The sequence below is a fragment of the Saccoglossus kowalevskii genome, chromosome 10, assembly GCF_978046115.1.
Source record: "Saccoglossus kowalevskii chromosome 10, keSacKowa6.1, whole genome shotgun sequence".
Taxonomy (NCBI): Eukaryota; Metazoa; Hemichordata; class Enteropneusta; family Harrimaniidae; genus Saccoglossus; species Saccoglossus kowalevskii.
Window position 1 is genome coordinate 20,955,385 of NC_140650.1, and position 72,089 is coordinate 21,027,473.

General features: G+C 37.9%; 2 protein-coding genes across 3 annotated transcripts; one reads left to right on the plus strand and one right to left on the minus strand.

The window, feature by feature from the left end:
* Nucleotides 1-3,362: 3,362 nt before the first annotated feature.
* LOC100374030 (glutaminase kidney isoform, mitochondrial-like) lies at nt 3,363-35,782 on the plus strand. Of its 2 annotated transcripts, none has more exons than XM_085504355.1 (16): nt 3,363-3,828; nt 20,029-20,149; nt 21,363-21,475; nt 22,416-22,545; nt 23,624-23,703; nt 24,420-24,583; nt 25,163-25,254; nt 25,975-26,033; nt 26,435-26,552; nt 27,242-27,418; nt 28,161-28,292; nt 28,461-28,559; nt 29,261-29,322; nt 34,158-34,234; nt 34,695-34,758; nt 35,314-35,782. In XM_085504355.1, exons 1-16 carry the CDS (start codon nt 3,482-3,484, stop codon nt 35,441-35,443), a joined length of 1,965 nt encoding a protein of 654 aa, XP_085360481.1. In that variant the 5' UTR covers nt 3,363-3,481; the 3' UTR covers nt 35,444-35,782. The 2 variants fall into 2 exon arrangements, with proteins under 2 accessions (XP_085360481.1, XP_085360482.1); XM_085504356.1 differs by having other exon boundaries at nt 3,369-3,676.
* A 3,539-nt stretch (nt 35,783-39,321) lies between these two features.
* Nucleotides 39,322-42,376, minus strand: LOC100374329 (uncharacterized). The gene is made up of 5 exons (XM_002737873.4): nt 42,256-42,376; nt 41,412-41,554; nt 40,973-41,065; nt 40,205-40,378; nt 39,322-39,682 (listed from the first exon to the last, which is right to left on the minus strand). The coding sequence occupies exons 1-5, from the start codon at nt 42,296-42,298 to the stop codon at nt 39,500-39,502; spliced, it is 636 nt and encodes a 211-aa protein (XP_002737919.2). The 5' UTR covers nt 42,299-42,376; the 3' UTR covers nt 39,322-39,499.
* Between the last annotated feature and the right edge of the window lie 29,713 nt (nt 42,377-72,089).

A 72,089-nucleotide genomic window follows, 5' to 3' on the forward strand; every position in this document is an offset into this window, starting at 1 on the left:
TCAACAATCAGTAGTCAAGAAAAATATACTGACAAAATCGATGGAATCGGAACATCATAAACTCCCATAAGGGAGTCAGACCAGGTGCACGTGAATGGTAAGCATCTGCTGCGGGCATGTCGAACCCGCCCTGATGTTCCAGTCATGTAAGCGAAAAATGTCAAAACAAGTTTACTAGACAAACAACCACACCAAACCACAAGGACAAACAGTTGTCTTGTATGATATTGGATAGTGGGTCTGTTTTAATGATACATGTATAACATTGCTCACTTTAAATTGACAAATATATACCAAATTGTGTACAAACAATTTGCGCAATGAGCAGTTCATAACTATATGCCGGGCTATGTTTTTCATAGTTGTGTTTGGACCCTATACATAGGGTATTATATACTGTACATTTAGAAACTGCTAAATTAATTTGCCAGATAGAAAAAATTGAAAGTTTAGGTGACTTTTATTTTGAAATGTACAATATAAAGTATACAATGGGCAATTAAAGCTATCATTACTGGTTACGAATATTTATAATAGTTGTGTGTGGCACACACACACTAACATATCAAAGTAACACACACGTTTTAATATTACGATCTGAACAGTAACTACCAGTATATGATAATCGGAAATCTGTAATCAGCGAAACAAGGGTTTTACACGTACACGTACAAACTGTCGGACAAAACTTGACCTGTATATTCACCTTTCCGTAGTGTATGTAAGGACATGAAACACTTGCCGAAATTAACAATATTTTATTCAATAAAGCATTCGTTTCACCAATTACATACAATTGGAAATCTTTAACATTATGTGTTATTATGTAAACTGTTGGCTTTAGTAGTCCAGTGTACAACTGAATGGAACAGTTGTCAAAAATAAAGGTGATGACATCGGAAGGAAGGTCCAGAAAGGAGGGCAACCCCATCTTTTGACCTTGGTTGAACCAGGGAGCCCGCCATACTGATGGTCATATGCCAATTAATACGCCTTTTGGTATGCCTCAGAGCGTTGCACGTTGTGTGGCTGGTCGCAATATTACTGTTAATTTAAAAATCATCCCCTGTATTTTTTGACAATTGTTCCATGCCGTTGTATACACTACTGAAATGGGAATGTACTGGTCAAGTTTCTTCCAACAGTTGTAAATAATATACGATCCTTTATGTCGCTGATTACAGATTTCTGATTATCCGTAATTAGCGAAACGAAACTTTTACTAAATAAAGTCCCAATATTTTCGGCAAATGTTTCATCTAGTTACGACACGACTGAAAGATGAATTTACTGGTCAAGTTTTGACCGACCCTTGTTTTTTTGATTACCAGCGAAATGAACAATTTGCTGTTAAATATTGTTATTTTCTGCAAATGTTTTATGTCATACTAGTATCAGAGGTACATTACTTGGGGTTTGCAACTACGGTGACATGATACCAAGATCCCGTTTCAATCTCGCTCTCACATAAGTGTTCCAACTCAGAAAAATTCGAATGCGCATGCCCGAGGTAACTAGGATACTGGGATGTCTAGGTGGATCAAAATAGCTGCTCACGTTATGACGGATTACGATAACTATATTTTCTGTACATTTTCGATGTATTACATTTTTTCACTATGAATGTGGTAATACATGTTTTATTGTTTTATTACAAACCGCCTATGTCATGTCAGAAGGTCGTAGCACCAGTCTCGCTACCTACGAGATGAGACTTGAATGGGACATGATGTCACCATACAGTACTATGCGCGTTGCAAACCCCAAGTAATGTACCTCTGCTAGTATACATTACTGAAAAGTTTCGACCGACAGTTGTAAATATTGTACGTGTAAGACCCTCGTTTCGCTGAATACGTATTTTTAATTACCTGTAATTAGCGAAACGAACCATTTACGTAGTAGATATTGTTATTTTCGACAAATATTTTGTAAATATTGTACATATAAAACCCATTTCCACGGATTAATTTTCATTATGTGTGTTATCCCCGTTTCGTATCGTTTCTTCGATTACAGTAAGCCAAAATGTGCCAATGACTCGTTAAATCTCGAAGGGCCTTTTAAAACTGTGTGTCCACTTTTTGGTATGCATTGCTAATTACGGTTTTCAGTTGTCGTTTACAATAACAAATAAACCGACCCAAGGTTTATAAAAACGATTAAACAGTATAGCCATGTTATTGTTCTTTACCAGACTATGGAATTTTAACAGGGTTGATTCAGATATTGTGTGTATTATTTCACAAGTGCGTCACCAAATTTGAATTTTGCGAAACCTTCATTTACCGTTACCGTTACCTGTAATTAGCGAAACGAACCATTTACGTATTAAATATTGTTATTTTCGACAAATATTTTGTAAATATTGTACATATAAAACCCATTTCCACTGATGAAGTTTCATTATGTGTGTTATCCCCGTTTCGTATCGTTTCTTCGATTACAGTAAGCCAAAATGTGCCAATGACTCGTTAAATCTCGAAGGGCCTTTTAAAACTGTGTGTCCACTTTTTGGTATGCATTGCTAATTACGGCGACAAAGCTGCCTTTTGCTGATCACAGTCTTTTGAGGAACTGTGTGCTGAATGAGTTCAATTTTCTCGTTCAGGATTCTTTATTGATATTTCTGGATAGGTGCCAGTCACCCAATGTACATATGCTGTACATCTCGTGAGAACCTGTCTCATTATCAACCTCAGCACAGTTTCTGCCAAGTCACCAAATGTGGAATTGCTATTTACTTTCAGCTGCTGAATAAGTGTCATGGTATGAACAAATGGATCATCAGTTATATTCATAAAACGTGGTTTGCACCAAATATTGGTGAATATCTTACAGTTTGATACGAAACAATACTTTTATCATCATGGAATGTTAGTTCCTGAACTTTTTCGTTCACAAAAACATATATTTAGTCACTTTCACAAATATTCTATCACAAATGGAACCAGCTATATTAGGTTGTACAGGCTTGGTCGCCATCTTGGGATTGAAGGTCACCGTAATAACCGGGTACAATGGGAGTGCCTATTATGTGGGATCAGACCTTCGCTTATATGCAGTCGTCAGTGTTAGCATGGAGGTACCTCCATGGTGTTAGTAATAAACAACTATTAACCGGACTCTATCTGCGATATATAATGAAACACTCTCAAAATGAATGATGATTAGTGATGAATATACCGTGTCCGAATAACTGAGAGCCATGGTTTCCGGGGGCGTATACTCGATTCATTGCATTATTTTCTGCTGTTTTAATGTTGTTGTTTTCAAATAGCTTAATCAGCAGTAATTTAAACGAGGTCAATCACACCGGCTGACGCACACCATTTGTATACGGTATTCAGTTTCGCTGTGATTCCCGTCACATGACTATAATATGTATTCTTCGTTGAATGTCTATCTCGTACCACAACGAAGAAATAAATGATTCACTAACACAATATTTGTTTTGACAAGAAATCTCTCTCCGATCTCGATGAGTGTTGTTCTCCGCGTGTTTTCGAGGTTAAAGTCTCTCGGAAGGACCCGCCAGTGGTGTGCGTTTGGGGAAAATGCTAGCGTCATCGGTACTACGCGCTATATCAGCACAGACCGCAGTGACAGTGGGACGCATAAGTTGGGTTACGACAAGCCCACGTCTACCGAAGAGAATCATTCAGTGGAGCCCTTAGTAAGTACTGCAACGGTCACGGCAACAGGTAGTGTCAGTAGGTATGTTTTCGACGCCAATCCGCCGACTGACTCCCGTGTACGAAGGCATTCGTTGATGAATTTGACTAACATTGGGGAACTGTTATACCAGGATGATCTACCAGAAAAAAAGTATGTGTAAAGTTTATTTCAGACACGATTTGAGTTATCGGGTGTATTTTTCATGGTATATTATGACCTTGGCTCAGCTCTTCTGCTATTAAATCCAGTCACGTGACATCCGTCATTAACACAAGGCAGCGTAACTGCTGCCTTTGCTAGTGAAACAATGTCAAACTATATGTCGTAAATAAGGTATATGCACTGGGCCGTGATCACATAACGAGCTCAACAATATATGGTCAACGGAATAACAGAAATCTGATTTATGCTTAGCGTACAAAATGTGAAGTGGTCCACATTTTGATCCCGGAACACCTTCCCCAAAGAAAACCTCAACTCCCTGTTTCGTTGGACACCTCGACCAGCTCAATTCTCAGGGGGCAACAGGGAAAATAAATGACATGTCTTTAGACAAAATTAAATACCAATATGTCACAGCCTTTTAACCTTGTAACATCTGGTGTAGTATCCGACGACAGCCTATGCAGAATAAGATAAGTAACATTTGTACTATAGGTATTGATTTTCAACTTGAGTCAATGGCCCTTAGTACTTTTCTGTTCCGCGAAGCATGTGACGAGCCTCACTGTGGCGACGCCAAAGAGTAATATAAACGGTTTTCAGTTGTCGTTTACAATAACAAATAAGCCGACCCAAGGTTTATAAAAACGATTAAACAGTATAGCCATGTTATTGTTCTTTACCAGACTATGGAATTTTAACAGGGTTGATTCAGATATGATGTGTATTATTTCACAAGTGCGTCACCAAATTTGAATTTTGCGTTACGGTTTATAGTGAAGCAAAAACTCATCCCGACTGGCATTTTTTTGCAAGTATGAATTGATTTTAATTAATTTTGATTGTTCCATTTTTTTCTGTTCTTTTTCAAATACATTTAGTATTACGTTATATAGTCAATTGTTCACCTTTTTAAAGTTTCTCGACCGATATTCTGCCATGTTCCATCCATTGTTAACTATTTGTTGATGTGTTTTGTTGTTTCTGTTGTTCTCTGAATTCCATCACAGCTTAGTGTTTTTCTGAAAAATTTCGAAATGTTTTGTTTCGTCTTATGATGTTGGGTGAACGGTCGATATCGTCTATAAAATGTTAAAAACGACGGCTTCTTGACAATGTTCCTTTATACAGTAAGTAATCAGTTCAAACTTTGTTTACGTCCTACTGATAAGCAGGTATTTGACACAACTAACATCCACCACAGTGTCTGGAATCAGAGATAATGTTTACGTAATTCTGATAAGACCCGCTGACTCAACTTTGAAATCAATACGCGCACAAGGTCATACGATATAGGTCAAATCAGTGCAATTGTCACGTTTTGCCAATTAAGGGTATGAAAACACAACACGAGACGAGATACACGGCTCACACGTCATGATAACCCACAGTAAATTGAATGATAAGCAGGCAATAAGTTATATAATCAATTTTAAACTGAGTTGTCACAGACATGCGTTAGATGGCCATAGCGTGTCATTGTTTACAAACAAGCGTCTACCCATGAGCCTTTGTGTTTTTAGCGTGTGCTGTTATCGTCGCTTGGGACTCAATTTATTGTAGATAAGATACATTTCACAACCAAGTGTCATCTATACATGAATGAACGGAATCAATTATTCTCGATGTTCTTCATGAATTTCAGACACACAACGATGCTGACAAATCCAGGTGCATTATGGGTAGTATTAATAAACACCTAACAATACGTCTAGTACACTACATACGGGCCGCATTCAAGATTAGAACTCCCACCAGAATAACTCAATTAATATTTATGAATTTATTATTAGTTTATATTTTAACCTATTTATAAAACCTTATTAACCATGAATCTGAAAAGAAATGTCATATCTTATTTACGGTGGGAACAAAGCATATTCTATATACTAAGTATACTAGCCTCAAAACGGGAAATCAGTGCTGCAATGAGTTAGTACATATACAATCACAGGAAACACGTATTTTACGCCCAATTTCCTAAAAAAAAACACATCCGAGAATTTATTAGTTGTCTGTGGCGAAACGAACCATTTACTTATTTAATTCCGCCCTTTTTTGGAAGATGCTTTATGTCGTTATATACAAGACTAAAATGTGAATATACAGGTCAAGATATACTGTTGTGTGGGACCCTTTTTTTCGGTGATTACTGTTTAATAGTCATTATGTGTAGCATTTCCTGATTGAAACCCCAACTTTTGTATCACATGTGATATACGGTTGGAAATGAATGCATTATCGCATTATCGTCATTTTGTTCTACCCTGTTTTCTTTCATTTCTTCTTTCTTTCATAACACGCATTGGGGTTTTGACTAATTTAAAATTTACCGGTAAATTATTAGTAATAATGCACTTCAGATTACTTTGAATTTATGTACGTTTTAATTCTTTTTGTCACACGTATTGTTATGTAGCAGTATAAATAACAAAACATAATGAAATATAATTCAATATTAAGTGCAATCAGAGGTACATTACTTGGGGTTTGCAACGCGTATAGTACTGTATGGTGACATTATGCCAGGATCCCATGATTCAAGTCTCATCTCGTAGATAACGAGACTGATGCTACGACCTTCTGACATGTATCACCACATTCATAGTGAAAAAATGTAATACATCGAAAATGTACAGAAAATATAGTTATCGTAATCCGTCATATCGTGAGCAGCTATATTGATCTACCTGGACATTCCAGTATCCTAGTTACCTCGGGCATGCGCATTCGCATTTTTCTGAGTTGGAACGCTTATGCGAGAGCGAGATTGCCGGTTCATGGCTTATACGGGCTATTTCACTGGACACACTCTAAACCATGGCAGGTGAAAGAGAAAAACTATTTCTCCGATGATCCACAGTACAAAAAAGAGTGAATCGCGGTCCGGCATTTGCATCTGGCTTTTCTTTATCTGTTTTTAATGCCTCGAAGCCGAGTGAGTGGCCATCGTTGTTGAACTGTTTAGGCTTCGCGTACGGTAGGGTTAAAAATCAATTAAGCGGCTATATTGATGCGTGTACGTAAACCGCAACTTCATCGCTCAAAAAACAAACCGTTTAATAATTTTTGCACAAAACTGTCTACCATAAATGTGTACGGTACCATGGGTATCCTCGGGGGCGGACATCCGGGCATTTTCTACCGCCTGGCAACCTTCGCGGTGAAAACAAAGACCAAAAACTAACAGAAAACGATACTTTGCGATGGTTGTTGAGAGTCCCCTGAAAAGTGTAACAAGATTAGCCCTACGTGTGTAACATATATGAATTTGATTGTTCAGGATTACTCCAAAGTTGAGTTTGTGTTGTTTTCTCGAGTTTTCACCGGCTCCACAGGCGTTCCACAGCAGTAAAGTAAAGGCAGAGTCTTACCTTTATTAAGCTGTCTCTTGGTGAGATGATACACACGTTGAGAATGGATATCTAAACGAAACTAGCGAAGGAACGGTAGCTGAAGCTTGCGTTATTTCTCTAGGTTCCGATCAGACTACCGAAGTTCCCGGATGTTGGAGAATGGGAACTTCGGTACCATTCGGGATCCTTCGGCGATACGTAAATCACATAGGCCATTTATACTACACTCTCCTCCGTCATCTTTTTCGGTGATGGTTCCATTATCCTATAATTTTCTTTTCCAGTATCACGCCCATGTGATTTAGGCCAGTATCGCCTAGGTGTCAAGTCAGTAACTCAGATGGTTATCAAATGCATTGTTACATGATATGGACTAACTAACAAAACGCAACTCAACATCCATCATGTTCCAATACATCCAAAATCCATCTGATCAGTTAGTCCGTCAGTCTATTTACCCCATATAGATGGGGAATGTGCGTAGTGCAATCAGTCATTCACTCAGTCAGTCAGTCAGTCAGTCAGTCAGTCAGTCAGTGAATTGTAAGCCACCCATAATGATGGGTAGACTGAGTCTTGTCAATGACTCCCAAATAAATGAACAGCCCAGTCTAGTCAATCGGTTGTAAGTCACCCATAATAATGGGTAAACTAAGTCTAGTCAGTCAGTTAAAAATTACCCACCACAGTGGGTACACCTTCCACCCAAATTGATGGGTTCTCCTGTGGTACTTCTACTCAGCTGGAGGTTGTTCTTCAGGGAACAAGTTCTTAAAATGTTCCCTCTGACTTGGCGTCAGCCGTCTCAGGAGGACCATGATAACTCTCCAGTGGATCAGCACCGCAGGGCTGCTCGGTGGGCGAAATGTATATCTAGGTGGGATCAGCCAACCATTCTCTCTACAGATGTTGTTCATCTTCCGCTCATACGTGGGGGTCACATTCCAGTTGTCGGCAAATTCTCTATGGAAGTAATTCACCACCCAGATATATATCTTCTCCCATCTTGCTTCTCTTCCAAAAGCGAGAGATCCCAATGTGGTTATCGCAAAAGTAACCTTCCTCTCAGGGGATTCAGATTTCTCCCACAATACCACTGGGATGTGTTCTCTAAAACAATGCCATTTTACGGCTCTTGTCCAAATCCTACATCCCGGGAGTGGACACGGGGAAGTCCTCTCCATGGTTCTCCCTGGCTGTGGTGGTGCAGGAGCACACTTTGGAATCAACTCACTTTTCTTCTCTTCAGGACGAGCTAGCGTCACTATTCGAGTTGGCCGTGACGTCGTTGTCGAACCAGAAGCCTCACCGGCTGGTAATGCTGGCAGTGATGATGGGTCTTTTTCATCTACTGTAACCTTAATATTACCACCCAGCAAATGTGCTCTTACCCTCCTTTCCCTGATGTTACCAGCTTCAGAAACCCCAGTTTCCTGGGATACTCTGCCTTTTCCTTTTTCTAATCTTGATTTTGTTACCTGTGGTTCTGGTCTCCTTCGTCCCTCCTTTTTAGATCTCCCAATTTGTTGGGACTCTGTACTCTTCACTGGCTCCACCCTAGATTTCTTCCAGCTGGGCTCAGAGGTAGAGGGACTCCCGATTGCCCGGGATATCCCTCTCTCTTTCGGTCGAACATCCTTCATTTTTTTATCCTGCTGTGTCACCTCGGCTGCATTTTCCCTTCTAATCTCCAGATCTTTGTCACTTTTCAAACGAATATCCCTACACAAACCAGCCGGGGTTTCCACACACCTAATAGCTTTCTTCTGCGGCACCGTGTTGTATCTCGGGTTTTGGTGAGGTATATTTTCTACAATCCACCTCCTGTCAAACAACTGCAAAGCTTCCTTGTGCATTTCACGCACCCATCCCCATCTGCCATATCTCACCGCCACCCGGTATTGATCTACTAGTGCCGCTTTCAGATTCTTTTCGCTGACTCCCTTGCATAGTGCCAGGTTTAGAATTACCTTGAATGGATCTAGTAATCTATCCCGACGACTTGCCCTATTTATCTCTTCTAATTTCTCATCCCTATTAGGGATTCTTGAATACTCACTAGCCTTGGTGCCCCCCTCAACCCTATTAGGGTCTCTTGGATCCTCGCCACCACAAACTCCATCCTCAACCCCAAGGGGGTCTCTTGGATCCTCGCCACCACAAGCTCCTTCCTCAACCCCAAGGGGGTCTCTTGGATCCTCGCCACCACAAGCTCCTTCCTCAACCCCAAGGGGGTCTCTTGGAATTCCTCCTCCCACAGTTTCATCCTCAACCCCAAAGGGGTCTCTTGGAATCTCGCCTTCCGCAGCCTCCTCCTCCTCAACCCCATAAGGGTGTCTTGGCTTCTTACTGCTGCTTTTCCAACTCCTTTTCTCTTCGTCACTCATCCTGTAAGATAAAATATATAAATCCCTAATAGGGATCAGTTACTCTGAGTGACGATGTTTAACCTTAAATATTTTATTCCGGCCCTTTACAAGAGGGACATATATAATTATTACTGTTTAACTCCGCACGTGAAATACCCCCGACACAATCTCCCTGAAACCACTCATAACATGAGTCACATTGGATCATGAGTTTGCCATCGTCAGGTTTCCTACATAAACAGAATAATTTGTCTGACATTTTGCTTTGATCACCCAAACATCTATGTTGGTAACGCTTTATCCATACTGGTAATTCCTGTATTTCACAGCGCATTAATCTATCATGGTTAACAGTAATAATATCTTTTCTAATCTTGACCCTAAAAAGATAGGGTGTAAATTTTTTAATAATAATTCCTGGACCCTTCCAGGGTCTCAAAAGCTTACGGCTCTTCCCTTTAACCGAAGCTGTATCCAGAACATATACCTTATCACCTACACTGTAAGAATGTTCATGTGTTTTAAGGTCATAATCCCTCTTCATTCTTAATTGATTTGTTTTCAGAGTCTTACGTGCTATCACATGTGTCATCTGAATCGCTTCAATTAAGTCTATTACATATTCATCGTATGTCTTCATTTTTTCTAGATCCTTGAAGCCATATACCAAATCTGCTGGTTGATTTATTTCTCTCCCAATCATCATTTTATTTGGGGTGAAACCAGTACTCCTGTTGACTGATGAACGAAGAGCACCTGCTATCTGAGGAAGGTGTTTATCCCATTCATTTTGTTTGTTTTTCAAAAAACACCTCACTGCATCCATCAGGGTGCGATTGTATCGTTCTACTTGACCATTTGCAGATGGTCGATAAGCAGTGGTTCTTGTTTTATGAATATGCAATACTTCACAAATAGATTTGAAAAGATTACTTTCAAAATTTCTCCCTTGATCTGTGAAGATCTGAAAGGGATAACCAAAGCGTGCGAAAAATTCGTTGATCGCTCCTTGTGCAGTCACCTCAGCTGTTTGAGATGGTAAGGGAATACACTCTACCCATTTTGTAAATTGATCAACCATCATCAAAATATATTCATTTCCCAAGGATGTTTTGGGTAATGGTCCCAAAAAATCCATGTGTACTCTTTCCATTGGAGAACCCGCATGATATCTGGTTAATGGGTACCTTGCGTGCTTATTTCCCTTTTTACTTTCTCTGCATATCCTACACTTGGTTACGAAATTCTGAATATCTTGTGAAATACCATACCAGTAATATTTATCCTTCATACGAGCTCTCGTACGACCAATTCCCTGGTGTCCAGCTGCTGGGATATTGTGATTCAATTCCATTACTTCTTTTTTCAGAGATTCTGGAACCAGTAATTGTTGTTGAGTACCCTCCAACTTATTTTTCCAAATCACTCCATTTTCCAGGGAAAACCTTTCCCTATTAATCCAATAGTGTTTAACGGCAGGGCTAGACAAGAATAGGTCATTCTCGGATGGATATTTTGATAACTTCATCCAATCCAATAAAATTTTAAGATCAGGATCTTCTAACTGAGCCTGTTGTAAATTTTCATCCGGATATTCCTCTGTAGAATTGTTAATATTCTTTTGTCCTGCCCTAGTTGTTATGTACACACGTGGATACCGTTGAATCGCATCCTCTTCGGTTGGATCGACCATGATCTCAATATTCGAATGCGTACACTTTCCTGTATCCTTAGGAATATTACAATCACCACTATTATTGTCAGACCATTCAAAACCTCCAGGGTCCCATATATTTGGGTCTAGATATTTTTGCACACCATCCAGCTCATCTTTTTCGGATGATGTACTCATACTTCTCACCATCTTCCTATCTCTGGCTGATAGTGGGATAACATCATCTACATCACGTACAAAACCAAACCAATTCTCGTGGACTCTGGAACAATATTTACATCCTCCACATGGTAAATCTCTCAGAAGTTTTCCATGACGGTATTCTTCACATCCCAAATCATTGGGAATCCTTGACAACGCATCTGCATTGAGATGTTTCTTTCCAGGGCGATGCTCTACTGTCATATCATACTGACTTAATTCTTCCAACCATCTTGCCAACTGCCCCTGTGGTTCTTTAAATCGCAATAACCAAGTAAGACTACTATGATCAGTACGAACAATAAAATGATTACCCAGAAGATAATGGCGAAATTGTCTTGTAAAACGTATTACAGCGAGCAATTCTTTTCGCGTCGTACAATACCGTCTTTGTTCACTTGATAATGCAAAACTCCCATATGCAATGACTCTCTCTTCATTATTTTGCACTTGCAGTAACTCAGCTCCAATCGCCAAATTAGAGGCATCTGTATCCAGTATAAAGGGATCCCCTCTAGTCGGTAGAGCAAGTACTGGAGCTGATATCAATGCGTTTCTTATTGTGTCAAAAGCTGCTTGTTGTTCACCCTCCCATTTAAAAGGGTTTCTTACCAGTAATACTATACAATGGGGTTGCTAATTTGGCAAAATCTTTGATAAAAGACCTATGATAATTTGCCAAACCCGCAAATCGTTCCACCTCTTTGGAGTTCCTTGGTACCGGCCAATCTCTGACTACATCAATTGAAGACTTTTCCAATTCCACTGTACCATTTTTAATGTTTCTACCTAGGAAATTGACCTCTCTTTGAAACAGCTCACACTTTTTGGGCTTAAGTTTCAGTTCATACTGTAGCATACGCTTAAACACATTTTCTAGATTTTTGATATGATGACTGAAATCCAGACCCAACACTAAAATATCGTCCAGAAACGCTAACACCACATCCCATGTCAATCCTCTCAGCACTAATTCCATGATTCTGGCATAGGTTGCAGGCGCATTGCAAAGTCCAAAAGCCATTTTACGGAAATGCAATAGACCATATTTGGTTGTGAATGCTGTTTTATGCTGACTGTCTGGTTCGATAGGCACTTGCCAATATGCTGAATTTGCATCTAATTTTGAAAACCATTTGTTACCAGATAACGTGTCTAGACATTCTTCTACTAATGGTAGAGGGAAAACATCTTTCACAGTGACATTATTCAAAGCTCTATAGTCCACACACCATCGCACTTTACCATCTCGTTTTCTTACCAGCACTGGAGCCGACGCCCACTCAGACACCGATGGTTCGATAACACCAGACTCCAGCATCTTTTTGAGATGTGCTTCTTCTTCCTGTACAAAGCAGCGAGGAGTTCTTCGTAGATGTTGTTTTATAGGGTTACTGTCGCTTGTATCAATACGGTGTTTGATTGCAGAAAAATTTCCTAAATCAAAATCATCCACCGCAAATGCATCTTTGTAGTTACACAATAATAACCTTAATTGTTCTGTCTCATGTGGATCAAGATGTGCACTAGAGCGTTGATACAATTCTTGAAGATGTTCAGGGATTTGCATAGAGTCACTCCCATCCCTTGAACATAAAGGGATATTTTCCACCCGTGTGTGGCAGACCAATTTCTCATCCTCCCCCATCATAGGGACCATATCGACTGGTACAGCGTTAGCTATTTCCCTACCAGGGCCCAATACCACTTCATAATTTGTTGGGTTCACCAAACAAACTGTTGGATTATTTCCACCACTATGTAGAGTTTTCATAAGCATTACCTCCAGATTGTTCAATGGCTCCAACATATATAAACCCATCTCAGTATTGATTTGACATTTCATTTTCACTGCATGGTTAGGGGGTATCTCAACCCTGGCAATTGAAATGACCCTATTAACCCTAGGGCTTGATTTGTTGACAGAAAATGTCATGTGAATAGCCTCATTACCAAACTCCAATAGATTTCTATCCATCATTACTCGCACCTTGTTTGGTTGTAGAAAATCTAATCCCAGCAACATATCATCTTCAATCGGAGCCACATATACATTCATACCAATTTCAGTTTCACCTAAAGTTATAGTAGCTGGTCCCACGATTGCTGCATCCATCTTAAGCTCCCTACCAGCTGTCTGCATTTTCACTTTTCGAATAATGGAGGGTTTATTCTGCAATCGTTGAAACAGTCTATCTGAAATAATGGTTACCTCTGCCGCTGTGTCTACTACCGCTTGAGTTGAGTACCCCTGTACTTTGATAGGTACAGAGTACATAGGTCCTGAGCTCAAACGGTATGTAACTACTTCTTTTGCTTCCGAAATCATTGCACCCACATTCACCATAACATTACATGTCTTGGATTCCACATCATCAATGTTGGTAGATACATTATTCTCAGTGATTATCGGAAGGCCCTTATTTTGTGGCAGGGTCAAGCTTAGGCCTGATTCACTGACCCTTGTTCGTTTAAATCAACAAACTGGACCCTTTTGTTATCAGAATCTGACCTCCCAGTTAAATTGGGACAATCTCGTTTGAAATGACTCAAACTTCCACATGAAAAACATCCCCTGTTGGAAGGGGAAGGGGATCTACTACTGCTTCGCTGACGATTATTAAGTATACTAGTTACCCCTTTAAACTGTGTCACCATTGTCTCCATGGTAGATCTTAATGCTGACATATGAGCCTCCAGTCGTGACAAACGTACTTCAACACCATTAGGATTCTCCATTTTTCTATCATCACGACCAAAATCATGCTTATCACGTGGCAAGTTGTTACTGAACTGTCTAGATGGAGAAAACTGTCGTCCTATAGCCTTTACGGACACTTCATCACCATTACCATCGCTGTCATTGCCTTCATATCCAATCTCACGCTTGGTAGACTTTCCGTATATTGCTTTATTGATGTGCTGATACCAACGAACTTGATCTATTGAATCCTCTACTGTTTTAGGACGCTGGTTGGCTGCATACTGTCCAGCCTCTTTATCAGCACAGCCCTGACAGAACCTCATCACAGCTTGTTTATACATATGTTCATCTGGAACATCCGCATAAGCCTGTGTCGCCAGGGATAAAACCCGATCTGCCCAGTCTTCCAGTGACTCCCCTCGTTTCTGTTTTGTTTGATGGAATTCAACTTGGGCAGTCTCTGGAAGTTCCCTGAATCCGAATCTCTTCTCCAATTTTTCTATCACTTCATTATAACGGATCTCTGGATCCCGGTCTACCAATAAGGTGTAGTGATCACTGGCCTTACCTTCCAAAAACCAACACAGGAAGTCTTTACACACCAGATTAGACCACTGTTGAGCTTTCGCATACTTGGTGAATTTGATGAAAAAGGTACGCCATTTAGAACTCCCATCATACATCAAAGACTTTGGGATACTGGACGGCTTAGGAATAGCCACTGATCCACCCCTGTGTTTCCTCTCAGCTCTTTCATAAGGGGAAATAATTTGTACTGGCGATGCAGATCTATCCCCTGCCAATTGACTGTGATCATATTCTCTGTACATAGGTGCCTGGTCTGATCTATTTCCTCTCGCTTCACCCTTATAATGATATGAAGGGGGGAAACTATCTTCCCTTTGTCTAGGGAAAATTGATGTAGGAGTGAGATATTTGTTTGGTACCTGATTTTGTCTTCTAATTACCCCTTCCATCCTTTCTTGGAATTTGGAGTTCTCATCATGTCTCCTCCATTCTCTCTCCTCTTCCTCCCTACTGTTTGAGGGATAATGGTAGTCTCTGTGATAATCTTCTCTACCACTATAGTCACGATTGAAATGACGTTCATCTCTTTTATCCCTCTCCAAGCTTCTATCCTCATCTCTGTCATCTTCTCTATCACAATAACTTCTTCTTTCCTCCTCTAATACACGATCATACCAATCATCAGGGGTTTTAGGACGATCTTCTACAATATTCCCAAAAGTAATCAATTCCCTTTAGGACGATCTTCTACAATATTCCCAAAAGTAATCAATTCCCTCAGCTCACCTGACACTTGAAAATGCGGGATGTCTTCCAACATTGCCATGGTCAATTTTCCATTCTCCTCTCTCAACTGCATTATTCTGTCTGCTGTTCTTTGACCCACTCTGGGCAGACGTAACAATGTATCATAACTACAATCATTGATATTAATTTTCTTTGACATTTTGAAACAAGAAATAAATTTTAAAAATAACACAGTACAATTTTGAAATATAATACCCGTATAATAAGGGTAAACACTTAAGTACAATGAGAAAATATCAATGATGAACTTCAAATCTAGATTTAAGTATTCAAAATACTTCCTAAAAATACAGGAAAAACAAATACTATAAACCTCCGACTAAATTGTGAATGACACAATAAAAATTAAAAAATTGATAACATAATATACACAAAAATAATTAATATTGCAACCCTTAAACAGTACTAGGGTCCAAAGAAAATATCTCCTAAAAATGATGGAGAAAAAAGTATAATGGTTACAGTAAATTGACCTTCACTGTAATGTAAACACTCACAATCTAAACAGTTCGTTTGTTCATTAACAAAAAGAAATCCAATAAAGAAGGTCTACAACACACTGTATACAAAGATATTCAATCACAGCTATGAAAACTAGTTTACAGTGCATAGAATACAATGAATATACAACACCCTCTTACGTTACGAACAGAAGAACTTTTAAAATTGATTCTATTCAACGGCGTCTGCTCTCGTGAGACTAGGAACAGGCGGTATAAACAAATATACGTCCGTTCCACACAGCACAGAATTTTATGAAATACAACTAAAATTTTCACCAATTTACGAAAAATATCCCACGAAAATGTGGGAAAACAAATAAATATACTAAATAATATTCAAATTACTGTGAATATTCTCAGAAATGCTCACAAAGTAAGAAGAAAATTCGGGAAAATTGTTTTCCAGAAAAATCGACGTCTCGTGACCCCAATATAAACAAACTGAGAGTGAAAAAATACTTCAAAACTCTCTAAAACGATAAATATTCAACAGAATTGTGCCGGATAAAAAATTAACAATACCGGACAAACTGAAGAAATGAAATATCCTACTAAATAACAGTAGAAATGTTAACAACAATAAAAAAACTTCAAAAACAACAAATCGAAGTCACGTGAAAATGGCGTCGATATATAAACAACGTACGTTTATGAAATTAACTCACATCGGTTAAAAAGTACGTAGAACCAAGAAATTGGTTTAAAAACAATAAATAACACTAACAATGTTTTGTTTTTTTAAAAAATCTAAGGGAATACTCCCTAAACTAAGCTCTCACGCTGGAATGTGCGAAAAACGCAATTCGTCTATCGCGTGACGATCGACTCTAACTATGAGACAACTTTCCACCAACCCTGTTTAAGAAAGGGTTAAAAACCAAAAACACAGGCACGAAAGTTGCTCGCAGCGCCAGTAAAGTAAAGGCAGAGTCTTACCTTTATTAAGCTGTCTCTTGGTGAGATGATACACACGTTGAGAATGGATATCTAAACGAAACTAGCGAAGGAACGGTAGCTGAAGCTTGCGTTATTTCTCTAGGTTCCGATCAGACTACCGAAGTTCCCGGATGTTGGAGAATGGGAACTTCGGTACCATTCGGGATCCTTCGGCGATACGTAAATCACATAGGCCATTTATACTACAGCAGCGCGCACAAAGCCCATAGAAATACGTGGTACAGTGGTGCGCGTCTTAGCAACGTAGAACGTCCGTGACGTAGCTCCGCCCCCGAGGATTAGCATGTTCTAATTCATAGAAACGCGCCCTGAAAACGCTTTTGTTTTCCATTGGAACATTGTGCAAGTGTTCGTTTTATGGGCCACTAGGCGTTGATCGGGCGCGTGACGTGCGGGTACTGGGTGCCCACCGGCTGTTCAGTATTTGTGACCGAAACGTGGGTCTGCAAGCTACGTCTGAACTTCTTATTACATTCGCTGCCATCGCCGTCCGTGTCGTAAAGGAATCACGTGCATTAATGGCTAGGTAAGGTAAAAATTATCTGTGCATAACATACAAATCTTTGTTGTTTTTTTACTTCTCCGCCTTTACAAGAGTTGTTAACGGAACCATCGTGACATCTCTCGGCGTAGAATGCCTTCCGAACTTAGACCGGGAACTAGCAGCGTAAACTGACTGCAGATTTGCGCAATTTACGCAGTTTATTTCTACAATATTTCTAAGTTTCATTTATCATTATGTAGTAAAGAAATTACTGAAACGATTTATTATAACAGTAAAATACTTGCCGACCGACGATTGACTTCGAAACATTCCAAATTTCGAACAAACTCCCGGCACTCCTTGCGCGATATGCGTAGATCGGTGTAGAAGACGCCGACCTGCAGCGTCAATGATATCAGGCCCTGTTGCTTCGGCTTCGTGTTTGTTTGTTTGTTTTTTGTATTTACTTATTTATTTACTTCGACGTGCTTCGCTTTTCTGAGAACGAGACCACGGAGTCCTGTACAATGGCTGCACACCAGCTGACACACTTAGAGCCAAAGAACTATAAGAGAACTGGTGATGGTTGTAGAACCATAACTGCCTCAGCTCAAAAGATTGTTATGTAATACAGGGGAATGTGAAGGGAAATGTATTGTAGTGTTACCTCTGTGTAATTTACAATATATCTGCATTAACCTCTACTTTAAAGGACAATATGGGAGTTGACTTAAATGACTGGTAGAAGCAAGGCTGGTCAAATTTTGCGAAAAAGTAGTTAGAATTTCCAGATACGCAATCGACACATTGTGGGATATCAAAATATCGATGATAAACAACAAGTGATATTTCCAGAGATGTAGTTGGAATTGAAGCAAAGGAGTGGCCTATTAATCCATGAAACATACTCACACATATCTGTACATATCCTGTCTTAGTGTGTGGGCAAAGCTGTCATGCACACAATCGGAAAAATATGTTATTACTGTAAATTATTATGAACAATAAAAACTGAAATTAATAAGGAAAATATGTGATTTGCTGTACAGTTTCCAGAAAATTATTACAAGTCCCAGAAGTGCATACAGTCGTCAAAACGTACAGTTTGGTGACAGTTGGGAATGATACCAAGATTTAACAATTCTATGAGAACATCGCAATGTTCTTTTAACACATGAAACGGATGTGCATTAGTCAAATTTTGTATAGTTTCAATAGGTATACAAGCACCTGTATATATTTTGACAATAAACCCCTCATTCACATTGTGCAAATACAAACAAGACATTAAACCTTCTTGATAGTAAAAAGTAAGTGTTGTATAAATCTGAATGAAAAACGTCATTACTGTGCCAATGACATTGAACTTTGCTCTTCCATAAAGCAGCAGTTTCCATCTTCAAATAATGAAAATAACATTGATACCCTGACGAAGCATGTCTATTGTTTCACAACGACTGTCCCACGGGATTTTCGTATTCTCAATTTCTCAAGATAAACGTCCCAAGGCAGCATTTCTTGTATTAATTTCCATTGCACAAAAAAGTAGCAAATACTGTTACTGAAGCACAGAATTTGCATGATTTTTTTCTCTCCGACCATTCACGCAAACTGCAAACGAAGTCTTTTACTTCATCCATAGTTGCTGACACTTTGCAACCGCCTTGATGGATGTATTGTGACGTATTTTGACCCTCGATTCTGACCTTGCATTCTGGTTTCAGTTACCGCCCTTTCATACCACTTCAGTTTCCTTTCATCATTTCATCCAGATTCCACGATATTTAATATTTAAAACCAACCTTCATTTCACAGTCACTCTAGTTTTTACTTTTCTAAAATTATTTTACTGATCAAAAGACTTTCCACTCCCATCATGCAATCCCCCATAGTACTTCCGGAAACACAGAGGCGATCGCCAGCATATCTACAAATAACCTTGCTCTCAGGAGCTGAGGAATAATCAAAGATACGCATAACTGTATGTGACACCAGTCGATGGTACCCCCACCCCACCCCCACCACCACATAAAGGCTGCAGGCTAGACGTACAATTGAATATAGTTCTGGTTTTCCTGTGTACTATGGCGCTACATGGACGACAGTGGAGGCGAACGACACTGCTATTTATGGCGGGGTGTGGTTAGGTTTTAGGGAACTAATAAGTCATCCATTATCAATATGATCTTGAGGTTTCGGCATCCTGGCAAGAGATGCATGTTAGGAATTGGCCGTGGAAATTCCGGCGGAGATGGCGGATTTTGAAAAAAAAAAATCTAAAACCTAAAGCGGGAGGGTCGTCACTTGCGCATGCGCGGGAATTGAGTCCCGAGTGACGATAACAACACACACTAAAAACGCAAAGGCTCATGGGTAGACGCAATGACATGCAATGGCCATCTGACGCATGCGCAGGTGACGACTCTTCCGCTTTAAAGAAGAAAATCCCACACATACTTGAAAGAGAAAGGCAAACAAAAACAAATTTATAGCAACATCATCGTGCAAAGGTAGCTCAAAACCACGCAAAGAAAACATAATTTGCACAGTAGTTCTACCTGTCCTTGCTGTGTGTTTTCTTATATTCTCTTTGTGTCTGTACAGCTCCAGCAATACACACATTGGTCATGATCTAACCTTTGGTGGAAGCAGTTTAGAAGATTTTATATTCGACACGTTCCGAAATCCAGAGACAGGTCGTCTTTCGGTCGCCAGATTTATCAAGGTATAGTTGGAAAGTAGTGTTTATGTTTACTCACGGGTACAATAGGTTGTTATGATAGCGTGAATTTGTTTTATGGATATTTGTAAATATAAATATTTATAAAACATTGATTCGAAAAGATTCTCGCGGCGCATTCATTCCAATCCAAAAAAAAAAAAAAAATGCTTTCACTTGTTGTATAAAACCATTTGATAACGCCCATCACCCTCAAGTCTTTGCCGAGTTCCTTCAATTACTGCCATGTACGTTTGCATCAAGTTTGTTTAAAACGCTTGAAATGACAAGAATTTCAGTGTTTGGTGAGATAATTTTAAAAGAATGCAAGTACAAGTAGTATTGTTTGGCACAGAACGTTAAATTGCAAAACGTATCTATGTTTGGGCAAGCGAGAGAGTGGAAATGAAGAGGTTAATTGGTCACATTGGAATTCTGGCGGCGGGAATTTTTCTTCGCGACCGTTTATAGCAACACTCTGGCCGTGTGTATCCGGTGGACTGCCACTTTTTCTTGTTGGCCATCATCAACTTGAATTAGTTCCGCGTTATAATTTCCCGACGATGTATAAATTACCGAGCGCGCGATGTTTCAAATCATGGCACATGAATACTGCTCTGTATTTGTTTGAAGTTCAATTGCTATGTTATATTTAAACAAACAAATTGTAATCCGTTCTTAGAGTGTTCATATCAGTTGTTGTTTTGTGGGATTAGCGGTACAGGGGGAAAGATAAGCATTCATTTACTCAGTGGACAGAGGCGGAGTTAATTACCCATGAGCACGTGGTGCAATCCAAGGGATTGAGCGGTTCCCCTTTAAGGCATGCTGTGATGTTATGTCAGCTGATCTCCAATCGCCATTTGACATTTATAAAATATTTATATTTTGTTATATAAAAATCAAGTTCATGCCATCATGAAGTGTATATGAGAAACAATGAATCAGATGACATTTATAGTACCGGTAGTAGTTTGCACCACACGAGAAAATAGTTGGGTCGTCAGGGACTTCTCAACTGCCAGCAAAGCTCCTAGAGCGAGCCCAAAGTGTGCTTCATGTTCTTACTAAAGGCATTCAAAAACGGTAAACATGTTTGGAAGAAAGAATTAATACTTTTCTAGTAAAGGCTAAGAAAAACTGTCTGCTATTGAATGTTAGCTGACTGTTAGTACACTGGAGCCAACAAGTGATATTACTGCTGTTATGTTTTCCATAGGCAATTGAAGAAACTGGACTGCGACAAGATGACCCACGTATTCATGAATGCTTGCTTCATATGCACGCTGCGAGACAGGAAACGGACACCATGGATAGAGCGACGTTCAAACAGTACGTGCACCTTAACATTTACCTGTAGGAAGTCATGTTTACTACAAAATGTAAATACTCGTTGCTCGATCAACTATAACTTTTCATCATCGATAATATTTCTCATGAATGAAAATACCGAAAAATTTATTTATTTTCCAATAAATTGTACTTTCATGCGATAATTGGGAAATTGGGGGTCACCAGCTTAATTTTCGAGAAAATGGGGGTTGTATTTTAGTAGATAGTGGCTACTTTGGCAGTATTATAACGCTATTACAGTAGGTTTATATGGTACAGATGCCATATCTCAAATTGTAGGTGTTATAGGCTGAAAAATTATATATTGTGACTGACAGGGCACGTTTTGTTGTCCTCAATTATTTCAAAAAAATCTGGGGTCAAAAAATGCAAATTTCCCTTAACATTGTGCTTCATGGAATTGTTATAAAAATGAAAAAAAAAAGTGAAATAATAGGACAAGTTTCTAATACGTCACTGTAATACATATACGTCATTGTAACGCACAATAAATGCTATTGTATTGTGCCATGACAATAGCTTCGTGATTTTACACAATAAACCAATGAACATTGTCATGCGATTCATGACCAACTTTCTCAAAAATTATGAGTAGGCTTCTACCTACAAATATTCTATCATATGTCATATGTCATACGCATGTTGATTATTTTTTGTATATTTATTTTATTTCATTTTGATCTAGTATTTATTTTTTGAAGTTTTGGTAATTGCGAAAGCCCCCCAAAAAATCACAAAAAATCAAAATCAAAGTAAAATAATAAAATAAAAAGGCATTAATAACAAAAGTAATAAAAAATAAGTCTATAGACAAAATAATTAAAGCCCGTACACTACATAACATTTTAATCGGATTGGTTTAGAGGGCGCAATTCTGATAAAATTGAAGATTAACAATTGATTTTATCTTCGTCCGCAGGTGCGTGTCGGAAAACATTGTCCTGATTGGCCAAGCACTGAAAAACGAGTTTGTAATCCCGGAGTGGCGTGTCTTCTGTTCCACCATTGAAAAGATATATGTGGAAGCCAAAAGTAATACAGATGGAAAAGTGAGTTTACAAAGTAACCATGGTGATCATGAACTGTGACATTCATATTAACTATCTTGATGGGTAAACCAACTGGCAAATTATGTATGTGAAGCTTCTGCAATCGGTTTCAACAGTTAGAGCGCAATCAGACTAGAGGTTGTCTATTATCTTGAGATATTGACAAATCTACGAATAATACACCTTTTCTGTAGTCGCGTCCTCGTGTGGCGAAGCGCTTCCATGACGTAAATGGCGACACACTGAAGAGTCGGTATCGTTTTGATCTGGTGTCGTTCATGGATAAAGACAATGTTTTTTGCGATTTCACTATATTCTAGACGACCAACGATTACAAAACAAAACAGCTGATGGTTTGAATGACATTTCCGTCACTAAATACGTCATTGTGACACCATAGAAGCGCTCAGACACGGAAGGGTGGGATTTATAGATATAGTGTCTCAGGTATCGAATCTACCTGAAGTGGGACGTATCTTACCTAAGGGTAATGTATGTTCTCATAGAGATAACCAAACAGTGATGACAAGCCGACTACACATTTACATAGCGATTCATCGGGCCATTTCGAAATGGCTGGATTCTAGGGCGCGATTTAAACCCGGGGAGCTATCAAAGATTATCTGGGAGGATCGCTAGAGAACTGTTTCTGAACATACACTAAACTAATGTGAACAATAAAATACAATATTAATAACGGGGCGCTATAACTCCCCCGTTCACAGTATCCATGTGTGCATGTATTGCAACGACACCTAAATCATTGTACACAGCAGAGGAGAACGACTGGGTGCAATAGTCTATGCGTATCTGATTCCATACAAATTAAACAGCATGTTCGCACTGTCCGGCAAAACGTCCTTCATAACTCTGCTCGTAATATGATATAAGTAAAACGTACACGACACAACACGTGTCCATTATCCGCATTGCACAGAAACGACATTCACGGCTACGTTGTTTACAGCGATGGCCAATCTGGCTTATGCAATCGTTGAACTGGCGTTTGCTGATTTAATTGTACGAGAACTGTTATAATTTACCTGAACCAGGGCTAATAATTTTGTTGTTGTTGCAGGTTGCCAACTATATTCCACAGTTGTCTCGTTATCGCCCCAACTATTGGGGAGTTTCTGTCTGTACTGTCGATGGCCAGAGGTAAGTTATCATATGCAATCCTCAGCCCCAATCAACCTTGGTAATACAAAGTTTATAAGCCATTATATCTGTGTTATCCGGAATATTGTGTTTGTAGCATTTGCGTGTGAAGTAGTACGTGCCGTAAACCAAATACAATTTGCAAGACATCTTGGCCAGAAATTGTTATCAAACAGCCGAACATTGCCGAACATTGCCGAGCATTTATGTAGATTCGGTTGTGATCGAAATTTCAGCAGCTCAGGGCATAAACAAATTCATCGAATCACATGCAAAACTAATTCGGCATACTTAATTATTAAAAATTTGATAAGAACCAAATTTGGTTAATGAACACCCACTTCTCAAGTGTTCTCACCTTTTTGTTTCTAAATATAATGTTTTATGAGATCATAACATCCATTGTCATTTCGTCCGAGCAAACATGAAACATTTCATACTTCCTAGGCTAGGAAGCAGATTGAATTTTCTAAGACAGAATTCGAAACAGCGTGTGCATGTCGGGTTTTTAGATTTAACACTCGCGAACGCCGTAAATACTAAATTCATTTCACATATGTTCAAGACTTCGATGAAGTTTAACATATAATACAGCTTGCTTTAAGTTATAAAAAGTTGTAAACAAAATGTTGTGATTCCACGGAGCTAAATATTATGTGCATTGCTTATATACGCAATGCTTAGTACTAGTGTTATAATGTATTTTGTTTCTCCAGATATTCGATCGGAGATACCAATGTGCCATTTTGTCTACAGTCATGTAGCAAGGCTCTGACCTATGCTATCGCCTGCACCGAGAAAGGAGCCGACCATGTACACAAATATGTGGGACAAGAGCCGAGTGGTAGAAGTTTTAATGAACTGTCTCTTGACCATAACAGTAAGAACGCGATCATGTATGTTTTAACAACTTAGTACTTGTGGTGTTCTACTGTGACACGGAGCCGACATCTTGTTCGTATATATGTCATGTGCTATATATTTATTTACGTCTGCTGTGTCTGAGTCTGGTTTAAAGCGCGGTAGTCGTCGCGCTGCGTATGTGCGAGATATATGGGTCTCATATAAACAAAGATGGCGACTTTGACTGTTGCGCAGATCAACGAACTGAGACGTTTCCAAGATTTAATTAAGTAATTTTCATATTATTGGAAGGCATCGAAGGAGTCACCGGTGGTAATCAGTGCAAGTCGCGCCCAGGTCAAACCTCATACTTGTGATTTCCATTTGAAGAGCGCATTGGATTGTGGGGAAATCAATCATGTTTATCAACACAAATGTGGCACATGCGCAGCGCGACGACTACCGCGCTTTAAGTATACATGTATCTTATTCGCCGTCGAGATCTCGTACACAACATGCTCGATCTGTGTTTATTGAATCGTCACAGGTTTTTTCTGAACAATCAGTTTCAAACACGAATTTTTTGAATTTAATATTTTATTATTTGCCTTCACAGAAAAGCCCCATAATCCAATGATCAACGCGGGCGGTATTTTGACGACTGCAATGATAGAGCCACATTTGAAACCAGCAGATAGATTTGATTTTGTAAGTCGAATATGTCCATTAATTTTGACACCCTCCTACTACTAAAGATCTTGCCTACCAATGTGTCGTGACTCATTTCCCATTTTGAGCCTTGCTTGAAACCGAAATATGATTTTCCCGTTTTTCCTCCAACCGCTTTTTATTGACTGTTCAATCGCCTCACACAAACTAAAACAGTCGTGGCCGGTACACACAAACTAAAAATGAGAAAGTTGTCACACCAACCTGCTCATGCACGCTGTATCCCATAGCAACCAAGTCCTGTTCTTCGTTGCCTTAACCCTTATCTGGTTAAGTCATGTAAAAGTACAACGGGCTGGCTGAATAAAGTTTAAGAATTTGCTGTAATAACCGCAGGAAACTAAACTTTGGGGGTATATACGTCAATTTTGTATTCTTCCTCGTCCATTTCTAAAAGTCGCAATTGTAAAGTTCTGATGAGAGAGCGATTCATAACAAATAGTAATACTGTAAAATGACTAATTTTTCACTAATATTCAGTAGGTTTTAAATTCACGGTTTTATCATTTAGATAATGTCTTCTATGCTAAATTTTACATATTCACAGGGTTTTAATTAGACGCATTTCAGTTGCCAGTCAGCGAAATAAGCAAAATTAAAATCCAGTGAATAATTAACCCTTTACAGTATTATAAATGTTATGATATGCAGATGCGACAGCGCAATTACATCATTCATGGGTTATGTTCATTTCTTTAGATCATGAATGAATATCAGAGGATGGCTGGAGGAGACTTTATTGGATTCAGTAATGCCACGTAAGATACTAATTATTTACCGATTTTATGAATTACGTGAAACACATGCGATCAGTTTTGACATTCAGCGACGATTGACAATTGACCTCTCTGACCTTGAAATCAAAATTAAAAGACATAGATTTCCTGGTTGTTCTAAAATATGCACTCAGGTTACCATAACTACCGGTAACTATTTTTTTTTAATTCTGGTTGTAAACAACAAATGTCATGGCACATAATGGTGTACCAATCTTGGCTATTTTGGAATCACAACTGATTGTGTACAATTTGTTTTTGGAATGTAACCACGTTATGACAATGTATATACTCGACTTACCTTGAGACAATTTTGATTCTCTGATTCCCCATGATTACCATATATTCTTTGCATTTGGATGACTGGAGTCTTATATTTCTAGATATCTTTCGGAGAAGGACACTGCTGATCGTAACTTCGCTTTGTCTTACTACATGAGAGAAAACAAGTGTTTTCCTGAAGGCGCGAGTCTCCAAGAGACGTTGGAGCTCTACTTCCAGGTAGGTCCAGCGTGTACTCAAGTGACTTCTTTGCGAAAGCCGATAACACAAGAAACTTTTATAATAAGAGCGCCCTTAAAGGGCAGTGGTTGTCGCGCCGCGGCCTGTTCGATATGAGACTCATAGCGACGTACACCCATCGAGGATATAGATGGATGAAAGAATAATATTTAGAATAAACTTCCCTGCAGCAACTTTGTGTATTGTTGTTTGTTACTTTGTGTATAGCAAACCTGACTGCAAACTGTGGTTACACTGAACGCCGAATATACAGTCGGAAAAAAGATACTCGATGCTCGCGTTGTGACTAGGGCCGTTTTACGTCACAGAGACGCTTCGTCGACAGAGGGCGCGGGTTGTGTTTGTTAATCTTTACAAATTTTACATGTAAATTAACATCCATTCGCGATACCCGGAAATTTGCCAATTTTTCTATAGTTAATTTGTTTTTGGATAGTTTTTTGTAGTCATCAAAAAAACATCATCCTGACGGAGACATAATTGTCAATCTAAGTTGCAACAGGTCTAGTTCTACATAGTTCGTAGAATATGCATTGATATGTATTAAATATTGAATTATAGACGCCCCAGTAGAGGATCTATGATTGAACACACATGAAATACCATTGTTAGTAGTTGATGACGTAATTATTTAATCATTCTCTCTTCTCCCAAATACTCCCATTTAGTTGTGTTCGATTGAGGTTACGGTAGATTCGGGTGCTGTTATGGCAGCTACCCTTGCAAACGGAGGAATATGTCCCACAACGGGGGACGCGATATTGGACAACGATGCTGCCCGTAATACGCTGTCTCTGATGCATTCTTGTGGCATGTACGACTACTCGGGACAATTTGCATTCAAGGTAAATATCACTCTCCTTTGCAGAGTCTTCTTGACCTAGGGAGCCACAGAGAGCCACAACAAGTGGGACGTTCCCTGGCGACTACCTAGCTTAGTTATAAAAGACCCATAGTCTCTGGATGGAGAATGGGTAAATATGTCATCGATCACATGGGTTGATATACCTGCATGTGCGATATCGGACTTCTTTCGAAACATTCAGGTCGTGTCGATCTTCATGTTCCATACCCACAAATGTGAGTTGTTTTGTGTGTGTGTTTTCGGAGAAAATAAATCGCGCGGCAGTATCAGTTCTATTGCAGCGATACGCGAATTTCAGACTGGATAACAATTATTCGAATGAACGTTTGTAATAACATCGACTGAAAGTTTATTTCGAAAATATTCGTCCACGGACACACTTATACGTCATGCATAATTTATAAATTATAAATTAGCATATGATTATTATTACACTTACTAAGCATAATTACTTAAAATTATGATTTCTCTGTCTTTTTGACGCATCGAGTTGGTTATGTGAAAAAAAGGTTATCATCTGATATCACTTATTTGTGGAGCTGATTTTTGGGGAGTCGATACGCACCTTTGATTGGTGGATAATAGTCATTCTAACCCATTACGTAACTCAACAAACAAGTGATATAAAGTAATAACCTCATAACACATTGCATAGTATGTGTTTACGAGTGTCGTCACCTTAGTGTTGTTGACTCGTTTATTTTAATATCATTTTTATTTAGATTGGGTTACCTGCAAAATCCGGTGTTGGTGGCGGTATCTTACTTGTGGTGCCAAATGTGTGCGGCATCATGACGTGGTCGCCTCCCTTGGATGAGCTAGGTAATAGTTGCCGGGGTCTCCAGTTTTGTGAGGTAATTGAGATGTTTTTTCATCGTATAATGGTCTGCTCCAGTTTTATGAAGTTTCAACTTCTAAACAGACAATCAATAAGATTATAATAACAATTTGATTATTATGACAGGTTAGTTATGACTACACAGAGGTTAAAGGTCGATGATTTATGTGTTTATTCTTTGCAGGGACTCGTGAGTAACTTTAATTTCCATAATTATGACAATCTTAATTATCACGGCAACACCAAGAAAATGGATCCCCGTCAACGAAGAGCAGACTTAAAGGTACAGTACTGTCGCTTCTCAACTTAATAGCGCCCTCTACAAGTACGATTTACACCGGCTTATCCGAAGTCCTATTAAAAAGCTTCTGGTGACTTTCACGTTATTCAGTTAAATTACAAACCGACGCAAAGTTACACGTACCAATTAAACTGAATACACTGAAGTCAGCAAAGGCATGTACGTTATAAATGATTTATAAGACTAAATAGTTATAACAGTCTATATAAACTCAATCGGCAGATACTCACTGATTGGCCCGTGCAGTGATGTTGGCTATTCCAATTACTGTCTGATGCACGAATGCTTCACGGGATGTAGGATGAATCTGCCTAACCAACTTTAGTTCAACTGATATTAAAAGTAAACAGTTGTCTTAATTGATACATTTTTATATGCATATTTGAATAAACATGCCTTCGCTGACTTCAGTGTAACCGATGGTCTGTATTCAAAATTTATTTCCAGAGACTCAAGCAGTATCAACTTTATTGATTGGTATAAATGTAGTACGGGTGGCATTATAATTATGTAAATTAAGTTAGAGTGCCACGCGTCGCGTCAAATTGTGAGCAAACATTTCACACGCGTGGTGTACGTCACGTGGAAGCCGTCACGTGACACGGTGCGATGACTGCAGTGCTTGTACGTAATATATGGTTTTCGATATTAACATCATGCAAAGTCCGTTTCCATTTCTGCAGGGACTGGATGTGGTTAATCTTCTGTTTAGTGCAGCCAACGGTGACGTCACCGCATTGAGAAGGTAATTTGTGGTTTATTTCACAGTTGTTAAAGTTCTCAATTGTACAGAATTACACTACACTAATATTACTTATAACTGAAACGTGACATATATAATTTACAAGTGAATCCTGCAAGGTTATTTAGCTGTGGAAGTAGCCAGTTGAGTCCAGTCTTACATCATGACAGGTTATTAAGCTGTGGAAGTAGCCAATTGAGTCCAGTCTTGCATCTTGACAGGTTATTAAGCTGTGGAAGTAGCCAATTGAGTCCAGTCTTACATCCTGACAGGTTATTAAGCTGTGGAAGTAGCCAATTGAGTCCAGTCTTGCATCCTGACAGGTTATTAAGCTGTGGAAGTAGCCAATTGAGTCCAGTCTTACATCCTGACAGGTCATTTAGCTGTGGAAGTAGCCAATTGAGTCCAGTCTTGCATCCTGATAGGTTATTAAGCTGTGGAAATAGCCAATTGAGTCCAGTCTTACATCCTGACAGGTTATTAAGCTGTGGAAGTAGCCAATTGAGTCCAGTCTTGCATCCTGATAGGTTATTAAGCTGTGGAAATAGCCAATTGAGTCCAGTCTTACATCCTGATAGGTTATTAAGCTGTGGAAGTAGCCAATTGAGTCCAGTCTTACATCCTGACAGGTCATTTAGCTGTGGAAGTAGCCAATTGAGTCCAGTCTTGCATCCTGATAGGTTATTAAGCTGTGGAAATAGCCAATTGAGTCCAGTCTTACATCCTGACAGGTCATTTAGCTGTGAAAGTAGCCAATTGAGTCCAGTCTTACATCATGACAGGTTATTAAGCTGTGGAAGTAGCCAATTGAGTCCAGTCTTACATCATGACAGGTTATTAAGCTGTGGAAGTAGCCAATTGAGTCCAGTCTTGCATCCTGACAGGTTATTAAGCTGTGGAAGTAGCAAATTGAGTCCAGTCTTACATCCTGACAGGTTGTTAAGCTGTGGAAGTAGCCAATTGAGTCTAGCCTTACATCATGACAGGTTATTAAGCTGTGGAAGTAGCCAATTGAGTCCAGTCTTACATCATGACAGGTTATTAAGCTGTGGAAGTAGCCAATTGAGTCCAGTCTTACATCATGACAGGTCATTTAGCTGTGAAAGTAGCCAATTGAGTCCAGTCTTACATCCTGACAGATTATTAAGCTGAGGAAATAGCCAATTGAGTCCAGTCTTGCATCCTGATAGGTTATTAAGCTGTGGAACTAGCCAATTGAGTCCAGTCTTGCACCCTGACAGGTTATTAAGCTGTGGAAGTAGCCAATTGAGTCCAGTCTTACATCCTGACAGGTTGTTAAGCTGTGGAAGTAGCCAATTGAGTCTAGCCTTACATCCTGACAGGTTGTTAAGCTGTGGAAGTAGCCAATTGAGTCCAGTCTTACATCCTGACAGGTCATTTAGCTGTGAAAGTAGCCAATTGAGTCCAGTCTTACATCATGACAGGTTATTAAGCTGTGGAAGTAGCCAATTGAGTCCAGTCTTACATCATGACAGGTTATTAAGCTGTGGAAGTAGCCAATTGAGTCCAGTCTTACATCATGACAGGTTATTAAGCTGTGGAAGTAGCCAATTGAGTCCAGTCTTACATCATGACAGGTCATTTAGCTGTGGAAATAGCCAATTGAGTCCAGTCTTACATCCTGACAGGTTATTAAGCTGTGGAAATAGCCAATTGAGTCCAGTCTTGCATCCTGATAGGTTATTAAGCTGTGGAAATAGCCAATTGAGTCCAGTCTTGCATCCTGATAGGTTATTAAGCTGTGGAAGTAGCCAATTGAGTCCAGTCTTGCATCCTGACAGGTTATTAAGCTGTGGAAGTAGCCAATTGAGTCCAGTCTTACATCCTGACAGGTTATTAAGCTGTGGAAGTAGCCAATTGAGTCCAGTCTTACATCATGACAGGTTATTAAGCTGTGGAAATAGCCAATTGAGTCCAGTCTTACATCATGACAGGTTATTAAGCTGTGGAAATAGCCAATTGAGTCCAGTCTTACATCATGACAGGTTATTAAGCTGTGGAAGTAGCCAATTGAGTCCAGTCTTACATCATGACAGGTTATTAAGCTGTGGAAGTAGCCAATTGAGTCCAGTCTTACATCCCGACAGGTTATTAAGCTGTGGAAGTAGCCAATTGAGTCCAGTCTTACATCCTGACAGGTTATTAAGCTGTGGAAGTAGCCAATTGAGTCTAGTCCTACATCATGACAGGTTATTAAGCTGTGGAAGTAGTCAATTGAGTCCAGTCTTGCTTCCTGACAGGTTATTAAGCTGTGGAAGTAGCCAATTGAGTCCAATCTTATATCCTGAGAGGTTGTTAAGCTGTGGAAGTAGCCAATTGAGTCTAGTCTTACATCATGGCAGGTTATTAAGCTGTGGAAGTAGCCAATTGAGTCTAGTCTTACATCATGGCAGGTTATTAAGCTATGGAAGTAGCCAATTGAGTCCAGTCTTACATCATGACAGGTTATTAAGCTGTGGAAGTAGCCAATTGAGTCCAGTCTTGCATCTTGACAGGTTATTAAGCTGTGGAAGTAGCCAATTGAGTCCAGTCTTACATCCTGACAGGTTATTAAGCTGTGGAAGTAGCCAATTGAGTCCAGTCTTGCATCCTGACAGGTTATTAAGCTGTGGAAGTAGCCAATTGAGTCCAGTCTTACATCCTGACAGGTCATTTAGCTGTGGAAGTAGCCAATTGAGTCCAGTCTTGCATCCTGATAGGTTATTAAGCTGTGGAAATAGCCAATTGAGTCCAGTCTTACATCCTGACAGGTTATTAAGCTGTGGAAGTAGCCAATTGAGTCCAGTCTTGCATCCTGATAGGTTATTAAGCTGTGGAAATAGCCAATTGAGTCCAGTCTTACATCCTGATAGGTTATTAAGCTGTGGAAGTAGCCAATTGAGTCCAGTCTTACATCCTGACAGGTCATTTAGCTGTGGAAGTAGCCAATTGAGTCCAGTCTTGCATCCTGATAGGTTATTAAGCTGTGGAAATAGCCAATTGAGTCCAGTCTTACATCCTGACAGGTCATTTAGCTGTGAAAGTAGCCAATTGAGTCCAGTCTTACATCATGACAGGTTATTAAGCTGTGGAAGTAGCCAATTGAGTCCAGTCTTACATCATGACAGGTTATTAAGCTGTGGAAGTAGCCAATTGAGTCCAGTCTTGCATCCTGACAGGTTATTAAGCTGTGGAAGTAGCCAATTGAGTCCAGTCTTACATCCTGACAGGTTGTTAAGCTGTGGAAGTAGCCAATTGAGTCTAGCCTTACATCATGACAGGTTATTAAGCTGTGGAAGTAGCCAATTGAGTCCAGTCTTGCATCCTGACAGGTTATTAAGCTGTGGAAGTAGCCAATTGAGTCCAGTCTTACATCCTGACAGGTTATTAAGCTGTGGAAGTAGCCAATTGAGTCCAGTCTTACATCATGACAGGTTATTAAGCTGTGGAAATAGCCAATTGAGTCCAGTCTTACATCCTGACAGGTTATTAAGCTGTGGAAGTAGCCAATTGAGTCCATTCTTACATCATGACAGGTTATTAAGCTGTGGAAGTAGCCAATTGAGTCCAGTCTTACATCCCGACAGGTTATTAAGCTGTGGAAGTAGCCAATTGAGTCCAGTCTTACATCCTGACAGGTTATTAAGCTGTGGAAGTAGCCAATTGAGTCTAGTCCTACATCATGACAGGTTATTAAGCTGTGGAAGTAGCCAATTGAGTCCAGTCTTGCATCCTGACAGGTTATTAAGCTGTGGAAGTAGCCAATTGAGTCCAATCTTACATCCTGACAGGTTGTTAAGCTGTGGAAGTAGCCAATTGAGTCTAGTCTTACATCATGGCAGGTTATTAAGCTATGGAAGTAGCCAATTGAGTCCAGTCTTACATCATGACAGGTTATTAAGCTGTGGAAGTAGCCAATTGAGTCCAGTCTTACATCCTGACAGGTCATTTAGCTGTAAAAGTATCCAATTGAGTCCAGTCTTACATCCTGACAGGTTATTTAGCTGTGGAAGTAGCCAATTGAGTCCAGTCTTACATCATGACAGGGAATTAAGCTGTGGAAATAGCCAATTGAGTCCAGTCTTACATCCTGACAGGTCATTTAGCTGTAAAAGTATCCAATTGAGTCCAGTCTTACATCCTGACAGGTTATTTAGCTGTGGAAGTAGCCAATTGAGTCCAGTCTTACATCATGACAGGGAATTAAGCTGTGGAAATAGCCAATTGAGTCCAGTCTTACATCATGACAGGTTATTAAGCTGTGGAAATAGCCAATTGAGTCCAGTCTTACATCCTGACAGGTTATTAAGCTGTGGAAGTAGCCAATTGAGTCCAGTCTTACATCATGACAGGGAATTAAGCTGTGGAAATAGCCAATTGAGTCCAGTCTTACATCATGACAGGTTATTAAGCTGTGGAAATAGCCAATTGAGTCCAGTCTTACATCCTGACAGGTTATTAAGCTGTGGAAGTAGCCAATTGAGTCCAGTCTTACATCCTGACAGGTTATTAATCTGTGGAAGTAGCCAATTGAGTCCAGTCTTACATCCTGACAGGTTATTAAGCTGTGGAAGTAGCCAATTGAGTCCAGTCTTACATCATGACAGGTTATTAAGCTGTGGAAGTAGCCAATTGAGTCCAGTCTTACATCCTGACAGGTTATTAAGCTGTGGAAAGAGTCCAGTCATACATAATGACATTCCGCCATAACAGCCAATGAGATTTGTAAATACACTTCCATGAGCAGACGACAAACGTGAACAAACCTCACCAGATTATTAACGGGAAATATTCATGTCGTAATTTTTAACCCAACATTGTCTCCATTCTTTCCAAAGATACACGATGCAAGGGTTAAACATGTCCCTTTCCGATTATGACGGCAGAACCGCTCTTCATTTAGGCGCGGCAGAAGGCAAGTGTGATTTCATTTGTATCTTTGTGACATTCCGACGTTCAATTGGCTTTGCAGTAATCTGATTTGTATAACATCTGTTGTATTGGCTTTAGAATATATATATATATATTGTATTTGTTTACTTCACTTTTACCACTATTTTGTCATTTATCTTCATCATGACAGCCATACATAATTACGTACGTTCGTAATACATCTGGGTAGACTGGCTACGCGGCTTGGAGGGGCGGGGTTTCTAAAAAACAAACACAAAACAGTCATATATTACAAGCAGAATTTCACGAAAAATTGTGTTTTTGCTGGGACTGATGTATAGAGAGATGCTGAATTGTTCGAGTTACGGACACGCTCCTATTTTAAACCACGCCCAAATCGAATTGTAACTCGATGTTCAATTACCTTCGAGTTACGGGCAACATACATTGTCCAATATATGTGCATTTGTTTATATCGCCAGGTCACCTTGATGTTGTTGAATTTTTAATGAAGAGATGTAAACTGGACCCTTGTCCGCGTGACAGGTAGGTACACACGCGACATCATAGTGCCAGGGCACTGGAATATCAGAGGTCAATCACGAGTTATCTAAATTTATAGCGTTACAGTCGTCACACAGCGCGTGTTAGCCTGACCATGGAAGGTACTAACGTTACTAACGTTACTAACGTTAAGGTCCATGGTCTGACAAGGTCGCGTGAGTTGCGCCCTCCGCTGTGCTCCAAACCAAACACAGTGTGGCCTGATGCCGTTCGGCCGGCGAGGGCGCCACTCACGCCTACATGTGAGGCTAAGCGCATGTTTGAATTGATGCAAACAAAACAAACAATGTATTTTATACGCGTTGTAAACGTTAACCCATATCGAACAGGAAGCGGCGCGACGACTGTAGCGTTATAGACTATAAATCTTGCTGAAACCGATTGACGCTTATTGGCTTTCATCCTCGACTTAGAGCCGCTACGTATACATAGATGCGATTATTCGTGAATCCAAGATACAATGTTATCCGAATTACAATTACAAACCCCAATCCCTAACATAATGTTCATTATTCTATACCATATTGTCTGTTTCAGGTGGGGGTTTACGCCAATGGACGATGCTGTACGTTTTAATCGCCAGGAAGTTATATCATTCTTGGAAACGTACCATACACCAATAAATGAAAAAGGTGACGAGAAAAACGAAGATGAATTACGTCACTAACGTCATCACTGGTTGACAATAAAAAATTACATTTACAATTTTATAGCAATTTACAATATGTTGTAATTATTTGCCTTGCCAAGCACAATGCAGTTTTTAAATGATTGAGTATTGGATAACGTCTGCATTTACATGAGATGAAATATCATAGCTTTTGTTATATAAATACACTTTTTTTATACTTTTTAAAACTAAAAATCAAATACTGTTTTGTTCATAACTGAGCTATATTTAAAAAAAATAACAGTATGTGTAATTTTAGTCACGTGTTTGAAAGGTATTTGCAATAAATGATATTTATTTCCATGCTTTGTGATGAAGGTTAATGGATCAAGTGAAGTTCTAGTTGATTTATTGGTTTATTTATTGTTTTTTGTCGTAAATTAAAAATGTTGATTTGATCGTATACAAGAAAAAAAGTATTGTAAATATGACACTTTATAATAATATTTTTAAAGTTTATTGTTTATTAGTCAATCCTGACATTCCAAACAGTTGAAAAATCCATCACATTATCGTTCTCTGTCTAAAATCTGTACTGTGTAATGGCGACATTGACTGACCGACTGTGGTTTGGCAGAGAATGTGAAAATTAAACGTGTTTCGTTTCCACTGACGACTGTCGGCGTACAGATGCACCTACACGATCGATTATCTGTCGTATAATTCATCTTTACTGCCTCCTGGACTAGTAGTATTCGATGTTCAGACCGTCACGGTATTCCGAGATTCCGCTTCGGGTTACATGCATGAATTGTCTTGATTGTATATACATGTACATGTACATGTACTCCCGTCACGGTATACTCGCGTCCCGTGAGTTTACTGCAATTCAGCAAAACTTGGATGTGAAGAAAGCCCAGAAGGCATCAATCTGATAAATAAAGCATACGTGAATCTACTTATGTGACAGGAACATCATGCATCTGTAGACAACATCCAAAGTACAATACTTTTCTTTGTGAAAGGTTGAGATTCCGTAGTGTCCTAACACCGGGGATAAGTGTCAGTTACTGGCGGTTCAATTCACAAGTTGGCAATGGTATTCTGTTAAGAAGGTAATATAGTGTGCACATTATCAGAGGACAAAGCGACATCGTTCATTTCACAACTGCAGAAACTACTATCACTCATGCTCGAGTCTTCGTTTCTATCGACAATATTTACATCATCATTTTCTGCTCCACCGTCAACCATCCTCGCATCACCGCATTCACTGACATTCTTGGTGAATGCGTTAGTATCTCCCGCTCCAGTAGTCTCACGGCCGTTATATTTAAGCTCGGCGCGGAGTTTCTTGATGAGTCTGTCCTTGTTCGCGTTTTCTTTACTAAGATGTCTGACAATCGTTTCTTTACTTGCTAGTCTTGAACGTAAAAGTGCGTTTTCACGATTGGCTCGTTTGATACAGGTGGCCGTTGATTTAACTGACTGCCCGTTGGATGTTATTGGTTCCCCACAACCACTACTGTGTCTCCGTATCTGCGTCATTTTTTGCTTCATGTGAATAGATTCTTCCTTCACTCGAGCAAGTCTATCCTCGAACTCCTTCACTTGGTCTGACACTACTCCCAGGTCGTTTCCTAGTTCCTCAGTCAGTGTGCTCATTTCATTCTCATCCTCTGTGCTAATCGCCCTCTCTCGCTCATTTTGCAGAAGACGGCAGAGAATTTCCATATCCAGAGTACGTTTTTCAAGCTCTGTCTGAAGCTTCTCCTTGTCACTTTCCAATTTTACGACATGTTGATTTCCGTTGTCGATTTGCGATATCAACTCACCCACTCTTGCTGTAAGCGTTTTAACTAAGCATTTGTTCTTATCCCGTCTTGGCCCGGCAGTGCAATATATCAGAGTAGCGCCAAATACACCAGTCAGAACGCCGCCAAAGAAGTAAACTTTTTCTCCAATATAATCCATAACACAAGACATAAATAATGAACGGAGTGGTGGACCGAATAGTACATAAACGTTCGATCTCCCAGTTCGATTCTAGAACCATTCGATTTTACAACGCGCGTTCTATTAATGGTGTAATTTCGCTTTGGAACTAAAGAACTATTTTCTTTGAAGAAAGTACGAGTTTACATTTTGTTTTGGTTTGACACGTCAAGTAATACATGCAAATAGCTAATAAATAAACGCTTTCAGGACCAATAAACATGATATATTTTAGATAATATTCGGTAATCGTTGTCCTTAGTATTTATTCAAATACTATAGTAGCTATTCTCGGGGCAACCATCACGGTGAAAACAAAGGCCGACAACTTTCAGAAAACGGCACTTTGGGTTGGTTGTTGAGACTCCCCTGAACAGTGTAACAAGATCACCTCTGCATGTCCAACATATATCAAATTGGTTGTCCAAGATTACTTCGTCGAAGTTGATTTTGTGCTGTTTTTCGAATTTAGCTATTTTCACCGGCTCGTCGACCGGCGTTCCACAGCAGCTCGCGCAGAGCCCATAGAAATACTGACATGGTACGCGTCTTAGCAACATGGAACGTCTTGTGACGTAGCTCCGCCCCGAGGATACTTCGAGCAATGGCTTTTTAACGATAGATAGCATAGAAAAAAAGTTTTGATTTGATTTTTGTTCAATTTACCAAAATTTTTACTTAGAACAACGATTACCAAAAATATCTACTATATATATTATAAGTAACATATGTACTGCAATAAACAGCTACTTACTTTGTAAGATATGAGCCTTGTAACCTAATAACCAAACAATTACATAGATTTGAAGTTGGCTTTGTTTGATTTTTCAGTATCGTAGGCAATCTCCTTCCCAGAGATTCTTGCGGCCAGAACACCGAAAGTATCTCCGCCGCCACATGCCGCCATTTTGACTTTCATTACGCGTATTCTTGACAAACTAAAATATTGCCCTGGACTGAAAAGTGTCAACATGGATATGTATGTATAAAACATTTGGAATTAATAATCTGTTTTCATAGTTTCGAATATAACCAGACCGAAACCCCAACAGTATTCTAGTTCATCGCCCGATGTATCACTTCTATTAAAAATAATGCGTCAGTCATCGGTTAAAATAGTCGGGAAACCCCGGACAATGCATCAGCGCAATTTACAGTTCATACTTTTTACGATATTGAGAAAGTTGTATAAGAGGAAGGAATGTGTTCACCGGGAAAGAAGACCGAATAGGGTTGGACACGACTCGGTGATGAATAAATGTGGCTTTAGTTGATTTTTCAGACTTTGTCGATAGTAAAACTATAACCAAACAACAAGACAGTGGGATTAGAAAAGTCAGTGTATACGATTACATAATTGACGTCAGTGATGACGTGGGCGTTGTCAGATTTACAATATAGTGGTCAATAGTTTCACAATGCTCCAATACTTCCGCTTCATAATATTTGTGTATGTTCGTATGTATGATGCTTAGACTGATTCTCTACAAAATGGATGGTTACTGTGACAACACAATCTTTACTGCATTATTTTGTGTTACTTCTTCAAACAATGGTGAAGTTATTCAATATTTAGCCACAGTGCATCAAACCAACATCCACGACGGTGTCTTCACTGGTCTGCTAACCACCATTATTACTAAAGTATACATTCAATATGGGGTGAACATATCAAAAACAGTACGGTCACTGGCTCAGGTATAGAACAAAGACAAAGCACACAATTTATCTTTTTCGAGAGGCACCTGGGTATGCTGTTTTCATCTGACTTGAAATCTACCACCTCACAAATCCTATAAACACGTCAACGATAAACAAAGGATTATCTCGCGACCTTGTTGCCCGACATGAGTCTTTAATTTACCAGATTCAGTCAGTTGCATTTTTAAATCCTGCTAAAATAACTGGGGTTTCGTTTCTAATAGAGAAAATACGGTAAACATATTGTATTGTCTTTATTAGGCTTTGTGGTATGACACAGCTCAAATTGAAATCACACATACATGCGTTATCATAAAATAAATAAATAAATAAATAACTTAAATACGAATTAAATAAACAGTGCCTAAACATTAGTTTGGTAATACGGCGGAAATAATAAGTTACGAGTACTAGTAATTACTGGTGTTCCTCGGCTGCTCTACGAATGTCTTGCATAGCGCCACCCAGGTAGTCGTGTAAACGTTTCAGAACTTTAAACTGTCTTATATTCGTCAAGGTAGAATCGTTGAGAATCATGAGTCCATCGCAGTCAATGGGGATATTGTTGTCCGTCTCTTCAATGTAGCCTAATTTATGTAGCTGTGTTAAAAAATGCAAAATGTTGGAATGATTAAAAATATACAATATTGTATATAAAATATCACAGATGTGACGACATAATGCAATTACTTATAAATACGCTGAAAAGGTGTTGTTTAATTAGGTGGATTAGTGTAATAATAATAATCTTTATTTATAAGCGTATCCTTAATTGAGATATTGTTCGTTCATACTACAATAAAGTTAAATGTTGAAAGTTAAAATGAAATGAGAAGAAAAATAAGAGAAAAAATATATATATTATTTTCTTTAAATTATGAGGCAGCTGGCCCCCTTTTTTTTGATTTAATGAAGTTTTCTCTCATGCAAATGTTATGATAAAATTGTGTACAGCAAAGCCTATAATATATATGATTGCCTATATTTGAAGACAAGTTTTCTCTCATTAAGAAGCCTTGGTATACAAATTTGCCTAAATTAACATGTTTTCGTATTTTGTTTTTAGTATATTTACTAGTTTTTCTTCTAGCGTGTTCCTCGACACGTATACATGATACTTACCAGCGAGTTGAGCTGTTCGACGACGCTCTTTAGTTTTGTAAGGATGGCCATATGCTCATCGTGGTTGTTCTCAGATCCAGCGATCAAGAGTGAAAGTTCGTCATTTCTGATAACGGTAACGAATGACAGAAATGTGTTTAAATTGTCTCTGTGTAACGCAAGTATATTCCTCTCCTGTAAATGGAACAAATGGCCAATTTATTTAATTTTAATGTCACATGGCCGTTTTACACACGCGAGGCAATAATGATACACGGCACAATTAACTATCATGACAACGGACAAATAGTTGCCTGAAGTACAGTCATGTTGCCCGACTCTTGACGACGCGATTATACCATACCATGGAGGTAAAACGAGATGACCATACAAACGAAGCAGCTAGAGCGTTGTGTATCGCATTGCCTCATATCTCCGTGTCTTCTTTATGTGATGTCTAAACTACCAATATCAGTTGAAAATGTTGAACTATGAAATTGATTGTACAAATGTGTTAATCTCATTCACAAACGTCGTTTGGCTTAGTCGTTGGTGGTATCTGCCATGCTAAACTTCGAATTTACATGTCGCTGTTGAATGCTACTTGTAAGCGTAGCCTGACAAGTTGGCGTGAGTGGCACCCTGGACTGCTGCGAACCCACCCGGGCGGCACTCACGCCAACTTGTCAGACAACTTGTAAGCAGTGAACAGCAATAAAAATAACATCAACATTTTTATTTTTTTTCCATTAACGGTCGACTTCTGGAATGGAATCCCAAATTGCTCACCTGGCGCATTGTTTCATTTAGCAACCGCGGTACAAGGTCAGGGAGACATTCCAAGGTTAACGTATTAGCAGTATCAATGTTACGTGCACGTCTCTGAAAAAACAGAAACAAAAATTAATTAATTAGCAAATATCGAAAAACCCGTTTCGATCGGCGGGTTTTGGGTGATAATAATAATCTCAATGAACAAAACTGTAAAGCAAATAATCTGGCGCAGGACAAACCTCAGACAACTAATAACTACAACCATGGAAGTAATGAGAATTATTACTTCCATGCTACAACTATAGTTGTCTGAGGGCAAACTAATCGAGCCAGTGTACAACGGTAGCAAAAATCATCGTGTGTTTACAATTTTCATCTCAGAAGACCAAGAACTGGGAATGTTTTGAATGCAATGATATCACTCTAAATATTACGTAAGACATTTGACACTTACAATTCTTTGTTGAACATGTTCGTTACACAATGGCATGAGATCACCAATCTTCCTAGACAGAATTCGAAATTGCTCGCCCGCGTTTCCGGGAGATGAGTCTATAGCGGGCACAGCGCGGCTTTGTGAAGCAAAGAAGAAAAAAGCTGGAAGAAGGAAAAAAAACAGTCAACCATATAATATCCAACTTGATAATGATATACTATTACTTAATACTATTATCACATACTGTAAAATACGTTATTGTAGCTGGAATTAATTTTTTCACTGAAAAGGCATTTTGACCATTTTGTATGAACTTTTTTTTCACTGATTCTTGATGAATTGATTGTAAAATATCGACAAGAGGGTATTTTCCCCAAAAGTATTTTTTTAAAGTAAAAATAAAGTACTTCACTGTAATACTCCGTTCAAGTAAAAGTGTTATTAACATCTGAATCATTTATATGTATTACCTCGGTCCGTCAATACCCTTCAAATGTCAGAATGGTGAGTAGTGTGGATAAAAAAAAATTAAAGTTGCTTATTGTTTATCTGCGTCATTGAGAATCTACTATTTATAAATATGAGAAATTGGATTAAAACTGTTTATCACCAACCCCACGAATTACCAAAAGTTGGTAACATCATTCAGTCAACCGATAATCGACAACATTCACTTAAGATCCACAGGGCTTATGGTCGTAAAGTACGGAGCTTCTTTTGGGAATTTTAGTAACGTATGCGTGTTCCGTGAAGTTGTTTTATCTTTACATGGGTTATTATACTTTGTAGAAACTAACAAGAATCCAGTTTACGATAATCGGTAACGTTCTCCATATAGCAATAAATTTATACGAATACTTACCAATAGCGAAGACTAGCTGCTGTACTGGCATGTTCGTGTTCATTATTCTGTCTACGGTATTTGTCTTTCTCGGCCAGTCTGGTTCTATGACAACTTCGACGTTTTCACTCGTCTTTATAAGCACATTGATGTCCGGTTTGTGGTTGGCCTGTGGTTTCCCATTTTCCGATCGTACGTCATTGAAAAAAGCTGTCCCGGAACGACTGTCTTTACGCGATGTTCCAAGAAATTAATGGGAAATTACCTCAAAAGATGTATATACAACGCAATACTACGCCGTCTGTGCATTGTGTTGCTGGACTTGGCTATAACTGTTTATGGATATAATCAGTACATAATGACGTAGTACACAAGCGCTCACTTGCGGAAGATCCTGGAAACCAACTTGTTAGAGAGTGCAATTCTTAACATCCGCAACTTCACAATAACATCGAGATCCTGGAGAAAAAAACGCTGTATACGATAGAGCTCCTCGTAATTTGCAAAAACACCTATATAATTATCGATCAATTAAATAGGCGAGGGAACGCGCTTAGTAAAAAAAAATACCACCAATGTCTATGCTATCGAAACAAAAACGAGCCGCAGGTCCGGGTTAAGTTCAATATCGAAACGATTGCTCAACCATGCACGAGTATATTAGCAGGCTCACGTCAACCCGGGACGATAATATTGGCACTGGTACAGTAAATAACCCATTTTTCTGTCAGAAATATTTGGAACTGTTATTAATGGGCTAATACAATATGTGGTGATATTAGGAATTGTTTATATCAAGTTATGGAGTCAGATTTGATTTTAACTTAGAATTAAAATTGACGGATATAAATGTTCACTGCGTGCGTGGATTATTATAAAATGCAAAATTAAAACCTAAATATTTTGACAACCATAAGGACTCAGAAAAACGAAAAATTACATTTCAAACCTATGTTTTTCTATCTTAAGTTTCTATAGATTTAGTTGTCCGTTTAATTTTAGTGAGCGTTCGTGCCATTTGCAGGAGAAACATTACAAGTTGTTATTGGCTACGTCCTCAAACTTCGCATCTTACGTATGTTTGCCAAACCATATAGCATATGTACTGCGTGAAACATAAACATTTCGTTTCCGAGTCAATGTTTATGTTTTATGTGGTGTCGTCCTAGACATCTTTCCAAGTAGCATTATCAAGTTGTTAAAATAGAATCGATATAGAGTATCATTAAAAATCAGCCAAAAACTAACCCCACTTGTTGGCAAACTGGTAATAACGCTGATGTATAAGGGTACATCCGCCGCTACACACACGCGCATTCTTAAAACGCGCAACCCTGATCTTTATGTACTAAATGTTCGTTCCCAGTAAAAGAAAGAATATCACCAAATTAGCTGAACATGCAAATATACTACTTTCAATTTTCAATTGTGAATGAGGGAGAGAGCTTTATTCTTATTCTCCCAAGGTAGCTATACCGGGCGTTTTCTAATAGGAAACCATTACACATTCGAACGTTTATTTTACAGGGAAAATATGTCATCGGAGGCGAAACAAAACGCATTTTGTACAACGGGGAATAATATTCACGCAGATGTCAATAAATATCCTTCTCTGTAAAGGGCAAGCCACTTGGCGTTATGTTGTTGTTTATGGTTTTGAGCCATCATCGGGTTACTAGAAGCCATTAACACCGAACACGCCTAACGAGTTGTATGGAATATAATACACAGGAAGACAAGAGCCATATCTTTCTTTGAAGAGTGGTCATATGGTCATTGACTGGAAAGGTTCGAAAGTTCAGTTGTACAGACACATACCATATTACTACGGTTCTTAACCGTGTTGTCACGCTAAATTCTAGAAAGGTTGGCGATGCTCTAGTGATAAATTCAGCGCCCCTTTAAACCTTCGTTTTACTCATCCACAATTAACTCATAATACAATACGACAATGACGTTCTTGTAAAGTTGCCCCCGGGCCCGTTCTTAAAATCAGATATAATTCTTAATTTTCCTCCGAAAAACAAATCTTCAAATACTGGACTAAATGAGTTCCCAACAACTTACTGAGGGATTTACATGGTATTACGAAAGTTTTTCATCCGCTGACAAGATCATGAACTCACACCTGTTGGTGAAAGGGGTCGTATGAGAACGGTTATAGTAATAAGACTGCAAGGTACTGGACGTGTGGTCAATCAACTAAACTTGCCATGAATTTGGAACAGCTGTCTCTACCTCACTAGAAGGCGGATTCTGATTTTGAAAAGTTTAAAATACGTATGACACCGAATAAATCATGTATAAAGTGTACACGTTTTTCCAGATTGTCAGAGTAAATCTACCACTACCAATTGACTTTCACGCCTCCCAACCCCTTTCTCAGTTCCAGGCTTTATCATGATAAAACGCATACGTTCATGTAGGAACACGAGGTAACATTAAAACCGCCGTATACCGTCAGTCACCGGATATATTTTCGAGGGAAAATGTACCGTCCTAGCAAATATTGTGGTTAGGGTGGGTAATTCTGCTGTTCTTGTTGCTATGGCAACCTATTAGAACCCAAGGATATTGCTATTATGTATATTTTCACTGCATGATATTGCGTTTATATATATATGAAAATTATATTATTGCCTGGTAACAATAAATCAGCTGGGTTTTTGATAGACATCATCCATAGTGCACATAATTAATAGTTGACATTTAAGTTTCTTATTTATTTTATCTAAACTAAATGTAAAAATATTTTATAGTTAGTTTTTCATCTTCTTAGCATGACTTCGAAAACACGATACAGTAAAATGGTCATTATTGTGATAGAATTACATGAAATATTTAAAATAAGCAGCACAGAGAGTCAAAATTTCCGGATTACGTAATACTCAGAACGTCAAAAATAAACGCCTGGCCAGCAAAGGGCACAGCTCACAGGCAGTTGTACATCCGGGACACGGAAATAACGTAAGAGGGATGGGCAGAACAGAAACATTGCATCATTCCATCACATATGTTTATTTGGTGTCATTTGGCTCAGAACTACGTGGAAGAAAAAAATTATAAAATTAGAATGAAGTTGTAATCTTCCGCATGTTGTAAGTATATTGACTTCAAAGTTGTGTTGAGAAGTGTTTTTTTTTCAAGAATCGATTAACTACTAAATTAAAAACATATTCTGTCCATTAAATTCAATTCAACTCGATTTACCCTCGTGACCGGGTTCAATATCCGCAGGTGTAGTGAAAACGAACACGGTATTGTATTACTTGGAACGGACATGCGTAGTCTTCTTTACATATGCATGATTTCAGATGTAGTCGCTAGTAGTAACTAACTACGTCACCATCGACCTCGATAACCTGAACAACCAGGACATCCTGATGGTGATAATAATGACGTCATTTCAGAAACCATTTTGAACTCTCCAGCAACTTCGATTTTTTTCATCACGGTAATCGGAGGTACAGCTAGAAAGCGCATCGGTCGTCCCTCCGTGGCGTGTGCAACGTGTGTAAAATACATTGTGTGCGCAAAGTTAAAGTTTCTGAGGTAGGATAAATTTAGAGTCGACCATTAATTCCGAGTTTGTTGAGGTGTAATCAGAAGAAGAAAAAAATATGTATAATAATACAGGATCAGAAGAAACCTTCCACACCCTCTTGACGAACAAATAATCCTAGCCCGAACAAAATCCTCTATATAGACTACTGAAAATTGCTGGCGGAGGTAAACCTAAATATTGCATATTGAGTACTATAGTAAACAGGAAACGTGAGATGAATAGAGACCTGCCCCTATCTATCTACCTGACCTTACCTTTAAGTCACTTTGACGACACATAAACATGTTGGCAGACGACCACTATAAAGTTCACGCATGCTCATTTCCTCCGACAGCCCATTACTGTAAAAGCATTAATTATTCATTGTTTTTTAATTTCGCTATTTTCGCTGATAAGTAAAATTCGCTAAATTAAATCTAGGGAACATGAAGAATAACAATAAAACTCATTGCCAAGTTTGTAAAATTAAAACTTAGTAAAATTGCTCAAATCATTAAAATGGTGAAATTAAATGATTTTACAGTACCTGTTTTGCGATCTACAGTCGTTCGTTGATGCAATGTATAAGAACGACTATGATGTTTTGAACATCTCTCTATTTAAAACTGACAGTCATCAGACAATGCAACTCTCTTGTGAGTACATTTAAAAGTGTCACTAATCTATTTTTCAAATGATAATTGTGTTCCGGATTGTTACACTTTTTTAAAATCACCAGTTTACAGCACTGCTACATAATTTGTGGCATATATTGTGACACGTTACCGCTTAGATTGCGACATAGTTTACGATGTGACATATAAATTCGTTCTCTTGTCGTCATTTCGACAGTCAGAAAGGAATTCTTCATTGTCAAAGTGGAATATTTCTTGGGAATAAGGCTAGTACATTTCAGTAACTACTGATGAGGAACCTTTGAACTCTGTCATGATAATATGTCCCCATTAGGTACATTTTTCCGCATGTGAGATATCATATACAGAGCTCGGTGATTCTGTGAAGTGTATATTACTGCAGCATAAACACTGCCCTCTAAAGTTGCACTTGTCATTCACGTGGCAATGGCCCACCATCTTCTCAACAATAAACCAATCATAGAAACCTCCGTTAACAATTTTAACAGGACTTCATCTCAACTCTGGGGTTGTCATTTTAAAATAAATAATCTATGGACTTGACATTGAGATACGCCCTTACAATTTGTTGCTTACTTGATATCTGTTGAATCTCTTGATTTCAAATAACACAATAATGAGAGATTTATTTGTTATTAAAGTTACAATGTGTTGTATAATACATTCTACAGACATGTTGCATTTTAAATTGATGGATGATGTATACTCACTATGTATATTAATAATCTGTCACATTGAAAATAAACTTATCTGTGTTTTCACATTCAATCTGTGTCGGGAATTAATGGGAATTTATTTTATAGGATATCTATAATATATATACAGAACCAAACCAGAAAGTTTATTTTAAATCGTGTTTTCATCAAAAACCGATAGAAACCCCATTTCACTTGCATTGGCTTATTTGATATAGACTTTCTGTGTTTTCACATCAAGTCTGCCTCTGTTTAAAATAAACAGTCCATGGGATTCATCTAAAAGGTTTTCTGAAAAATATATAAAAAATATATGTAGAACCAAATCTATCTATATCTGTCTCTAATCAAAATACGCATTCTATGGAAATCGTGTCATGGGATTTAAATACTTTTTTTTTTATTTTTTTTTTTATTTATTTATTCCAGTGAAAACAGAAGCTCAGCTAACTTGCCATTACATTTCATTTTTTTGCTATTTTTAAATAAACCTATTAGCCATAGTAATTGTTCTATCTTGAAAAAGTAATTCTATGGAATGTTTATCAAAAACAAAATCGAGGTCATGTCTATAGAAAAATAAATAAATAAATAAATAAATAAATAAATAAATAAATAAATAAATAAATAAATAAATAAATAAATAAATAAATAAATAAATAAATAAATAAATAAATAAATAAATAAATAAGTGACTAAAGAAAGTCGATAGTTATCTATATACACTTTTCGAATTACACAAGTAGTGACATCATAAGCGACAAAGTATTTGCACTACGCCGTGCTCGACACAAGCCCTGTAACACGTACGCGGTGATCTGCAGTACAAATGAACATAATCCAAGAAAGCTTAGGAAGAACTCCCTTGTGTTGAGATTATTTGATGCATCCTAAAAATTAATTGAATATTTAAGATTAAAGATTAAGCATTTCAAACAAGGAGCTTGACAACTAACTTGTGTCTGCTATTTGAGATGCACAACGTGAAAACAATGTGGTCCACATTATTGAAGTTTTTATTTTATTGTACAACTGTGGTTTTTGAGATAACGGAAATTGGCTTATAATAATTAGATAATCAATATGCATAATTTTCAACATTACTAATCATATCAAATTACCAAATAAGGCAATTTGTATGGTTAATTTTTAAAAAATCGGTGGAAACCCGAAAAGTAAATTATGGATGCATTTAAACATCGAACTAATTAATTCGTGTCACTGTCTTAGAGTATTTATGTACCAAGTTTCATTTTAATAAGATGATTAGTAGTAGATATTGATGGAAAAGCTGAAAACTGAATAATTATTATGCAAATCAGGTAATTAATATGCACAGATTTTAACTTAAAACTAATAAGGTCTGCACAAAGTCACAGAGCATATGTGTACCAAGTGTCATGGAAAAGCTGAAAATTATTAATATTATTATGCAATTAGGTAATTAATATGAACAGGTTTTAACCCAAAACAGACCAGGCTTGTGCATTGTCAACTATGTACTAAATGTAATGATTTGAGGCTATGACGTTTAGGTTAGTTATTTGCATAATGATATTGATAAATTGTCATGGTACATCTCGTGAGTATTTAGACTCAGTTCCAGGCCTAGCAGTTGAGCAATAAATGCCTTGGCTACAAGTGCTCCTCTCCAGTGCATTATTCTTCTTCCGGATTTGGTGACCAATACACACTTGGTTCACTCTACCTTGAGAAGCCTGTTCTCAGTTTACACTAAGTTTCATTGAAATGTGATGATTAGTACTTGAGATATCAGTGGAAAAGCCAAAAATGAACTATTATGCAAATTATGTAATTAATATGCACGGATTATTACCCGAAACTAAAGTAAAGTTTGCGCATTTCATTGAAATCTGACATACATACACACAGAAACACACGACACAATATACGGGCATTTGCACGTATTGTATACATGGAAATGGGACTCACGAGGAGCGCAATATTGTATGGCTGATGTTGACTAATATATAATCGCAGTAGACGCTTAAACGACGATTTGTTTTTACCCACAATGATCAATGTCCACGCATCTGCAATAACCGTAACATTTCTTAGCATTCGAATTGATTCGTCGCTGGCGGCGTACTCGCGAAACCCCAACGCTACTGATATGCAGACGACATGCAAACGAATTGCTAGGTGAGAAAGGTGGAGCATAGATAGCATATACATGTATTCGATTTGACGTAATATTAATCTCAAAGGACATTCTTGCGTGTTTGTGAAGCTTTCAATTCGTTATAGAAATTCAATATAGTTCGAATATTCACCACAATGTTCTATGAAAGTTTACCAACTTGAAATCAACAAATGACAGGTTCACTCGATCGATATACCTCGGACAGTTAGGCCTAACAGCGACGCATGCGTAATCGTCGTAATTACGCCAAATAAAGCTGATAGATCTCCTTTAAACATAATATCTTGTTTTATTTAACAATAAATATATAATGAATAAAGATCTTATCAGAATTAACATTTCTCCATGACAACAACTTCTTGCAAAGTCCTTTTTGGTCTGTACGGCAACAAATAAGCAATCTGCCTTGAATTAAATTAATATAAATATAAATTCATTATTTCAGGCAGCACAATTTTTAAAGACACGTAATGTCACAATTATCTCATAATCGCCGTTGCTAGACCTGTCTGGCCGTGACATATCGACAGACACGTGCAACGCCATAAATTACGAGGCATGTCGCGTCAGTTAAAAGCGCCCGCTAGGAACAGTCAAAACGATCGATTCCACTTACGCCGCGTAAAGTATGTATACATAACGTTCTGACTGAAAGGGTAAGCAACATAAGCAGTAGTTCGCTGCAGATCTTTGTAATAGATTTCCTGTCTACTGTCATTAGACGAGGATTCCCAGGACCGACTTGGTTCTCATCTTTATATGGGATAAAAGCTTTTTCATTCCAATTACTTTTAAACCAACATTATATTAGCTGGAATCAATTTGTACTAAAGGTGTTTTGTATGGATTTTTTTTCACGGATTTTTGATGAGTTGAATATGAAATATATAAAAAAGGAATATTCGCTAGATTTTATTTTCACTGAATCATCAGTACCACGCATGACGTTACAAATCCAATTTAGCATCTGACAACATGTAGAGGTGTTCGCGCATGTTCAAGTTTGACTACTAAGTATTTATACATCTTTACTATTGTTTACTTTGTTGTACCCTTGAAAATATACCCGGTAGTTTTCATCTAAACATCACGGCCTCACTCTGTTTAACATTTTATCGTTTAATTACTCATTACACAACATTAATTCATCTCTTAATTACTTATCTGACCATCAAGAATTCCGCGTATTCCCGGTTCTACAAGAAAACAGGGTGTATTCAGTAGGCGTTGCCCAGACATTCAGATACCGTTGCAAATAAGTACGCACATACACGCTACAAGCACTTACTAGCAGCACGCCTCTTATCAATAGCCTATATAGCTCAGAGACACATGGTATACCATACGTTTGAGTTACCCATGTAAACCATGACGTGCTAAAGGAAATGGTTTTTCTGCCAATATTTTATTTACATCAGCATGAATACTGTTTCTCCCTCGCATTTCCCCCATTTTATAATACAGTGGCCCCTCACTAAGTCGCGGGTGTCGGGATCCAAGCAAAAACCGCGACTTATCGAGGGCCGCGACTTACCGAGGGACCTCGTGAAAGAGGGAGATCGTGCATTGAAAAACATATAAAAAGCGCATATAAACCCTCGGTTTAGCTAATTGATGTATCATCATATGTGTCAGGCAGTATTCGAATAAAATCATGATTATGTTTGCTGTAAACATTGCGTTGATTATTTTGTTTGTGTCCGATATTATGTGGGTCGCTTGCTGTTGCTTGCGACTTCGACGGTAACAGCTTCCAAAATAAACCAGTTTCATCGCAATTATAAACTTGTTCGTCAAAATAACCACCTTCATAGATAATTTCTCTCAGTTTTTCGGGAAAAGTTCTGACAGCGTCCATGTTCACAGATCGAGCTTGGATTGAGACTGCGTGTGTCGATAGCGTGTCCTCTTTGCCATCGCAAGAACCACCCTGAACTGGCCTCAAATTCAAAGTCGTCATATCTGAGTTGTGTGCTTTGCATTGGGTGATGGGACCAGATAGTGGAGTTCTGCCAGACCGTTCTTGAAGAAACGTAAACAGCTTTATCGGTGTCATCATTGTCGGACACTTTCGCATGTTTTACTGTTCAGTCCCGCCTCTTGGTCAACTTTGAAAACAAATTTACTTTTCATTTTTTACCCACCCACGAATAGTGGGCTCAACCATGGCTAGATCACGTGCAACCCATAACTTGGTTTCACCTCTACTTGACACGGTCGATCGCCGTGAGTTTATGGCGTACGAACAGGCTGGATAGCTTTTGCTTTGACATGCTGCTCAATTGAGAAATAGAGATCAGAATTCTATGAATTCAACTCATTGTAGCGAGTTTTTTTAGAGGTATACCGTATACCAAATGGGACCGGCCAAGAAGTATGTAAGGTCACTACTCGACACCCCTGTTGACACCTTGAGTAAGGCCGCCGTCACCCATTTCGTCTCAGCAATTGACGGACAGTGGGTGTTAAGTTGTCTCTTTAACGGTTAGTTAAAAACACTATGCCAAGAAACATTAGTCTTTGTACTTCAAAACTGCTGTCAAAACACAATAGAAATTTTGGGGGCCATCCAAGTACCCGCGACTTAGCCGAATCGCGACTTACCGAGGCGCGACTTAGCGAGGGGCCACTGTATTACATAGACAGAGTATTTGCGCAACTGTGATTAATGCTTTGAAAAAGTTTGACTTTGATGCTGATAGGGTATATCTTTTGACAATTTTGCTTTAACATCATGGACTCACACTGCTTGCACTTTTATGTACCAAGTAACTTCCAGTCTATTTCATTTAGCTGTACTGTAAATCAGTTCCAGTCAAATCTTCATTCTCAAATCACGTGAACACTTTACACTAATATTTACCAAATAGGTTTCGCTTCTTGTCACCGCAAGCCACGGTTAATAAATCTTTTATAATAACCGTGGCAACCCCCAGTTTGAAACTTGTGCGTCACACATTACAGTACATTGGGGTGGGGGGGGGGTGCTGTTTACTCTTTGTTTGAAAGACGTCCAGTCGATATAAAATTTCAAATTAATAATGCACATGTATTTTGAAGTATAAACCGATTCTAATCACCTCTACATTTTTTGTAATTATCCCCGTTAGCTTGGCACTCCCTGAGTTGATAATGAAATTAGTTATTTTGTAATTTCTTCCGCATTACACGTAAGTTTATATTTGCTTTTAAGCTCAACTTTATGTGTGACGTCATTGGCATTGGGGCAAGTCTTAATGCTAAAAATAGCTTAGGCCCACGCAAATGAATCTTCGTGTATATATATATATGTGTGTGTGTGTGTTGTGTGTTATGCAAATTTTCCCCGTTCTTGGAAGGAAAGTCAAATCACTGTACAAGATCAATTATACTTCTGGCTTCCGGGGGAATCCCGTAAAGTCAGTGGTGACCGAGTTGACAGGAAGTTAGAATGGTTAAATACCGGTTGAAATGAACAAACTTCATCAGCTTGAAAGTGAGCCTATACTTCACACACTAGACAAACTATCTGTTGTTCTGAGTCTTTTTTTGCAATTATTATCAAACCTTCACTGGACATGGATTTTTCAAGAGAACAATACATGCTATATCAAGCCGGTAAGCACTCACGATTATGTCTTGTTTCAAAAATGAATATGTGTATCGAACTTTCTGTGTTGTCTGTTTTTTATCCAGTCTAAAACAGAGTTTTGTTTTGTAATTGCAGTCATTGCTCTACTGGTAGTTACTTCAACTGTTATCGCAGCCCCGACTGGAACAGTATTTACGACAGAATCAGCGTCAATAAAACTAGACGACTTGGTGTCAACCAGCAGTGTGTTTGAAGAATACACAATACTTCTAAGGCTAACGTCGAATCTCATAAGTGAAAACACAAATGTTTACAATACCTTTGTAAGTATCTACCATCTTAAATGTTACAGCTGTCTCAGCTGACCATTCATATATTACAGTGTCTTATTTTGTTGATATCCCAGCTACCACTGGTAATTTATTTCACGTTAGTTTACCCACAAGCCAAGCCAGTGTCGCCAGTATGAGGTCATGGTCTCTGGGGTTACACTTGACATGCGCAGAGTACTTAAAATTCAACCTATGAATATAATCACAGGGCTGTCTCTATTACGATTCGTAGATGTTTATTCATTACTGTTTATTCATTACTTTGCTGGAATCAGTATCTAATCTTATTTATTTTATCGTTCTTTTGTAGAAGTTAGTCAGATTGGACGATGTTGACATCAGCAGCGATTTACGTGCGTTTACTTTTGAAGGGCTCCCTCAACGAGTGCTTCGTTCCAATTCAAGATTGATGCAAGTAAGTCTCGCTCGGTGACACTTTTTCACTTGTTTCATTTATTTGTTATTTTATGAACGTCAGTATCACAAACATCCGTCATGTGAGCCCGTTATATAGCTACACTGATATACTTGTCACTAGTGATGGCAGTTTGGGGTTAGAAATTTCGGGAAGTCGTTAAAAATTTGCGGTAACACAAACTTAGTTAGTGGCTATTTATTGGCGGAATTGGCGACAATGTTGGCAGATCATCCATGCTAATTTTCTCTGTTTTTCTTTGATAGGAAAAAGATTTACTTGTTTTACACAGAGACAATCTAATACAATTCCAGTCGTTCACCGATGCAATGTATATGGATGAATTGGATGTTTACGAAGAAGGAGGCGAGAATCCATTCCACGAACATTTCATATCATTGGATTCACAACTGAAAACAGCCATCACAAAATGCAACTCTCTGGTGAGTACATGTAGACGTGTCACTAATCACTAATTATATTTTCAAATCTGCAATTAATTTATTTTGCATTGTACCAGAACAGAAGAAAAAAAAACGCGCCAAGGTGTTGGATTCGGAAATATGCTATTACGTTCGACTTGAACTCGAAACTTAACTTCTTTTTCTCATTTCTCTTGTCGCTATAGTTACATCAGATGGGTTTTATGGATGCCATCACCACCACGCTAACCGTAGACGATGGTCTGGAAATGCTCAATAGTGCAACTATCCGTGAGATCAGACACGCTAAAGTACTGAATCAACTCCTCGACTATCTTCCCGGTGCCAAACAAGACTTCGAACGTTGGGCATACACCCACCACGAATCTCAATAAGATATTGGGAAGATAGATGAAAACGTTTGCTTTTAACATACGTCAATAATTAGGTGTCATACATCTTTTTTTTTCTTACTCGCCGGTAATGGCCAAAGTATTTGTCGTCAGTTATTGCCAAGTTCTTATCATTGATGCTAACTGACTTAAAAGTGTGTCGGTCATGTGATCGCCACGTGATACATGGTTTTACGATGTAATCTTCCAATATTTGGAAGGCTGGATCCTTTTAATTTAGAAATGTCGACACATTCTGTCTGAATACGTCATTTACAATATTATTCTATTTATTTTCATAGTGAAATATTCTTTTTAGTAAATTTGATTTGAATATTATTGTTCAAACCAGACTTGAAGTCGGCTTCACTGCAATATGTTGTTATTTTATTGTAAATATTGATGACGTGTCTGAATAACTTATTCGTTGTTACTTTTAATCAGACGTATTCAATTAATTACTGTTATTAATTAAGTTAGTCGGGTTGTTGAAGAATCAGATAATTTCACGAGAAACGAGCACGTCACGTATTTATTAGTTTTCAAGAGATGGACATTTTTATATATAGCTCAATTTAAATGACATTTACATTTACATTAATTCAAATTTTCAGTTAATTTAATTAGTAATTTAATTTAATTTAAAACAAATTGATTGATTTGTACCCCTTACGGACCAAAAGTTATTGTTTAGAAGTTATGATAATTTATTTATTTTATATTTATTGTAAATAAAATAAGATATTCGAAAATACGATATTTTACAATATGTTGCTAAGTGACGTCACGTTGAAGGTTATGGTGTTTTAAGAGAAGTTCACATGTAAATCTAAAATTTGACATTTTTCGTGTGATTTAAATTCTCCATCCCTCAAAAAATATCCACGAAGGCGACGTGAGTGACTTTCTTGGCACAGTATAAATCACTTACATAAACATGCTTAAAACATTTGTCATCTTATCAGAGTAAGCCTTATACGCATATAAAGTTCAGCCAATCCACCCTTTCCTCGGTGGTTCCTTAAAATGTCCGTGTGGTCAAGTCCGAACTCGAGATGACGTCATAACCTATAATACACGACGTGTCGAATGTCACTTTAATGTAAGACTATTTATTTTAAAACACTATGTTCAATTACTGTTATTGTTCTTAAACAGTACTTGCTTGCTTGTTCTGGCCGTGGACTTGACAAAATATTTGAACCCAAGATTGACGTCATCATAAAGCACCGTGACAGGCCCGTAGCCAGCACTTTTGAATAGGGGGTTCGAAAACAACAATTATATATTTGATGTGAAATGTGTGAATTTTATAATATTCAAAAAATGTGTAACAGATTACAGACATTTTTATATTATCGGTTTTAAATTCAATTGGTTTACTTTGTGTTACGTTGGTAAGATATTTCACATAACATCTTTGAACTATTTTACCATTTTAGAGAAGGGGTCCTGAGCCATTCCTCACCTACAGACAAACACATCCACACCATTGATCCACTACGGCAAAATGTTGTACACAAAAAAGACAAGAATGTACTTATCTTAGCATTATCGTCTAAGTATTTTAAGGTAGAAGGCTACTTACGAGATTTTTCGCTCTTCGCAGGTGTTAGCGCACATAAAAGTGATACGATTTCATTTCGAAATCTGTCTACAATTATTCCTTTTAGTATTAGTCAATTTTGTATTATGTAATTTTATTTCTGTACAGGGCCTCAGCCTATCGTATACTGTAAAATGTAATGGGTAGAAAAGTGCATAGCACGTTTTAAACACAATACAACATCCATGTAAACATATGGTACTAAGTTAAGCTGAATTCATATTCATCTCGTCGCTTGAAAACTTTTGAAAGATATAGAGCTATTTGATATATGGTGTGGCAGTTTGTGTAGCGACGAAGGGTTGTTGACAAAAGATCAGCCCTTAGATCATTATAAAATGGACATATAAAAACAAAGTGAATTTCATTTTCTACTATGCTATATTCGAACGTATCACTGCAAAAACTAAAGAATTATTGATCTAACTGTATTTTTTTGGGTCTGCCTAATTCAACATTATGTTTATGGCCAAAACAGCGAAAACTCGTCAGTATATATTTTAGTCTATAATTGCTTGCCAATAAATCTCCCAGGTTATAATACTACTTTGATTTTTCCAAAAGTACACAGCCTGGATGATTGTGAAATTGAGGCATGCCACTATTTTTTTTATTCTTTGAGTAAATATCCCTAAGAAATTTGCAGTATCTTCAACTTGTTTTTCAAACCAGACAATGCCGAAACCATATTTGAACAGGAGATTTTTATGTGGGTTTCCCAAGCAAGTCTGCCGGTCTTGTCTAATCGTTTAAGCATGATATAACATGTTTTGGGGTTTCAGTAATTTTAACCAATATGAGATACAACGCTTGAAATAACCACAGCACAATGGCAGCCTTCCACATTGTCTAACATCGCTACATTGTTTGTACAACTATATGTATTAATGCACAGTCCCTCTATATAGGGACTGTGATTAATGCTAAGTACCGGGTAGATATCTGCAAAATGTTATCTGTACCCTCTCGATTTCCAAATTTACGTTCCCCCATATCGCTACCATAAGAAATAGTTGGCACAATGATTGCATCAAACAAATTAAATGCACCAACCAATGACATACTACCAAGTTTCTCACAGTATGTAAATATATTTGGTTCACTGTAAATCTGTTTTTAGAGGGCGGTAAAATAATATGCATACAGTGGCAGTTTAGCGGCGGTCTCAATAGACTTCAATGACTACAACTCAATCAATCAAATATTTTATTTTACCTAATAATGTACACTTGTAGTTTACAAAACAACTCCTTTTATGAACCCACTAAAAATATAGTAAATTTTCTGAGACATCAAAAAAAAAAAAAAAAAAAAAAAAAAAAACGTGTAAAAAAATATGTTTGCAATTTATGATTCATCGCATAGTTTCAGTGCTGAAGCAACACTTTGGGGTAAATTGTTGGCTGCAAGAAGCTCTTCGACCTATACAACTCGTGATGATAAATCTTCGGCATTTTTTTTTAATGATATGTCCAACCCGTAGCTGTACACTATTGTCCAATAACAGAGGAAGAATACAAAACTAGTGAACCAAACTAGAAAAGTACAGTGTCGTGTTGTGGTGTCAATCCCGTTCGATCCCCACACTTTACTAACTGAGCGAACATTAGCACAAGACAAACTGCCCTATTCAGGACCACCACATCATTCAGAGAGTGACTACCATTACATTATTGTTTCAATGTTGTTTTAATATTTAACATCAGGTGCTTGAACGCGATCTTCATTACACCATCGCGGGAAAACCGAATAAAAGCATGCCTGTTTATAACAACCTGTTTTGGTTGGCTGCTGTTGAGCTGAGACGGCATAACTTCACGATTGACATTTAAAGCTCGTTGCCACCTAAATGCTCATTACTATGTATTACTCATTACATTACTTTGATAGTTACCTCACGGAGTCAAGTGATTTAAACAATGATAATTATTTTAATTAATACTGTTTGTTTTATTATGTTCTAATCTACGATCATAAATATATTCACTTCCAAAATTTAGGGGGTTCGACCGAACCCCTCGAACCCCCCCCCCCCAAACTACGGGCCTGCGTGACGTTATCAAGGTTGTGATTTTTCACAGGGTCAGTAATACTGTGTTCTTGCCTAAATATCTATAAATATCTATTATATCTGATAACGTCTTTATAACGCATACCACGTGCTGTACACGTGGTGTAGAACTGCTTCGCAACCGTAGATTTGAAATCAGGATAGGATGTGGCATTTCTTGGATGGTGTAGGATACGCAAAACAAACCGGAAGTTAACTCGTTCCGCCGGAAAGTATGTGTGTGTTGATGGGGTGCGTTGCAGCATCGTATACGTATGGGTGTACTAGTATTCCCGGCGGCAGCTTCATCGGGTAATACCGCTAACCGTCAAGCCTTTAACCTTTTCGATTATTATTTAAACGTCTAGACCCTTCTTCGAATTCAATATGAGGCTGTGGGGGACTAATTTATGTTGTTATAAATCGCCCCCTCAAAAATAAACTTAGTTAAGTTTGGGAGCTTTTGTTGGAATGAATTTACTTGCAAATAGAAGTTAACATTATCGTGTAAATTGTGAAAATATGACGTCATCTCTAATTCTGAATTATATCATGTCATATACTAGTAGATGCTTGGTAATACGGCGCGGGATATGCGGCAATGCATGCGGTTGGCGCCCTCAATAGGAACGTTGCATGAGATAGACTTCTCTGATGATCATATTGAATCTAAAACATTCATATCAAAACATATATCACAGACACTGCCTGTATTATGTGTTGATGGCTCTGCACGAAGTATGGCATCGGTATGAGTGCCTGAAATGAATATTATGGAGATTCCCGCTCTCCGGATGACGAAACACTGAGCGTCGGATCGCTAATAGTGAAGGGCGCAGCACACAGAGTGATTCGACCGGAAGAGTGGTTTGTTCCTCGCCTTTGTTAATAGGACCCGGAAGAAGCGGTAATTACTGAGTGGGAGCGTCAAGTACACGTGTACATAGAGCGAAAGTTAGATATTACCATATACGACAATGTCTCAAGATTGTACGACCTATACCTGATTCCGAATGTTAATGATCATTTGATAACTATAGACATGTTGACAATGGTGTTGAACTCGATGTGAACCTGTGTTAACTTTGTGTTGTTACAGAGAGAGCCGTGACTCTACGAAAGCACAACTGATACATTCGCTAGCTGATATGTAATCTACCAAAAATCCTGGATCAGAGAAAAATGCATTAATAATACATCTCCGATATTATGATAAATCAAGAGATTGAACCTGGCTTCAGAACTTCAGTTAAGATAACATGCTTCATTTGGCATGCACGTAATTATCCGATAAAGGTTAAGCGCCTATCCTCGACGATTAATGCGTTTAGTAATGGAATCTTTCTTTCATGACACTCGTTTCATATGCAGGATCATAATACGCCACATGGAACAGCTCGAACCTAAATATATCGAGCCAATTTAAAAGCTTAAACTCAAACTGACAACTCACTCGACATAGAACTTGTGTTAGTATCTAAACCTTTTTCATATCATGTACATATCGACGCAATTTAACGGATAATTTTTTTTTATTTCACTGTTGTCTCTCCTGACTTTTTTTGTATGTGCTGACACATAGTGCTAGTGCTGACACATAGTGCATTTTTGCCACAGAAGTCATATTCGTGTTTGGGACTACATGGCTATGTGGCCATCTCTCTATCAAACGGCAATTTTAATGCGCAATTCTGGCGTCAACCAGGCTCGGTCGAACACAAGCACCTGCGGACCTCTTCCCACAAAGTCACATTCGTCACTGAATGAATCTCGGCCAGTGGAATTGGCCTTCCCATTGAGTCTGTGCCACACTCACCCAGGGTAGGGGTCGACATTTGAGTTTGGGACTACTAGTAATTTGTTTCTTGCAGGAGCGAGTTCTACGCGTGATTTATTTGTTCAAAATTGTTCTGCACGTCACGTGCACACAAAACACAGGGATTTTTCGAAATACATACTAATTTGGTAATCTGTCACTAGTAGAAATTATTGAAAACATTAAGCGCAATTTTGAGCAATAGTTAAGAGTGAAATATCAATGTGCCTCTGAATTCTGAATTTCGTGACCTGTGGTTATTTTCAACAGTTTGTTGAACTCGTTTTTAAATCAGTTTTCCATAATTTTTTTTTTTAATTGGAACTACTATATTCAAGCAATTCGGCATAGTTTTTCTGAAAAGACGAGATTTTCATTGCTCGTGAATATTAATTTATCCAAATTAGACGACTTTTTCAGCCAATCGTGTCTTATAACTCCCACCCGGCCCACTTAATAATGTAAGTTACACATTTAATAAAGCTCAATTTTAATGAAGTAAAGTTATCTCAACGCCATATTTCACTCTAAAAGATAGGAATTTCGACAAAGGACAATAAAAGTTCGAAATCGAATCATTCAATGTTTGCAGAATTTCGAACCGCGTCTATCGCCCTTTACGCGAGATCTCGCAATGAACGGAAACTCCCTAATGGCCTATCATTCATTCTATCTTTTCTGTCATGAATTTATTTCCATTAAAACACTGTTCACTCGTAAAAACATTAAAACAGGATGCGTTGCTATCAAATACTCTAACAGATTTTATGAATGAAACTCAGGTCAATCGGCGATTTGACCCATGACCCATTTTGTCATCGTGTCGTTTTTTATTGCTATACAAGGGAACACATGTGCTCCATTCATACATCGTTATACACATATATACGCGTATTTAATTCTTTGACGTTTCTATTTTTCTCTTTAATTCAACTTTTTTCATTACTCGTTTATTATTGTTTTATTTTCAAATATTTTTGAAATGTCTGAATTTAATTGCGTTTTTGCGCGTGTTATCGTCGCTTGGGACTCAATTCCCGCGCGTGCGCTTTAAAGGTCTTCATAAAACATTTCAGATCTAGGTGAAATGAAATACCGGTAATGTTTCACAATACCCTGGGTAATTGTTTTAATTTTGCAATGATTCAGATGATAGTGTGCTCCAATAGATAAACCTAACATATTATCTTCATCCATGGATCTTGTAAACTTTGACATATCAACATTTTGTTTCCAGCTAGATGGCATCGATGCAATTATCCCATACCATTTCAGAAAACAGTAGCAGCCATGATAATTTAACTTTATTATAACACAAACATGTAGTGCAATCGGAGAGTGATGACTTCTATGAAGATTAAAAAATGGCGCTCGCATGGCTGGAAACGTACAGTTGAATATTTAGCACGTTAAGTATATATTAACTCTTAAGCATTTTTATCTGTTTTTTCATAATTATTTGTCATGCGTGCTGGTAATTTCACTGATTGTAAGTATATGGCAATGTACAAAAATTGTCGATTTTTGTATTTTTTATAATCAAAATAATAATCTAGTTTTTTAAGCTCATTCCGGTACGGTTCCTGGCTTTATAACCAACCATGCGGAACTCTCTGTGGGATCACGTGACACAAGTCATAACATCCAAGTTGGCCAATTGATAAAGCCACGTTTATTCTAACCATGCCATGGTATACCATACGTTCATGAGCACCATGGAGTTATGAACCAGGACGCGCTGAAGGAAATTAATTTTGCGAAAAGTTTATTTACATCTGCATGAATACTGTTTTTCTTTCACATTTCCCCCATTGTATAATATTACATAGACAACGTACATTTTTTCCACACATTCCTCCCATTTGTAAATGCGTTACTCTTATGGTAACCTTCGATGCCCAGTGTTCAAAAGTACCAGCAAAAGACCCGTGGGAAAGTGCTATATACAAATAAAACTAATTTTGATATTAGTTCATAGAACTCAACGAGTCTCAAGATGGTTTGTCTTAACCCGCGTGGGTATGGAAGAGTTCACACTCATTTTAAGCGTTTTTTTATTCTTACGGTTTTCACTTTTGCATATTATAACCATCTGCGGAATATTGCGTTCTAATTCTAAGTTCAAATCAAGTTCAATAGACCATTTTCCGTTCACTGCGAGAATCACGCGTTATGCGTGAAATCGAACGTAAAAACAGGACAAACAAAGGTCATAGTCGCGTCAAACATCGCGTGGGATTCCACAAGCGCGAATGTATTTCGGGGACATTTCCATGCTTAGTAATGTGCTGTCCACATTTGATGATAGACAATTTCGATTAAGTAAGGGTATTCGGAAGCAATATTCTTCTGTCGAAGATCGGCCGGTCAATGTAAGCTACGAAATAAAGAAATTCTAGTTCAAAATCAAATCGTTCGATTTTTGCGGCAGACGTTCGACGCGCGTCTTTCATGCATCTCGCGAGATCTCGCAATTGTACGGAAAATCACCTATTCCACAACACGCTTAAAGCAATACAATCGTCACGCCGCGTCACGTTCGATATGAGCCCCATAGTGACGTGTGCCATAGAAACAAACTCCACGTGACAACTGTACTGCTTTAAACAATCTCGAGTTTTGTCACATATTACTATCAGCTAATTAATAATGGTTAAGTAAACTTTATGACAGAAACAGGACAGTATTTACTGATAATACATTCTTCAGTAGAATGTCTGCACAACTGTGATTAATGGTTTGATGAAGACTGTTGCTGATAGGGTTTATCTTTTGACAATTTGCTTTGACGGCATGGACACACACTGGTTGTAATTGTTTCTATCAAGTACTCCCTAGTCTATTCAGTTCTACTGTAAGTCAGTTCCAGTAACATCTTTCATACCCAAATCACGTGACCATATTACACCAAGGCCTAACAAAATATATTACGGGGGAACGTTTACTCTTTGTGTACACGTATTTGAAAACATTATTTAATAAATGTTAAACGTTGATCATATATCGTGTTGATGTGGTATTAAATAATCTCAATACATCAACAAAATTAAAACAAAAATTAAAACCGATTCTAATCACCGCTAAATTTTTGTAATTATCCCTGTTAGATTGGTACACCCACGATTGATAATGATTGTAATTTCTTCCGCATTACATGTAAGTTATATTTACTCTGTCGCTGTATGTGTGACGTCATTGACAGTTAGGCAAGTCCTAATGCTAAAAATAGTCTAGGCCTAGCAAAGCCTCTTCGTATATGTATATATATTTATGTGTGTGTGTATATGTGTGTATTATGCAAATTTTCCCCGCCGGCAGTGGCGTTCTTGGAAGGAAAGCAAAATCACTGTACAAGATCAATTATATTTCTGGCTTCCGGGGGAATCCCGTAAAGTCAGTGGTGACCGAGTTGACAGGAAGTTAGAATGGTTAAATACCGGTTGAAATGAACAAACTTCATCAGCTTGAAAGTGAGCCTATACTTCACCCACTAGACAAACTATCTGTTGTTCTGAGTCTTTTTTGCAATTATTATCAAACCTTCACTGGACATGGATTTTTCAAAAGAACAGTACATGCTATATCAAGCCGGTAAGCATTCACGATTATGTCTTGTTTCAAAAGTGAATATGTGTATCGAACTTCTGTGTTGTCTGTTTTTTATCCTGTCTAAAACAGAGTTTTGTTTTGTAATTGCAGTCGTTGCTCTACTGGTAGTTACTTCACATATTATCGCAGCCCCGACTGGAACAGTATTTACGACAAAATCAGCGTCAATAAAACTAGACGACTATGTGCCAACCAGCAGTGTGTTTGAAGAATACACAATACTTCTAAGGTTAACGTCGAATCTCATAAGTGAAAACACAAATGTTTACAATAACTTTGTAAGTATCTACCATCTTAAATGTTACAGCTGTCTCAGCTGACCATTCATATTACAGTGTTTAATTTTGTTGATATCCCAGCTACAACTGGTAATTTATTTCACGTTAGTTTACCCACAAGCCAAGCCAGTGTCGCCAGTATGAGGTCATGGTCTCTGGGGTTACACTTGACATGCGCAGAGTACTTAAAATTCAACCTATGAATATAATCACAGGGCTGTCTCTATTACGATTCGTAGATGTTTATTCATTACTGTTTATTCATTACTTTGCTGGAATCAGTATCTAATCTTATTTATTTTATCGTTCTTTTGTAGAAGTTAGTCAGATTGGACGATGTTGATATCAGCAGCGATTTACGTGCGTTTACTTTTGAAGGGCTCCCTCAACGAGTGCTTCGTTCCAATTCAAGATTGATGCAAGTAAGTCTCGCTCGGTGACACTTTTTCACTTGTTTCATTTATTTGTTATTTTATGAACGTCAGTACCACAAACATCCGTCATGTGAGCCCGTTATATAGCTACACTGATATACTTGTCACATGTGATGGCAGTTTGGGGTTAGAAATTTCGGGAAGTCGTTAAAAATTTGCGGTAACACAAACTTAGTTAGTGGCTATTTATTGGCGGAATTGGCGACAATGTTGGCAGATCATCCATGCTAATTTTCTCTGTTTTTCTTTGATAGGAAAAAGATTTACTTGTTTTACACAGAGACAATCTAATACAATTCCAGTCGTTCACCGATGCAATGTATATGGATGAATTGGATGTTTACGAAGAAGGAGGAGAGAATCCATTCCACGAACATTTCATATCATTGGATTCACAACTGAAAACAGCCATCACAAAATGCAACTCTCTGGTGAGTACATGTAAACGTGTCACTAATCACTAATTATATTTTCAAATCTGCAATTAATTTATTTTGCATTGTACCAGAACAGAAGAAAAAAAAAACGCGCCAAGGTGTTGGATTCGGAAATATGCTATTACGTTCGACTTGAACTCGAAACTTAACTTCTCTTTCTCATTTCTCTTGTCGCTATAGTTACATCAGATGGGTTTTATGGATGCCATCACCACCACGCTAACCGTAGACGATGGTCTGGAAATGCTCAATAGTGCAATTATCCGTGAGATCAGACACGCTAAAGTACTGAATCAACTCCTCGACTATCTTCCCGGTGCCAAACAAGACTTCGAACGTTGGGCATACACCCACCACGAATCTCAATAAGATATTGGGAAGATAGATGAAAACGTTTGCTTTTAACAGACGTCAATAATTAGGTGTCATACATCTTTTTTTTTCTTACTCGCCGGTAATGGCCAAAGTGTTTGTCGTTAGTTATTGCCAAGTTCTTATCATTGATGCTAACTGACTTAAAAGTGTGTCGGTCATGTGATCGCCACGTGATACATGGTTTTACGATGTAATCTTCCAATATTTGGAAGGCTGGATCCTTTTAATTTAGAAATGTCGACACATTCTGTCTGAATACGTCATTTACAATATTATTCTATTTATTTTCATAGTGAAATATTCTTTTTAGTAAATTTGATTTGAATATTATTGTTCAAACCAGACTTGAAGTCGGCTTCACTGCAATATGTTGTTAATTTATTGTAAATATTGATGACGTGTCTGAATAACTTATTCGTTGTTACTTTTAATCAGACGTATTCAATTAATTACTGTTATTAATTAAGTTAGTCGGGTTGTTGAAGAATCAGATAATTTCACGAGAAACGAGCACGTCATATTATCTTATTTATTGGTTTTCAAGAGATGGACATTTTTATATATAGCACAATTTAAATGACATTTACATTTACATTAATTCAAATTTTCAGTTAATTTAATTAGTAATTTAATTTAATTTAAAACAAATTGATTGATTTGTACCCCTTACGGACCAAAAGTTATTGTTTAGAAGTTATGATAATTTATTTATTTTATATTTATTGTAAATAAAATAAGATATTCGAAAATACGATATTTTACAATATGTTGCTAAGTGACGTCACGTTGAAGGTTATGGTGTTTTAAGAGAAGTTCACATGTAAATCTAAAATTTGACATTTTTCGTGTGATTTAAATTCTCCATCCCTCAAAAAATATCCACGAAGGCGACGTGAGTGACTTTCTTGGCACAGTATAAATCACTTACATAAACATGCTTAAAACATTTGTCATCTTATCAGAGTAAGCCTTATACGCATATAAAGTTCAGCCAATCCACCCTTTCCTCGGTGGTTCCTTAAAATGTCCGTGCGGTCAAGTCCGAACTCGAGATGACGTCATAACCTATAATACACGACGTGTCGAATGTCACTTTAATGTAAGACTATTTATTTTAAAACACTATGTTCAATTACTGTTATTGTTCTTAAACAGTACTTGCTTGCTTGTTCTGGCCGTGGACTTGACAAAATATTTGAACCCAAGATTGACGTCATCATAAAGCACCGTGACAGGCCCGTAGCCAGCACTTTTGAATAGGGGGTTCGAAAACAACAATTATATATTTGATGTGAAATGTGTGAATTTTATAATATTCAAAAAATGTGTAACAGATTACAGACATTTTTATATTATCGGTTTTAAATTCAATTGGTTTACTTTGTGTTACGTTGGTAAGATATTTCACATAACATCTTTGAACTATTTTACCATTTTAAAGAAGGGGTCCTGAGCCATTCCTCACCTACAGACAAACACATCCACACCATTGATCCACTACGGCAAAATGTTGTACACAAAAAAGACAAGAATGTACTTATCTTAGCATTATCGTCTAAGTATTTTAAGGTAGAAGGCTACTTACGAGATTTTTCGCTCTTCGCAGGTGTTAGCGCACATAAAAGTGATACGATTTCATTTCGAAATCTGTCTACAATTATTCCTTTTAGTATTAGTCAATTTTGTATTATGTAATTTTATTTCTGTACAGGGCCTCAGCCTATCGTATACTGTAAAATGTAATGGGTAGAAAAGTGCATAGCACGTTTTAAACACAATACAACATCCATGTAAACATATGGTACTAAGTTAAGCTGAATTCATATTCATCTCGTCGCTTGAAAACTTTTAAAAGATATAGAGCTACCCAGTATTTGATATATGGTGTGGCAGTTTGTGTAGCGACGAAGGGTTGTTGACAAAAGATCAGCCCTTAGATCATTATAAAATGGACATATAAAAACAAAGTGAATTTCATTTTCTACTATGCTATATTCGAACGTATCACTGCAAAAACTAAAGAATTATTGATCTAACTGTATTTTTTTGGGTCTGCCTAATTCAACATTATGTTTATGGCCAAAACAGCGAAAACTCGTCAGTATATATTTTAGTCTATAATTGCTTGCCAATAAATCTCCCAGGTTATAATACTACTTTGATTTTTCCAAAAGTACACAGCCTGGATGATTGTGAAATTGAGGCATGCCACTATTTTTTTTATTCTTTGAGTAAATATCCCTAAGAAATTTGCAGTATCTTCAACTTGTTTTTCAAACCAGACAATGCCGAAACCATATTTGAACAGGAGATTTTTATGTGGGTTTCCCAAGCAAGTCTGCCGGTCTTGTCTAATCGTTTAAGCATGATATAACATGTTTTGGGGTTTCAGTAATTTTAACCAATATGAGATACAACGCTTGAAATAACCACAGCACAATGGCAGCCTTCCACATTGTCTAACATCGCTACATTGTTTGTACAACTAGATGTATTAATGCACAGTCCCTCTATATAGGGACTGTGATTAATGCTAAGTACCGGGTAGATATCTGCAAAATGTTATCTGTACCCTCTCGATTTCCAAATTTACGTTCCCCCATATCGCTACCATAAGAAATAGTTGGCACAATGATTGCATCAAAATTAAATGCACCAACCAATGACATAGTACCAAGTTTCTCACAGTATGTAAATATATTTGGTTCACTGTAAATCTGTTTTTAGAGGGCGGTAAAATAATATGCATACAGTGGCAGTTTAGCGGCGGTCTCAATAGACTTCAATGACTACAACTCAATCAATCAAATATTTTATTTTACCTAATAATGTACACTTGTAGTTTACAAAACAACTCCTTTTATGAACCCACTAAAAATATAGTAAATTTTCTGAGACATCAAAAAAAAAAAAAAAAAAAAAAAAAAAAAAAATACGTGTAAAAAAAATATGTTTGCAATTTATGATTCATCGCATAGTTTCAGTGCTGAAGCAACACTTTGGGGTAAATTGTTGGCTGCAAGAAGCTCTTCGATCTATACAACTCGTGATGATAAATCTTCGGCATTTTTTTTAATGATATGTCCAACCCGTAGCTGTACACTATTGTCCAATAACAGAGGCTACACGTACTAATACAATAAGTTAACTACATTTGGCTGATACACTTGGAACAAAACAGTAGATATGCCATCATTAACTTGAAGAATACAAAACTAGTGAACCAAACTAGAAAAGTACAGTGTCGTGTTGTGGTGTCAATCCCGTTCGATCCCCACACTTTACTAACTGAGCGAACATTAGCACAAGACAAACTGCCCTATTCAGGACCACCACATCATTCAGAGAGTGACTACCATTACATTATTGTTTCAATGTTGTTTTAATATTTAACATCAGGTGCTTGAACGCGATCTTCATTACACCATCGCGGGAAAACCGAATAAAAGCATGCCTGTTTATAACAACCTGTTTTGGTTGGCTGCTGTTGAGCTGAGACGGCATAACTTCACGATTGACATTTAAAGCTCGTTGCCACCTAAATGCTCATTACTATGTATTACTCATTACATTACTCTGATAGTTACCTCACGGAGTCAAGTGATTTAAACAATGATAATTATTTTAATTAATACTGTTTGTTTTATTATGTTCTAATCTACGATCATAAATATATTCACTTCCAAAATTTAGGGGGTTCGACCGAACCCCTCGAACCCCACCCCCCAAACTACGGGCCTGCGTGACGTTATCAAGGTTGTGATTTTTCACAGGGTCAGTAATACTGTGTTCTTGCCTAAATATCTATAAATATCTATTATATCTGATAACGTCTTTATAACGCATACCACGTGCTGTACACGTGGTGTAGAACTGCTTCGCAACCGTAGATTTGAAATCAGGATAGGATGTGGCATTTCTTGGATGGTGTAGGATACGCAAAACAAACCGGAAGTTAACTCGTTCCGCCGGAAAGTATGTGTGTGTTGATGGGGTGCGTTGCAGCATCGTATACGTATGGGTGTACTAGTATTCCCGGCGGCAGCTTCATCGGGTAATACCGCTAACCGTCAAGCCTTTAACCTTTTCGATTATTATTTAAACGTCTAGACCCTTCTTCGAATTCAATATGAGGCTGTGGGGGACTAATTTATGTTGTTATAAATCGCCCCCTCAAAAATAAACTTAGTTAAGTTTGGGAGCTTTTGTTGGAATGAATTTACTTGCAAATAGAAGTTAACATTATCGTGTAAATTGTGAAAATATGACGTCATCTCTAATTCTGAATTATATCATGTCATATACTAGTAGATGCTTGGTAATACGGCGCGGGATATGCGGCAATGCATGCGGTTGGCGCCCTCAATAGGAACGTTGCATGAGATAGACTTCTCTGATGATCATATTGAATCTAAAACATTCATATCAAAACATATATCACAGACACTGCCTGTATTATGTGTTGATGGCTCTGCACGAAGTATGGCATCGGTATGAGTGCCTGAAATGAACATTATGGAGATTCCCGCTCTCCGGATGACGAAACACTGAGCGTCGGATCGCTAATAGTGAAGGGCGCAGCACATAGAGTGATTCGACCGGAAGAGTGGTTTGTTCCTCGCCTTTGTTAATAGGACCCGGAAGAAGCGGTAATTACTGAGTGGGAGCGTCAAGTACACGTGTACATAGAGCGAAAGTTAGATATTACCATATACGACAATGTCTCAAATTTGTACGACCTATACCTGATTCCGAATGTTAATGATCATTTGATAACTATAGACATGTTGAAAATGGTGTTGAACTCGATGTGAACCTGTGTTAACTTTGTGTTGTTACAGAGAGAGCCGTGACTCTACGAAAGCACAACTGATACATTCGCTAGCTGATATGTAATCTACCAAAAATCCTGGATCAGAGAAAAATGCATTAATAATACATCTCCGATATTATGATAAATCAAGAGATTGAACCTGGCTTCAGAACTTCAGTTAAGATAACATGCTTCATTTGGCATGCACGTAATTATCCGATAAAGGTTAAGCGCCTATCCTCGACGATTAATGCGTTTAGTAATGGAATCTTTCTTTCATGACACTCGTTTCATATGCAGGATCATAATACGCCACATGGAACAGCTCGAACCTAAATATATCGAGCCAATTTAAAAGCTTAAACTCAAACTGACAACTCACTCGACATAGAACTTGTGTTAGTATCTAAACCTTTTTCATATCATGTACATATCGACGCAATTTAACGGATAATTTTTTTTTATTTCACTGTTGTCTCTCCTGACTTTTTTTGTATGTGCTGACACATAGTGCTAGTGCTGACACATAGTGCATTTTTGCCACAGAAGTCATATTCGTGTTTGGGACTACATGGCTATGTGGCCATCTCTCTATCAAACGGCAATTTTAATGCGCAATTCTGGCGTCAACCAGGCTCGGTCGAACACAAGCACCTGCGGACCTCTTCCCACAAAGTCACATTCGTCACTGAATGAATCTCGGCCAGTGGAATTGGCCTTCCCATTGAGTCTGTGCCACACTCACCCAGGGTAGGGGTCGACATTTGAGTTTGGGACTACTAGTAATTTGTTTCTTGCAGGAGCGAGTTCTACGCGTGATTTATTTGTTCAAAATTGTTCTGCACGTCACGTGCACACAAAAACACAGGGATTTTTCGAAATACATACTAATTTGGTAATCTGTCACTAGTAGAAATTATTGAAAACATTAAGCGCAATTTTGAGCAATAGTTAAGAGTGAAATATCAATGTGCCTCTGAATTCTGAATTTCGTGACCTGTGGTTATTTTCAACAGTTTGTTGAACTCGTTTTTAAATCAGTTTTCCATAATTTTTTTTTTTAATTGGAACTACTATATTCAAGCAATTCGGCATAGTTTTTCTGAAAAGACGAGATTTTCATTGCTCGTGAATATTAATTTATCCAAATTAGACGACTTTTTCAGCCAATCGTGTCTTATAACTCCCACCCGGCCCACTTAATAATGTAAGTTACACATTTAATAAAGCTCAATTTTAATGAAGTAAAGTTATCTCAACGCCATATTTCACTCTAAAAGATAGGAATTTCGACAAAGGACAATAAAAGTTCGAAATCGAATCATTCAATGTTTGCAGAATTTCGAACCGCGTCTATCGCCCTTTACGCGAGATCTCGCAATGAACGGAAACTCCCTAATGGCCTATCATTCATTCTATCTTTTCTGTCATGAATTTATTTCCATTAAAACACTGTTCACTCGTAAAAACATTAAAACAGGATGCGTTGCTATCAAATACTCTAACAGATTTTATGAATGAAACTCAGGTCAATCGGCGATTTGACCCATGACCCATTTTGTCATCGTGTCGTTTTTTATTGCTATACAAGGGAACACATGTGCTCCATTCATACATCGTTATACACATATATACGCGTATTTAATTCTTTGACGTTTCTATTTTTCTCTTTAATTCAACTTTTTTCATTACTCGTTTATTATTGTTTTATTTTCAAATATTTTTGAAATGTCTGAATTTAATTGCGTTTTTGCGCGTGTTATCGTCGCTTGGGACTCAATTCCCGCGCGTGCGCTTTAAAGGTCTTCATAAAACATTTCAGATCTAGGTGAAATGAAATACCGGTAATGTTTCACAATACCCTGGGTAATTGTTTTAATTTTGCAATGATTCAGATGATAGTGTGCTCCAATAGATAAACCTAACATATTATCTTCATCCATGGATCTTGTAAACTTTGACATATCAACATTTTGTTTCCAGCTAGATGGCATCGATGCAATTATCCCATACCATTTCAGAAAACAGTAGCAGCCATGATAATTTAACTTTATTATAACACAAACATGTAGTGCAATCGGAGAGTGATGACTTCTATGAAGATTAAAAAATGGCGCTCGCATGGCTGGAAACGTACAGTTGAATATTTAGCACGTTAAGTATATATTAACTCTTAAGCATTTTTATCTGTTTTTTCATAATTATTTGTCATGCGTGCTGGTAATTTCACTGATTGTAAGTATATG

Excerpts from the sequence above, each read along its gene's own strand:
- LOC100374030 (XM_085504355.1), top strand. The coding sequence starts at position 3,482 with ATGAGTGTTGTTCTCCGCGTGTTTTCGAGGTTAAAGTCTCTCGGAAGG. Across the intron at positions 27,419-28,160 it reads CGGGACAATTTGCATTCAAG|ATTGGGTTACCTGCAAAATC; the intron begins GTAAATATCACT and ends ATTTTTATTTAG. Across the intron at positions 34,235-34,694 it reads TCATTTAGGCGCGGCAGAAG|GTCACCTTGATGTTGTTGAA; the intron begins GCAAGTGTGATT and ends TTATATCGCCAG.
- LOC100374329 (XM_002737873.4), bottom strand. The coding sequence starts at position 42,298 with ATGAACACGAACATGCCAGTACAGCAGCTAGTCTTCGCTATTG. Across the intron at positions 41,555-42,255 it reads GCAGCTAGTCTTCGCTATTG|CTTTTTTCTTCTTTGCTTCA; the intron begins GTAAGTATTCGT and ends TCCTTCTTCCAG. Across the intron at positions 39,683-40,204 it reads TCGAACAGCTCAACTCGCTG|CTACATAAATTAGGCTACAT; the intron begins GTAAGTATCATG and ends TTTTTAACACAG.